Below are 72,089 nucleotides of genomic sequence, written 5' to 3' on the forward strand. Positions count from 1 at the left end.
GACACCATCGCAACTGTCCTCCACTCAGCACTCACACAAAGGACTCATACGTCAGAATGCTGTTCACAGACTTCAGTTCAGCATTCAACACAATCATACCTCAACAGCTCATTTACAACTGGTCCAGCTGGGGCTCAACACTTCGCTGAGCAACTGGCTGTTGGACTTTCTGACTCGAAGACCTCAGGCAGTACGGGTTGCAAGCAACACATCCAGCACCATCACACTGAACACTGTGGCCCCCCAAGGATGTGTGCTGAGCCCCCTCCTCTTCACTCTGCTGACCCACGACCGCACACCATCACACAACTCCAACCTCTTTATTAAGTTTGCGGATGACACGACTGTGGTGGGTCTCATTAGCAACAGAGACGAGACAAACTACAGGAGCGAGGTGAGCCGGCTGGCTGGGTGGTTCAGTGACAACAATCTCTCTCTGAGCGTGGAGAAGACAAAGGAGATTGTTGTTGACTTCAGGAGAGTGCACACTCAGCATGCTCCTCTGAGCATCAACGGTGCGACTGTGGAGAAAGTGAGCAGCACCAAGTTCCTGTGTGTGCACATCACAGAGGACCTCTCCTGGACTGAAAACACAGCAGCACTGGCCAAGAAAGCACAGCAGCATCTCTACTTCCTCCGTAAAACTGAGAAGAGCTAGAGCCCCGGCCCCCATCATGTGCACCTTCTACAGAGGCACCATCGAGAGCATTCTAATGAGCTGCATCACTGTGTGGTATGGCGCCTGCAACGCGTCCTGCCGGATGACCCTTCAACGCATAGTGAGAGCAGCCAAAAGATGCATTGGTGTCTCTCTCCCCTCCCTCCAGGACATTTACGGAACCCGTCTCACTAACAAAGCCCTCTGCATTGCAGGTGATCCCACTCACCCGTCAGCTTCTTCAGTCTGCTGCCATCAGGGAGAAGACTGTGGAGTCTCCAGGCCAGGACAGCTTCATTCATCAGGCTGTCAGGAAGCTGAACTCGCTCCCGAACTTGCCCCCCCGCCACCAGATCCCACATCCCCAGGTCCTTCCACTCCCCCCTCCCACTAACATACGGTGACATGCACCAGTCACTTTGTGCAGCATTGATCTGCTCACTACCTCATTCACCATAGAACTGACGTATTTCTTCTACCTCTTCAGTCAGTTTAAATAAAAGAACTGCTCTCTGAGCCCTTTGTCACTTTAATCAGACTGAATAAGCTTTTTTGCACTACAATCTTTGACATGAATCTTATCAGCACTGTTTTTACACTTCACTGGTTTGCACTCTATCTGCCATGTGCCTTGCGCTGCTTTATTTAACTTTATTTTTATTTTTACTATTTTTTTTTCATGCCCTTATTTGTATAGTTGTATTTTATATTTGATCAGTATCTATCTGGATTTTTAGACTCTACTGTTAATGTTATCTGTATGCACCATGGGTCTGAGAGTAATGCAATTTCAATTCTCTGTATGTATGTACTGATCATGTGGAAGAATTGACAATAAAGCAGACTAGGCTTGCCGCTATAGACGGTGTTGACGGTATTACCGGTTTAAAGCCGAAAAACACCGGTTACATCACTTTCCCACCGTGACACCGTCCCCACCATCGTTTTTTTTTTTTTTAAGTATTTGTTTTTTCTTAAAATATTTATTTGAATTAAGTAAAAATAATAATTATAAATAATTTAGTTTAAAAGTAAGCATACACTATAATTAAAAACTGAAACCGGCTACAATGCTGCGTGCCAAGAGATAGTCACATCACAGATCAGCATAACCACGTCATCTCTTCTTCCTGTGATGCGTCTCATTAAAGACGACACATTGGCCCCATCGGATGAGGACGGACAACTGACAGCCAAACTGAAAGCCGGCATCATAACTATTTTAAGGGTGTCGCATACCGGACGAGAAGTGCAGCGCCACGTCTTTAAAATTCAAACATTGTTTTATGAATGTATGCACGCCGGCAGCGACATTCGGCGTCTGTCCGCGGCGCCCAGCTACGACTCAGTAAAAATAGTAAAAATAAAAATAAAGTTAAATAAAGCAGCGCAAGGCACATGGCTGCTGTTCAAATTCCTGCCGCGCCACAGAGCGCCATCTGCATAGTTTTATATTAAAGTAGCTGGAAATTTAACTTGTGCGTATAGAATTTGCGCGTCGGGTGTGCGATACCTCGAGATGTCCTAGATGCGGCGCAGTGCTTCTCACCCGGTGTGTGACGAGAAATAATGAAGCTCTGCCAGAAGCAAGCCGGCAGCTCATGCACAAGACAATATTCCTGAGCCCCACGCTACCGGGGTGACTATGACCCGAATGTTGAAGAGACCAAGAAACGGTCAACCTCGGTACGAAAGCGCAGTCAACGCACCCATGAGAGAAGAGGGAGAACAAAATGAGGAGGAAGCCGACGTCGAGCCGCAGCCCAAAAAGAAAAAAAACTCTGCAAGCACTGTTAAATAAATGCCAATTTATAGTGTCTTTATTTAGTAAGTTTAAGTTTTATTTTATATTTGTTTCTTATTTATGACTTTATCTTATTTAAACTTTGTGTAATTTATTTAGGCCTATTTTATTTTCTTAATCATTTTAAAAACATTCTAATATTGGCTAAGCAGTAAACGTTCTATGGTTCTTATTTGTTTGGGTCCACAGTTTCCGATTTTCAGTTTTTTTCAGCCTATAGATGGTGGTATTTTTATTCGTTATGTTAATAAAAGGTCTGTATTTAATATCAGTGAGTTTTTTTTTTTATTTTTTTATTTTTTTGTCCATTCAAGCAATTGACTCCGGATTGCCAACTGCCGCTAATTCGAAAGTGAATGTATAACGCGCACGCATTTATAAGCTCTTTAAAAGCAAGGAAGCGAGGAAAAGAGGACACTCCCACCCATCCCCCCACCCCACGGTGATACCGGTATTACCGGTGTTGTCACACGGTGATTAACCGGTGGGAAATTTTCCTCACAGCGGCAACCCTAAAGCAGACTTGACTTGACTTTACTTGACTTATCTAAATGTGACCTAAATACTATGCATACTGCTGCTACAGCTGCATCTGAATTTGCTATGCCATTCTGCTGCTATTAAATTCACTAAAAATTGTGATCTGAATAGCTATGCATACTGCTGCAACAGCTGCATGAAAGTACTCAGAATTACTAAGAGTCTTTTTTAAACAATGAAACGCCAACAAATAATGCCTATTTTGCTTTGAAGAGTTCACAAAATCTCTGTACACCCTGGTAAATAAACAAAATTATAAAAGCCTATTTCAATTTAAAAGAGTTACTTACTCCACAATTTATCACTGAAATTTCATACAAGTTGCAACCAGATACTTCCTGCTGCCGCCGCTATAAACAACTAGTAATTTGACTTGATTTTCTATGCATACTGCAATTAACAATTAGCTAATAACGTGATCTGAATTCTATGATACTGCTGCTACACTCCATGAAAGTACTATAGTTGCTGTAAGCCCAACTGAATACACAAATAGTAAATTCCAGTTTAAGAGTGTCCTATTATTAGCTACATTGGGCTACTGATTGGAAATTTTTTATTATTAGTAGTATCTTTATATTTTAAACAAATTCATGATTAATTATCTTTAAACTGTCACTAAACATGACTTTTATAACAAACTCTTCACTATCATCTGACGAATGCAATAATGCACTGAAATCAGAGTGAAAATCGTTTACTTATCTAGCTGTTAAGTTTCAGAGAACTCTGAAAGCGCACTGCAGGAATCTCAAGTGAATGCTAGCCCGCCATTTAAATGCAAGAAGGTAAGCTCATTGGCTGCATATGCAGCATGAACCAATCAGCTTGTGGCAAGTCGTTTAACTCTCTGAATAGCATCAGTTACATTAACACCCTGTCAGCCAGCACCATCTAGAGTTTCATGACTGAACTATATATTTGTAATGTAGAATATGTGTTACATAAATACATTAAATGTAGAACATATAAAAAAAGTGCTCATGGCTCGTCTGACAGTGGGTGCCCCACCCCACCCCACACATAAAAGTGAAATTCCACCTATGCCTGAGTGCAATTTATTCTGGGATAGGGTAGGATGCAAAGGATCCATCTGTTGTACCTTTTATTTGCCTTAGAAACAGAAGGCGCATTTGAAGTTGCTTTCGAATTGTGGCAGTCTTCATAGTGCCACTGTGATACAATCACACTTCAAATGTGGCCTTCAAAGTGTGCAGTCTTCACATTGAGACAGCCTTCGTAGTACCGAAGCAATCACACTTTAAATGTAGGCTTCATTTGCGCAGCGCTTACAATGGGACACATTGGGCTGGTGTCTTCAAGATTATTAGAAAACTACAGGCAGGTGTGTTTGATTAGGGTTGGAGCTAAACTCTGCAGGACAGATGACGTTACTCAGCCCTGCACTATTGGAGTCATCTCTCATGCACTGCTTAAGCGGTCTGTCTCTTTATTGCCCTCTTAGTGCATCATCATTAGCAGACGCTCTCTTAAAGGGAAAGTACAATCTTTTTGGGCCCCACACTCTAATACCACCCAGTTACATTCTCCCCTACTGACCTGTCAACGTCCTCAGTGACAGTGTCACTCTTTGACTTCTTCTCTAAAGATTGCTCACAAATTGGCTATCATCTGAGAAACAGCACTGTGACTAAGGGCTGATCTAGGCTCATGGAGTTGATTTGAATGTTGACCTACATTAAGTGACGTGACATGCAGCCAAGTATGGTGACCCATACTAAGAATTCGTGCTCTACATTTAACCCTTCCAAAGTGCACACACACAGCAGTGAACACACACACACCGTGAACACACACCCGGAGCAGTGGGCAGCCATTTATGCTGAGGCACCTGGGGAGCAGTTGGGGGTTCGGTGCCTTGCTCAAGGACACCTCAGTCGTGGTATTGCCGGCCCGAGACTCGAACCCACAACCATAGCGTTAGGTGTCAAATTCTCTAACCACTAGGCCACGACTTCCCCCTTATCATTATATCCCCCCTCCTTTACCTTTTGAGCATGGCTCATGTTTCTAACAGTAATCTTGGGGGGTAGACTTATTTAAAGTAATATAATTATCTGGCTTTAGCCAGGTTTCTGTCAAATAGAGCACATCTAGTTTATGATCTGTGATCATAACATTTACAAAAAGTGCTTTTGTAGAAAGGGATCTAATATTTATTAAGGCAAGCTTTGTCATTTGTTTATCAGTATCATAGCTGTGTTTTATTTGTTGAACTTCAATTAAAGTGTTACCCTTAATTTATTTGGACATTTTTTGTATTTGCTAGTTCGAGGAACAGACACAATATCTATAGTATGATATCTAGGTGAAAGCGCCTCTATGTGCAGGTATTTCAAAGTCACAAATTACTTGCCTACAATTGGTCCAAAATGCTGCTGCTAGATTTTGTTAAAATAGTCGCAAATGTGACCACATAGGGCCCTTCATTGGCTGCCTACCCTTACCAAAAAATAGTATACTTCAAGTTTATTTTATTAAGTATACTTAAGTAAAGTTCAAGTATATTTAGACTTTTTGTAAGTATAAGTCAAGTATACTTAAATGTCATTTTAAGTATATTTCTGAGGAGTACATAAAGCCCATTTCTGAGAAGTACATAAAAAGTAAACTAAAAGCATACTTTCCTATTTTAAGCTTAAAAGAAATATACTAATAGCACACTTGAATAAACTTCTTTTTCGTAAGGGTATTCAATTTAGAATCGATTTTAAAGTTCTCTTACTGGTTTATAAATCTTTATACATATATACATAACCAAGCCCCTGTATTTAGCAGGGCCTGGCTAACAGGCCAGTGCGAAGTATTGCCATTCTACTTGCCTTACTGAGCGTTCTTATTCCATTGTTTTGACATCTTGTGTATGACCATTGCCTGCCTTTTTCCTGTTTACGTTTTTGGATTATCCTTTGCTTAGTTTTTTGGATTGGACTGCCTTTCTGGTTATGAACTTTGTCTGTCTCACGTTTATGCTATCTGCCTACTGTTTTGAACTTTAACTACTGCAAATGGATCCTAACTCGGCTTCTGCCTCGTTACATCGATAACACAAACGGTACAAGTTGTGCACTATAGTTTAATTTCGAATTTGAGTTAGGGATTTGAACAAAACTTGCAGTAGAGGAGCAATATTAATAGTGATGTTTGTCTTATCAAGATGTATTCTAACATGCTCTAAGTAAAGATTTTTGAGACCCTGCTTTTACAAGAAAAGGAAAGAAAAATGCAATGGATAGTGTACAAAAATATGGATTGGTTTATTGGTCTTTTACTTGGTGAGCTTAATATATTGATTTGGAAGCAACAAAAGGCAAAACACCACTGTTCATTTCAACCCTTATATAGAAAATTTACACTTCACATATAGAAAGTGTCATTCATCTCTTAAGTTACTGTTTGACTTGACTTGTTCAGTTAACTCATTTGCAAAGAACAGCAAGAAAGTAGATACTCCAGGAATAACACAAGAGCATACACACACACACACACACACACACACACACACACCCATTTAAAACACACCTGCCAGGTGACATACAATGTCTGGGTGCACTGGTGCGTATTGTCACATGATAACAGCTCCACCATTGCTGGTGGACCTTTCTCCAGACTCCACCCCTTGTAAAGTCACATGGGACAAACTCCTACACAAGCACAAGGAGTGTCAGATATCACAGAGTTTTCTCTTGAATCAGGTGACACATTGGAAGACTGTAGTGATTATTCATAATCGAAACTTGTTGGCTTCATTAAGAAAAGACACTGAAGTCCAAAAACTTTGAAGACAGAAAGGACTGCATTTGAATTATAGAGGTGGGTCTGTACTCATTGACCTGTGATGAATGTAGATGTTCCAAAATGTGTTTTTCATGGACAAAAGAGGCAGCTTTTAAATTGACAAATTCGTGAGATCATACTTTTGGTTTAAACACATTATTTATGTAGTAGTTGAAGAGGGAGTTTAGCAGCTGTTTTGTCTTGCTCACCATGTCGGGTGAAGATCCAGTTTGACCGGCAGACCTTTCTAGGAAGAAGGAAGTCTTTGTGACATATCTTAGTGTTGTTGAATGTCACAAAAATGGACAGACAAACATGAAAAAAAAGAAAAAAAAAATATATATATTTTTTGTTATTTTAAGAATATTATTTGGATTTTATTTTTATTATTTATTTAATTTAATTTAATTTATTTAATTATTATATTTAATTAAGCACAGCGTATGAGGTCATATCAATGATCTTATAAAGGTTTAACAATTATGTCAAATTCTTTCACTTGCCAAGTGCTAAAACACTTGTTTTTGTTTTATCATCTATACATCAAAAAGTCTGAATACTGAAAAAAATACAAAATATCTTCTCTCTCTCTCTCTCTCTCTCTCTCTCTCTCTCTCTCTCTTACATATTAATTATTATTTTGTAAACCAAATGTCATAAACATATGGTTTAGAATTTGTATGTGCATTTGCAATATTGTTTTTGTGCATAGAATATTAAGGTTCATATTCACATGTGAACATTTATAATTTGATAGTTTAATAATTTTATAATTCACCCAGATATGAAAATTATGTAAACTTTTACTTACCTTAATACCATTCCAAAGGCATATGACTTTTAAGATTATGATACAATATAAATAAGATATTTGAATATTAAACTATTCTCTAATCTTTTTTTGCATCCATTGAATGTTCACGCAAGCAAAATTTTGTATACAAAAAAAAAAATTATACAAAAAGACAAAGTAAATATTAATCAAGTGGTTTAATCGAAGTCTTCCAGAGAGACACAATTGTTTTATTTGATAAGCAGATTTAATTTAGGCTTTTATTCATATATGAAGACTGATCAATATACATACGTAGGGCACATTAAATATAGTAAGAATATTTAAAAAGCTCAACTGTGCTTGTGATTGTGCCTCTTAAGAAGTAGATTAAAGAGGTGATTACTTTTACTATGTATTGTAGTTTTTTATGTTTGAATTTTGGTTGCAAGACCTTTCAATGGAGGGACAGAAATTACATTTCTAGATGAACTAAAGTCTTATGGTTTTAAATCAACATGAGCATGTGTAAATAAAACTACACAATTTTCAGATAACATTACACAATTTTAAGAGTAAGGTCACTATGTAATTACATTTGTAATTGCATGTGGGTTCTGCAAATGTAACTATAATATTAACATAAATTATAAATTTTGCACATACATGTACTGTATATACATTAAACATTAAGTCCTTTAATTGTTTATAGGTGACAGCACAATCACTGTATGGAGGAGTTGTTTGGACACTGTCAGAAAAAAAAAAACTGCCATGTGACCACTACCCTTTCAAAATATATACCTTTGTATACATTTGTGCCATATTTACCCCTAAAGGGTATGTATTTAGTACCTAAATGGCACATATTAGTCCACTGGTCCCTTACCTAAAAGTTACCATCCCACTGACAGCTTTAGTTTCTTTGTTTTTTGTTTTTTTTGGGGAGTGTAGGAATATTTTGTTTGTTCCACCCTGGTTTCTGTTTGATGCACATGACATCATATGCTGGTATTCAGGTTGTTGTATTTTTGATGATTCAGTGTTTCGGTCTTTGCTTTGGTTATGTCAATCATTGCTTAGGAAGTTTATCAAAGTGTACGATCAAAGGTCATTATTTGCAGCACTAAAGAAAATTTGACATCTGATATGCAAAATATGCAGTATATGTAAATTTGTGACAAAATGTAATCCACAATTTCCTTTTAAAAGTTGCAATGGGTATGTTTATAATTCTTAAACACATTATTATTATTATTATTTTTGACAATCATTCAGTTTCCTAAATCAATAAATAATTCCCATTCTCTCTCTCTCTCTTTCTCTCTCTCTCTCTCACACACACACACACACACACACACACACACTCTTATTATTTTGTGAGGATAAAAAGTGCTTTTTACATGTCGTTCCAAACCCGTAAAAGCTCTGTTCGTCTTCGAAACACAATTTAAGATATTTTGGATGAAAACCGGGAGGCCTGTGACTGTCCGTTTCTACATGTATTTAGCTTTGATTTGAAAGAAAACAGCATATCCTTGTGGTGTGGATGATACAGAAGAGCATACGCAGCATACGGTGCTTTTACGGGTTTGGAACGACATGGGGGTAAGTGATTAATTACAAAATTGTCATTTTGGGGTGGAGTATTCCTTTAACTCTGTTCTTTGTTTGCCAAATTGTAGACTTTCATTTTATGCTTTTCTTGGCCATTGCTTTAGACTGAGCAAGTGAGTGAGACTGGAAAGTATTTTCACTGCTTTGAAGCCAGGAAAGTCAGACATAAAATCACATAGAAAAAATGCAGAATATCAGGACATTGCATATATTATCAGCACGACAAAACAATGAAAGGTACATTTGGATGAATTGCTTAAATTTTAGTAAAATAATAATAATAACAACAACAACAAAAAATTTGTCTGCAAATTAGTTTTTTTATATTTATGTTTTTTTTTATATGCATTAATCCTGTTCTCTCATATTTGTTGTATTTAAACTATATTAATCAACAAATGGTTTATATAGTTTTACTATGTGATATATGTGTGTTTTAAATCTGTGTTGATATATAGCGTTAGGTTTAGTCAAACTTTCAGTGCGTCAGTTGCACCTCTCAGGTCAACATCCTCTGTGTCTCACCATCAATAATCACTGCCCTAGTTGGTGTGGCTGTGATTATGTAATCATTACTTTTCACCCAATGAATGAATCAGTCAATAAGTAGAACTAATACACTGATCACAAAAGAGTTTGCATTGCCTGTGTGTTCCTTTCAGTAAAAATACATTTTATTGAATCTTATTTAAACAACTAAAAGTAATCCAATTTCTTTTTATAATTAATACGTCCATATTCTAATTTTCATGTAGCAACAGAAACACTTTTCATTCAGGACTTTACTGCTTTATATATCACCGGTATGTACAGTACAATAATAGCACAATGTGCCAGCTGACAGCTCTCAAATCTCTCTTGCTGTACTTTGATGCCATATGTCACAGTGATGTGGTGTTGGCACCATCTCATCTCAGTGCATGGCACTGGCATGCACTGTTTCAAGTCAGAAGAAAACTGGTCTTGTGCAGCAATGCATGAAGTCAAACACACCTATAGGCTATACAGTCAAACCAAAATGTATACAGACACCTTCAACATTTCACACATTATCACAGTTTATTTGCTATAGTTTAGAAAATGGTAATAAAATATGACAATAACGCAGAGTTAAACTGTGTCACAACAAATTCATCTTGATAATGTCAGAGAACACTTAAGCAAAACATGGTCAGGCCAAAGTCTCTGAATAATTTTTTGTCCCAAATTTTTATCAGTTTTATTGGTAGTCCATTGTATGAAGATTCTTTGGGTATAATATGTCACAGTTTACTTTATTTTGCTATCCTCACTAGCATAAATGAACTGTAGTGTCCTGCACTACTAGTAAAAAATAAATAAAAAATTATATCTGGTGTCTGAATAATTTTTGGTTTGACTGTACATAAGAGAGCATTTGGTAGTGCTAACATGTTAAAAAGCAGTACTAAAAACTTGATGTGTTTTGCGACATCAATTGTGCTTCACCTCACTGATTGGTGAGATTTTTGGCTAGCAGTCATAAGTGGAGTTGATAATGCTCTGGTTATTGACATAACTTTGTTTCTCTGAGAAAAGGGAATGAACTTTGCGTTGATACTCTTATGGGGCAAATCCTGTTTACTCTGATACTGAAGTCTGATTTGTTCACGTGCGTTTAGCTGCATTTCGTCAGAATCTTTTGAATGATAATAATATAATAATAATAAACTTTATTTTCTATAGCACCTTTAAATGTAGATCTCAAAGCGCTGTACAAAAACAAATAAAACAATACACTGTATAAAATAATACAAGCAAAAATATGAAAAGAAATACAATCAAAACAACAACAAATAAAACAATATAAAAATAATACAAATGTTTAATTAAAAGCTTCCCTTAAAAAATCAGTTTTAAAGCGAGATTTTAAAATGCTGAGAGTTTTAGCTTGCCTAATCTCAATTGGTAAAGAGTTCCACAGTTTTGGAGCTAGTGAAGAAAAAGCCCTATCGCCCATCAATCATAAACAGGTTAATGAAACAGTTAAAAGACCAGATTCAGATGAGCGAAGGTCACATGTTGGAGTCTAAGGAACTAAAAGCTCAGACAAATATTGAGGTGCCAACCCATGCAAAGCCTTGTAAGTAAGCATAAAATTTTAAAATCAACCCAAAACTAACAGGGAGCCAATGTAAAGACTCCAAGACCGGAGTAATATGATCTCTAATCCTAGTTCTAGTAAGGATTCTAGCAGCCAAATTTTGCACTACCTGCAATTTGTTTAGGGTAGCTTTTGACGCCCCAGCCAACAAGGTATTACAATAATCAATCCTGGTAAACACAAAAGTGTTAATCAACCTCTCAGCAACAGGAAAAGACAGCATTGGACGTAGTCTGGCAATATTTCTAAGATGAAAAAAGGAGGTTTTAACAGTGTTTTGAACATGTGGCTCAAAAGTTAGATTTGAATCGAAAATCACCCCTAAATTCTTTAAGTAATTTCTTAAAGTAACCGACCCAGCTTTATGTAATTGGTGGGGTGAACAAATGAGCATAACCTCAATTTTTTTCACTGTTAAGACAAAAAAATTTTTGTGACATCCATTCTTTTATTTTAGAAATACATGTGGAAATAAAATCAACAGGCACAGTGTCATTACGTTTGGTGTGTATGTAAATCTGCATAAAGGTGAAATTTTAGACCAAGAGATCTCAAAAGCTGACCAAGTGGAAAAATATAGATGTTAAAAAGCAAGAGGCCCAAAATTGATCCCTGAGGGACTCCAGATTGCACAACGCCAGTTTTAGACCTAAACCCATCCATAGAAACAAATTGCTTATGATCAGAGAGGTAGGACTTAAACCAATTAAGTGCAGCATCAGAGACCCCAAAAACAGTTTCTAGACGAGTAATTAAAACCGAATGATCTACAGTGTCAAAAGCGGCTCTGAGATCAAGAATGATCAAAATTGAAAGATAACCAGAACCAGAATCTGTAGCAATTAACAAATCATTAGTAACCTTGACCAGTGCTGTTTCTGTACTATAGAATTTGCGGAAGCCAGATTGCAAAGGCTCAAAAAGATTGTTTTCAGTTAAATGAGAAATTAACTGAGAAGCAACCACTCGCTCCAAAATTTTAACAAGAAAAGGAAGATTGGATATGGGATGAAAATTAGAAAGGTTTTCATAATCAATATTTGTCTTTTTTGGTACTGGGGTAACTGCAGCAATTTTAAAAGCTGGTGGGACAACCCCAGTACACAAAGAGTCATTTATAATACTCAAAACAACTGGACACAAGGAAGCAAAACATGACTGAAACAGAGTAGTAGGTATGGGATCAAGTAAAGAAGTGGCTGGCTTCATTTGAGAAACCTCCTTTTGAAGAGAGTATGAATCAAGTGTGCAGAAGTTGGAAAAAGGAGTACCAGGATAAGAAGCATTAACAGAAGAAGACAACAATGAAGTAGAAGCACAAATACCCTTGCGTTCATTATCAATCTTGGTATCAAAAAAGAAAAAAAAAACTTATTACAAAGATGAGTTGAAGCAGTAACTTGGGAAAAACTATTACAATTCAGCAATTTGTTAATAGAATTAAACAGTTGTCTCGGATTTATTTGGTTGTCACCAATCATCTTAAAAAAATAATCAGATCTAACAGAAACAATTCTAGCCTTATATTCTTGTAAACAATTTTTCCAAGCTTTATAATTAACAGTCAAACCAGAAAGACGCCACATAGCGACAGTCATCGACTTGCATGCAGCCCTATAGCACAGCAGCCTATGGAATGCTCATTCTCTTATCTCAGGGAACTGAGGTTATGGCAGTAACCAGAGTGTTCCCTATTGAATGATCTCTCTGGTTGATATGCTACAGTACTTTCTCCACTTAAAAGGTGATTAGGTAAATTAGGTGGACAAAATCCATGCATACAAGTAGTAAAACCTGGTGAATGTAGACAGTGAAGACCAGCCGGCAGCCACACAAATATCAACAAAAGAAACTCCACTGGACCATGCCCAGGAGGAGGCTATTCCTCTGGTGGAGTGGGCCCTCACTAAAATAGGACATTGTTAGCCCAAAGAGGTGTAAGCCAGAGCTATATCATCAGCTGTTCAGTCCGATTATTCAGTCTCTTGCGTATAGGCGAGTGCGAGGCAAAGAGGTCCACCTCTGTCCTCCCGAAGACAGATCAAATTATATGAACCACTTGGGAGTGTAGCCTCCATTCTCCTGGAGCTACATTTCCCTGGGACAACATGTCCATTCCTTGGTTCAGCCTTAATTCAGTCTTGGTTCAGTCGGCACATGAACCGCCCTCAGTGAAAGTAGGTTGCACTGTGCCTATAAGAGGAGGCGTCTCGCTATCCTGTAAAAGGAGCGTGACCTGACACTGCCTTGGTGATTTATAAAGGCTACCACAGTCTGCCCTTGTACAGTGCTCCCTACCTGAGTTGAAGGCATTTGTCGTGACCATCTTCCTTCTTGAGGTCAGTCCCAATGGGACGCCTGTCTGAAACAGGAGAGGGGCCTTCCAAGGAGCCACAACTCTGATGCAGCGGTGGGTCACCTTGAGCAAGAATGGGATTGTACACAGGCAAAATAGGAGGGGCCTCATGTGAAGCAGGCCCAATGGAATCGCAGAGGATGCAGCTTACATGAGGCCGAGCATCCTCAGGAAAACTCTGGATGAGCATCAGCAACCTGTGAGCGAGTTCTCGCTCCTATCTGGCTAACACAAGCCATCTGCTTCAGAGAGGAAGATCTGCATCCTGCATCCACAGACTTCGTAAAAGTGTGCAGGGCTAGAGAGAGTCCGAAGGGCAGGACTGTAAATTGATAAGCCACCCCCTTGAATCTGGATGTAAATGTAAGCAGGCTTAGGATCAGACTTGGGCTGAGGCTGGGCCCAAGACTGCATGGCCTTCACAGGCTGCTGGGAGGATGGAGCATTCTGGCAACTTGAACCAGCCATCGAGCTAGAACACTTTGACAGAACGTGACGCATAGCCTGTGATGACTTCTCTGCCGCCATGAAGCACTCAGCAAAATCATCCATGGCAGGGCCAAATAATCCCGTGGTGGACACGTTCAACCAAAGGTGATGCTCCAGCACCAACAGGGGAAGTGAACATTCGCCAACAGCATCGCAAACTTATGTGGTAGGATCTACAGTTCTCCACCTGTGGTTAGAAGCATAGTGTCTTGTTAGTAAGACATGTGGACTTAAATAAATTATGCTCTTGGGCACAATAAGCAAGCTATCATGCAGTACAATCTATGTTTCCATTCTATTTAAATATATGTATACAATTTAATTGATAAATTTTAGAGTATCCTCAATAAGTGCAGTTTTCGAAGATTGCGCATGTGCATAAATGCCTAATGGAACCCATGATTAATCAAACATCAAATAAAGCAAAATAACAGGGAACAAAACATAGTAAATTAGCCATCCCATGCCAAGTTCAATCTAGCAGCATCTCAGAGATCTTGAATCAAGTTATTATTAAAAGTTCTGCCACATGCGTGTGACATCATTAACAACGGCCCTAAATTGTTGAACTAATGTGGTTCGAACGACGGAGATGCTACCGTGATTGGGAAACAGTTGTGACTGGCTAGTTAGTTTCCACAACAATGCATTGTACTATGGTGGTTAATCAGTGAGTTACGTCATTGTACGGGAAACGCACCCCAGGTTGGCCATGACCTTGGCAATCATATGTGCAATGGCCTTTGTAGCATGCTGAGCCAGGTCAGTCATTATGTATAGCTCCTTAAAGGTGCCACCATTGTGTGGAGTGCTGAGCCAGCCACCAAATAAGCCCTGCCCACTAGAGCAGAAGTGGTCCTGCAAGGCCACACAGTCAGGGTGGTAAAAAGGACAGAGACTTTATTTTATCTTTTGGGCATTTGTTTGGAATTATTGCACTCATATCAACAGGTTATTACCCCATTCTAACACATTGTCTACACCGGATGTGACAATTGTTGTGTCGCTCCACAACATCTAAATTCTGTCTATACTGGACGCAACAAAGTGGCCGTTGCAAATAATTTTCACTTTGTGTCAGTAGCTACATCATAAATAAAATGAGACATCAGTTTACTGTTGGGGATTTGTAATGTCGTGACGCGCTGTGCCTCGCCTCATCCTGTGTAGACAGCTTCACTTATTATAATAAGTTATTTTATAATAGTTCTATTTCTATAGTTCTATTCTTTTTCTATTATAATAGTATTTTGTCACGCCGCGCCACTCGCGTCCGGTGCAGACACAGTAAATTCCCTTTGCTTCATAGTAATTCCTCTCCCACACCCCTCCACCTGAGTCACATCAATACTCACATGCAAAACACCCTCATGTACATCTATAAATGTCATCAAAACGAGAAAAACTATCCGGACATGAACAACTTGCTGCTGATGACCTTTAAAGCTTGACACACGCTTCTGAAGCTTATGCAGTGTCGCGGTAGAGTAGGCCTACTGTTATGTGTGTGTGTGTGTGTGTGTGTGTATGAATGTATGTGAGAGAGAGAGAGAGAAAAAACGGGAGCAACACATGTGGACAAGTGTAGGCTAGTGTCAACTATTAAATACATAGGCTACATCTAAAACCCGTTTTTTTTTTTTCTTTCTTTCTTTTTTTAGCCAGATAGCCTAGATATTTAGCCTTTATCATATTTATAATGCTATGAATAGCTGTACACACCAGCGACGGGATTCAACTGTAGCCTACAGATTTGGACAGATTTCTGTCTCTTTTTGAAAATGAATTACAGAGACTTGTTTTCCACGACATGAACAGCTTTTATGTTGAACTGCTCACCGGGAATTCTCCCAAATTTTCCGATGGCCACTTTGCCTGTGAAATACAGGCACTCTATCCCAGTGAGCGCAGCCTCAGCATGGGCACTGCCCCGGCAAGCAACGCACTCACTGTGCCCCTCTGATCCAAACTCATTGCACAAAATCTGAAACAATGCTGCTGTAGAAATTTGCTCTTAGGAAATGCTCTTTGAGATCCCCGTATGGTGGCATGGGAAGAGCTGATGATAGGTGTCCTTCCACTGCTGGGGTTTTCTACGCCGAGTTGCAGGCTTTGAGCTTCTTGCTTCTTCTTCAGAGTCCAGTGGAGAGATGATGTTCTCGAGTTGAAGGAGAAAATTGTGATGAAATGGCGCTCAGAGCTGACTTACATATCAGTCAGCTCCACCCCTTTTGTTGGGCTGAAGTGCCATATGTTCATCCATCTACACGGACTTGAAAAAATCATGCTTCAGTATCAGAGTAAACAGGAGTTTCCCTATAAGTGTATCAATGCAATAGGAAAGACCATTCAATAGGGAAGAGAGATAACTTAAAGTATATCATAATGTGATTTAGAACTAGTGACACATCTGGGTAATTTTTCATTCAGGTAGGTCAGCAACATACTGAAGTTGGTAAAAAAGAGGTTTTAATGGAAACATTGAACTGTGTTCTAAGGGCCAGTGTGTGATGGGCCAAGTTGTAACAGGTTTTAGATGTTAAAACATTGTTTATTGTTTAGAACATTTGTTAGGCCAAACTATTAATTAGAATGTTTGTTGTACACAACAGTTTCAGATTTCTAAATGCTACTTTTTACATGTTTGCTGTTCCATTAACTGTTTTGTGTTCCATATTTGATTTTCTGTTTGGCAGAGATGGATGTGGGGCCATTTAGCAGGAAACAGTGGGCGTCACAATCATTACGAATCACAGCCAAAGAGCTCTCATTGGTTGGAAGCCGTGGCAAGAACAATGCCATCACTGAGCGCTTTTCCAAGTAAGTAATATATATTAACTTTTTCTCTCCATATTATCATATGGGAAATATTTCAAGAAAAAAAGTTGTATTTATTTGTAAAGATTATCTTGATGAACAAAACATGTAGAAATAATGCATTTTTGATGGTCACACAGCTTATTTTCTGCAATAATCTAAAAGCCACTGAAAAATCCTTTTGACTTTTTGTTGAGGGAACCAGGGTTATGCTATTTAAAAAGAGTCACAATAAAAAGACAACCTGGATTGCTATTGGGATTGTTATTCATCAGCAATAAAATGAAAATGTTCCAACCAGTTTAAAAGATGTCATAACATTAAAATATGAACACAACCACTGAAACTGGATTTTATGTTAAAATATACTTTTTACGGAATGAATTGTATTGTTGTCAAAAATGGTTCAAAGCAGTGAGCCCAATCATGGTTTTACTTATTTTATTACAACATGAAGCCTAAATGAATATTGTGTATAAAATGACAGCCAAAGGACTAGGGCATGATTGAAATAGGCAGACTGCATATTTCATTTATAAATGTATGATTTATTCTTTTTACTTATTTTAGTGTTAATACTCCAAACCGAAAAAATCACTTCAACAATGCCTATTATTTCTGGTAAAGAACATGTCATTTTCATATAGCGTCTGCTGCAGAACCAGATGTAAAACCACCATCTGTAATGTTAGTTTTGTATATGCTTTTCATCATTTTGACCACCAGATGGCCACAAATTAAACTGTGCTGAAAAGCTTTGAGTGGTGAACTGTTTTAACTATACAGTGTAAAGGAAGGCGTTGCTTCTTCACAAAGCTTTTATTTGCAATCACTAGAGAACAAAGCTGTAGGATAGTCATGAAGTTTCGAAAAAAATCTTCATGAACGAAAATATAAAATGCAACAAAAACAAATAATCATTCATAAATGTCTGAATCCTGATAATCCTGAGAATGTCATCATAAACGATCAAGTCAAGTCAAGTCTGCTTTATTGTCAATTCTTCCACATGTACACATGCAGAGAATTGAAACTGCGCTACTCTCAGACCCATGGTGCATACAGATAACACTAACAATAGAGCCTAAAAATGCAGATAGATACAGATTAAATATAAAATACAACTATACAAATATACAAGGACATGTAAAAAAATACAAATAAAGTTAAATAAAGCAGAGCAAGGCACATGGCAGATGGCAGAGTGCAAACCAGTGAAGTGAACAAACAGTGCAGATAAAAAGATTGTATTGCAAAAAAGCTTATTCAGTCTGATTAAAGTGACAAAGGGCTCAGAGAGCGGTTCTTTTATTTAAACTGACTGAAGAGGTAGTAGAATGACATCAGTTCTATGCTGAATGAGGTAGTGAGCAGACCAATGCTGCACAAAGTGACTGGTGCATGTCACGGTATTTTAGTGGGAGGGGGGAGTGGAAGGACCTGGGGATGTGGGACCTGGAGGGGAGGGGGGGATTCATAGTTCAGTGGTGCCAGTGGTGCCTTTGTAAGCTCCTCTCTGTGTGGTGTAAACATAGTCTAAAATATTATTACCTCATGTTGGAAAGTTAATGTGTTGGTGTATTTTTGGGAACACATTTTTTAAGTCTACATGGTTGAAATCCCCAGCTATGATGAGAAAAGCATCAGGGTGGGCTGGCTGTCTGCTGCTCACTGATGTGCTGGTACAGTTCATTTAGTGCATCGTTCCTGTTGCTATTGTTGGAGTTTGGAGGAATGTATACAGCAACGAGCAGTATGGCTGTATATTCCCTCGGTAGATAGAACGGCCGGCACTTAATAATCATAAACTCCACCAGGGGTGAGCAGTGTTTGCAGACCACAACAGCATCGCGGCACCACGAGTCATTAATGTAAACACAAAGCCCGCCACCGCGGGTTTTACCTCCTGCGACGAGAGCTCTGTCCACTTGATAGCATGTCAGCTGATCAAGCTGAATGGCGCAGTCTGGAACACTGTTGCTGAGCCATGTTTCCATAAACACAAAAACACAACAATCTCTTACAGTCCTCTGAGTTGAGCGTAGTAGTCGGATGTAGTCCAGTTTATTGTTCAAAGAGCGTACGTTAGCCAGTACGATGGTGGGGATATCTGGCTTGTGTGGGTTAGCCGTTAGCCTAGCCCAGATACCTCCGTGCTTACCCCTCTTCTGCTTCCTCTCACGCCGCTTGTGGCGCCTCCGCTATGGGGGAGATGCAGTAGTGGGGGTAGGTGATGGTGTAGGCCTCCGGAGCAGACCAAGGTCCCGCAGCTCTTCAGCGTGCATGGAGTTTAACTCTAAAAAAGTGGTTCTGCCGACATCCAGCAGAAACTCAAGACTGTATGCGCGCTTAAAGACAGGTAGACGCGATGAAGACGTACAAAAACACTGGGACTCACAAGTCATATGAGAAAACATCATATCTGCTATTGTAGCTGGGATATTTGGCAGATTTTTGCAGACTGAAGTTTCTTTGTTTTGACAATCAGTGATTCCCCATAACACTGGCAAGTATACAGATAATTAGATTGAAACATTAATTATAATATGAATAACTCTTACTATTGCTCAAAAAGTGTTTATATTTATTTATTTATTTATTTATTTTGACTTTTACATTTTATAAATTCAGTTTATAGTAAAAACAGTTTATCTATAACACTGGTTTGTTGACACAATTCTTATGGTCTTCAAGTGAAAGCAAGGAAAGATGAAAATTGCTTGCTGCTAGTGCCAGTAGGGGGCAGCAAACTACCATATACATTTGGACCAACAGTGATTTTTTTTTTTTTTTTTTTCTCTTTATTTTCATTTCAGGGCCTTAAGCTTTGAACAACTAAGCAGTGTAAATGATCTGTTTCCATTAAATGTATTGGTTTTTAATGAACTTGTATTGATATCATATCACTAGATGTTTTTTGAGCTGTAAACAAACTGATGCCCCCTGAGAATGCTCTAGTGACCTTCCACAACTTAGGCAGTTCTTCTTCTTTTTCTCAAGTGTGTATATCTTTGCCTTTAGTGTCATCAAAATGTTTTTCAAAGAGGTTTCATCTTATATTGAGCAGACAAATATAGTCCCATACAAAACTCTTCATCAGAAGGGTCGGGATACTACAACAAACAGAGCAATGTTTTGATTGAGCCATAGTGTTTATACTCCAAATATATAGTATAATATATATAGTGTTATAAACCAAAAATGGAAAATGTATTATAATGTTGATAAAAAAAAAATATAAAAAAGTTCAGCTTGATTGTGATTATGAAACTTTTTCTTTTTTTCCAGATATCAGAAAGCCGCTGAGGAAGCAAGTGCAGAAAAGAAAAAATCAGTACGTTTTTTGTTGTTGTTGTTGTTGTTTGTTTTTTACTAGAATTTAATGTAATGGAAACTATTTGTAATTTACCTATACACTCTTGGATGTCCAACCCCATAAGTCTCTAGGTTATATTTTGCTATATAAAAAAAAGAGAATAAATTCAAAAGACATGACATGAGGTATGATTTTTCCTTTCTGGTTTAACTATTTCTTTACACATTTAACTTTTAAAACATCAGAATCATACAAAACAGAATCATGACTAGAAGGCTAGTCAATGGGTGGTTTACTGTTAACGCCCAGTAGTTAGTAATCTGGTTTATATGGAATTATTTTTTTTATTTTTATTAATTAATTTTTTATTTTTATTATTATTATTATTATTATTTTGTCTATGAGTTTACAGCCTCATGTATCCTCATGAAATATACAGGAAAGAGTTAAATTTCATCAGATGCATCATTTCCTGTAAGCAGGTTTCACTGCAGGCGCCTGTTAATCATCTCCCACCCCTCCATCTCACACATCCCCCTTTTCTTTCACTTCTCTCTTTCCTTCCTTCACGTGGGCTGTTCAGTTGGGCTGGACTAGTTCTTACAAGTTTCTTGCCTGCTGCACATCTGGTAGAGCTTTATCACTGATGTCCAGCGCCCAAGGAGCTCGGAGAAAGCAGAACAGAGAAAAGACATAAAGAGCGCCCTGTCCATCCAGGTCTTTCCTCTCATCTCCTACAACTTCTCTTTCTGGTGTCTTGTTTCAGCATGGTTTCACAAAGACTGTTGCATGAATGCAGTCCTCTATCTACTGAGCCTGTATTGACTTGGAGTAGACTTGAGCGAGACATTATGTGGAAGAAAACAGCCATTCTTTGTTTGAATTGTCTATTTGACAGTGTTAACTCTTTTAAACACACATAAGAAGAGTTTGGTTTTGGCATTCTGCTTGACATGTTGATGGCAGTGATGTAATACACTTTGAAATAAAAGCAAAAACAACAACTATCAAAAAGTTGATTAATGGATTCTTGTACTAAACGTCTGGTGGTTTGATGAAATGATAGTGTTTTGGGGCAGTGAGTCATTATTGGGTGTTATTTGGTAAGTGTTCTAGTAGTGATTAAACCTTGACTGTGTTTATGTGGAGATGTTTTAAACAGCACTGTTCCTGGATTGTTGTGGTAGCCTCATGTGGAGGTATTGTCCCATATCTCGTCAAACATTTGCCTGTTGCTGTGGAGTCGAACTACCTTGACACTTCTGTTCCAAACAAAATATCCTAAAATATTTACATTCAGTAATTTTAGTTCTTTAACAAACTTATTTCAGTTAGTTGTCAAGGAAACATTTAAAATGTTCATTTAGTTCAATGCTTTGAGCTTATATTTATATTTATTTCAGATACTGTAACTAACTAACTAACTAACTAACTATTTATTTATTATGTTGGTTATTGCAATTGTTATAATGGTTATGTTTAAATTCTTGAAAGGAGCTTTGTAGACTATATAAAACCACCCTTGATAACAGTTCTCTATTTTATCCATTATAATTATCCATTTTCTAGGGTGGTTATTATGAAGAATATAAAATTTTACAACATGAAATATGAATGATACATGCAATGCAGGAGAGGAGTATGTAATTTATAACCTTTCTAAGCAATCAGGCCTCTTTGCCATAGCATTCTGTTAATACCCTTGCAACCACATAGCAACAATCTGTCAGCACCCTAACACTGTGACAAGCCCCACTTATTTTCTAACAGAACATGTAAAAGTAGTTGGAATTCACCACAGGTTATGAGGATATGTATTTTTTTTTTTTTTTTCATTGTATGTTTGTAATTGATCTCTACATGAATTAATAACTTGCACTCTTTCTCAGTCTGTTGACAGTGTGCCTCTGTCCCTGCGATCAGGAAACCTGAGTGTATTGAAGAAACGCTGGGAACAGACACATCAGAAGAAACCTGCTTCTCAGCTGAGTGTGGCACCTGTGAGCCTTACAGCTCGGTCTGCTTCCTGCAAACCCAGCAGTCCTCCAGAACCACCTGCTTCCTCCAGCAAACTCATGCGACAGCCCAGCCAGACTCAAGAGTCAACCTCCCATGAGAGACCTGCAAAAATAAAGCCAGACATGGAGACTAAACAAAAGAAGTGTGTAAAAGAGGATGAAAAAAGTGTGACTGCATCCGATCCATTTTGCCCTGCGGAGAAACCAGCCCTCCCCCTCAAAAACCTCAAAATGATGTATGAAAAGGGTAAAAGCAAGGTGAGATAGTCACATGTGAATGTCATTACCTCTCTCTGTACTCTGTATATTTTACTTCCCGGTTCTTTGTGAAAAAAAAAAAAAAAAAAATTATCCAGGTTTATAAAATCCATTAGTTGCATTTTCACTCCTATAAGGCAAATTTTTCATATTTTACCACATAATCAATTCTAAAACTGTGTTTTGCATAAAGAAGATGCATTCTATTTAGGACAATTAATTTTAAATTCTATTTTATGATAATTAAACACAATTTCCATGCAAATAAACAAATCATTAAAAAAAAAAACAAAAAAAATAAACAAACATAAAAAAAAAAACCTGATGTTAAGAACATCAAATATTCAAGGCACTAAGATATAAAATATAGTTTAAATGTGATAGATAGTGTTAGCATTGCAAGTCTAGCTTACACTAAATGTAAATAGTTATAGATGCTACTAAAACTACCTCTAAAAAATAGTAGGTCTCTAAAATAGAATTAAATTAGTTTAAGGTATTAACATACAGTATTTAATTAATCTAAAACGTACATGTGTTGACAGGCAAACTATTTTTATATATTCAGATATTTGTCGATGAGTTTAATTTACATTGCAAAATATCTGTCAATGAGTCAGTGACACAAAATAGTTATCGAAACAAATTTAATATATTATAAGAATAAGTTCAGATGGATCTTATTCATTTTTCATCTGTTAGATGTTGAGGTTCATGGAGTCTCTCTCCTTCCTCATACAGTACTGCAGCGTTTGAAGGGTGTAGCTGTTGCAAGCACTGGCACTAACTTTACTAATGTTCTTTAAACCTTTGTGACTTGTGGTTCAATCAAATTTTCAGTTGAATTCTGTAAATTTAATGTATATATTGAATTTTCAAGATTCCGTGCACAGCATTGATATTAACCTTGTTTTAAGTACTGTAGCTTCATAAATGTCATTATCAGAAGAATAAATACTCAAACCTCAAATTAGATGTATTTAAACAGAACTGACTTACTTTGTGTAGAACAGGTGCAGAATAAGTTGGTATAATTTCTTTCTAAATATGTTGGAACTTGTTAAAACCATCTGGATAATGCTTTATTAAGCATGTTAGACCGGTTGATTTAAACAGAAAATTTTGCTGAATTTCCCTCAACCTCTTATTTGCTAAATAAGTCAACTTAAGAATAATTTAATAAACTTACCTGTACATAACAACTTGATATGGACATGTGTTCAATGGATATATGTTTCTGGGCTTTACCTCTTTTCACTGAGAGCCCATCCCGCTTTGTCATAACCAGAGGCCTGGCATGTGCTCACATTCCTACGTGACTCTTGGTATGTCTCATTCCATCTTAATGTTGAAATAGCAATCTGCTCACCGAATTTAATATTGACTTTACAATAAGCTTCAGTTATTGCGTATTGGAAGCACACCAATTTTCTCCCAAATAAATATGCTTTACTTTTGAGTATTTTTAATTTTCACTGTTTTGATATTCTCATTACTGATTATTATTATTATTATTTATTTATTTATATTACTTTTTTTTCTTTTTTTTACTGCATTGAAAAGCATTTGTTAGATGCAATTTCATTATGAACACTTGGTAGAGGCAGGAGATGAAAAACTAAGCAGAGCTTATTGAAATATTATTAGTTTTGTCTTTGCCAAGTCTTACTTTGTCTGACCAGAAACAAAATAAGTGATATTCTGCCAAGCAAAAAATAATAATAATAATAATAATAATAATAATAATAATAATAATAAAATAAAAATAAAATAAATAAAAACCTCTGTTACAAACTCATACAATACGAATTGTGCCATTACAGACAATGAATGTTTTATTTGACATTTTGAGACGAGTAATGTTGCATATACTGTAGGATTTTTGTAGCATATTCCCGGTCCTCCTGAAATACTTGGAAAAATTCTTAAGTAGTTCTCAAATGTTTTTTTAAAGAATATCTAATATCTAATTTTTTTCTATAGGAATATAACTGGCGCTTAGTGTTATCTGATGGTATGGTGGTTCTTATTAATCAAGTCAATGAAAAACTACTTAAAGGCTGTGTTTTTTGTGCTGCAAAACCGTAATAAACATACATTTTTACATTTTCATTAAGAAATAATTATCTGTATCTATAGTGAAAAGATAATTTGTCCAGTGTAGTGTTCTTTCATTCATTCAAATCTACCTTCTTTCTCTTTTTTTAACGCTTCTCTTTTTCCCACTTGCTGCTGGCAGATTCACAGAGACTGTGCTGAAACCATCTTTGATCATGAGAGATAACGTTTTTTCCCTACATTAGCAGTTCTTGTGTCTGTGTTTACATACTTGTGTACAGTATGTTTTTTTTTTTAGCACTAGACCTTTAATTGGTTACACTTATTATTGACTTACTATTTTTGTGCTGTTTTATAAACCGTGGAATCAGTCTAAATTTGATCACAATGTGTTGTGAGTTAATGGCTAGTTTTCAGATGGAGGGATAGAAGCTTTACAAAATTGTTTTAGTTCTATATACTGTCATGCTCACCTTGGTACATGCAAAACATGTTATGCCACACTCAGTTATAGTATTCCCCATCTGTTTGCTTCATGCTTGTGTTGTATGCCGTTGATGATGTCATGGCACTGGTATGCACATAAACATGCTCTTTAAACCCCACCAGATCTCTGTAGGAGTACAAAACCTTCAACAGACTACACACCGTTTGTTTCTCATTCTGCCTCCTTGCCTTTTACCCTCACTGATGTAACCTGGTTTATTTGAACATGTTCATGTTCTAAATGTATCCATCGCTGAATTTTAAATTTCAGTCTTTGTAAAAATATGAGAAAACAAGAAAATCAACTTGCAAAACAAAAAAAAAATTCTTTAATAGCAAAAAAACGAAACAATCGAAACGTTGCTATTAAAGAATTTATTTTGTTTTGCAAGTTGATAGTGTGTGGGATTTTCTTGTTTTCTCATATTTTGACTATATCAGTCTTCTTTTTTCCTACGCACCTATCTATGACCTACAGGTGTGCGACGCTAATTGATCAGTCTTTGTAAAAAAAAAAAAAAAAAAAAAAAAATCTTGTTGCATTTATAGTGGGAAAAATGTGGGATATATATATATATATATTACATATATATCACCACATATATATCACAAGTGCAGGAACAGACTGAAGACAGGCAGATGAATAAAGTTTCAACACAATCTTAAATAATATTCCACAGGATAAATGTTACACAAGGTAGCAGCAAACACACACTTTACACACCCGTGACTGGGACCCTAAACTGATGAAAAGCAGGAACTTAATGTACAACAAAAAAAAGGTGATTAAATAAACACAGCTGAACTGAACGAAGAAATCATTGTCCATGACACTGAAACTAACTGAAAATAGTAGTGACAGTATGGTGCAGTACATTAAGAGTAAGCTGTGTTAAGTTGAGTACATTGAATAACTGTAGAATATACTAATAATTTTCATTTCAGATACAAATTTATAAACATCAATTAGGTGTTTGTATAAAAAAAAAACTAATTTTATAATACATTCCAAACTATTTTGCTACACATTATTATCTTGCAAGTATAAAATTATTTTTTTTCCTTACTTTTCCTTTCTTTTTTAACCTTATTCTTAAATTCTTAAATAAGATATGTAAAAAACAGTTTTAATAAAAATATCCTTTGTTGGACTTCAAAATGAATTGTTATACAATTTAAAGTAGAAATTCTTAAAAACTGACCGATATGTCTATATTTGATATAGAGCCATATCGCATTACTGTGAGTGTTACTTTAATTTGGAAATATGGGAAAATCTCAAAAATGGTTAATCATTAAACAGATGTGTATATGCCCCCATTACTAACAGTGATGGGAAGTCCAATTCCTTTCTTTTGAACAGTTCAATAATCAACAGAATAGGAGTACAACACATCCAACAATAAACTCCAGCACACATGAATTTCTGCAGATGGACCACAGACATACAGACACCCTGCACGTACAGAAACCTAATTTAATTGGTCTATTATTGGTCTATTATTCCACTTCGCCTCTTTTTATTGCTATAATAATGTAGTGCTGTCTGTGGTGGCTTTATTATTTTGTATTTATTTATTTTTTGTTCAACACTTTGAAGATAATTATCTTAAAAGGATTGGCACTACCTATAAAAGCTTCAGAGGTTCTAGAGGACATTACAGTTGATGTTCCAGTGGATGCATAGTTGCATAGTAAAGTTGATGTGAACTTTGTGCTATTACTGTACCTTCTACGCTTAAACGTGAATACCATTGTTGAATGCTCACTACAAATTTCTGTGTCAAATTTTATAGGCAGATGTTTTCAATCTGTCACTGGTTTACATGGTTTGTACTTAATTCCTCAGGTGCAAGCAGAAGTGAACAGCAGCTCAGAGAATGTGGACACACAAATGGGCAACAAAGGTAAATCCTAGAAATCATTCACAGTCAAAACAAAGACTGATTAATCTCTCTGTATGATGTCTAGTTCCTGATGGAGGATTATTTGTTTAATAAAAAATAAGTAAGTAAATAAATTAATAGATAATAAAGTAACACTCCACATTAGAGGTTTACATATTAATACATAAATAAATAAATAAAATCTGTCATAGGTACACCAAGTCTGAAGCGCAGCGCCTCTATCAAGGACAGGATGGTGAAATATCAATTGGCGGTCACCAGACAGGCTTCTTTTACTGTCCCACGCTCTGTGAGTACATTTTATATCACGTTTTTTTTTAATTAAAAAATAAATAAATAAATAATACCATGTTTTTATTCTTGTGGCCCACGAGATCCACTTTCCTGCAGAATTTAGCTCTAACCCTAATCAAACACATGTGAGCATGCTAATCAATGTCTTCAGGATCATTCAGACAGACCTAACCAGGGAGGCTGGAGCTACAGCTGCTGATGCCGACGACTTCCAATCTGGAAGGGGCAGAGTATAACACCGCTACCTAAACTGTCCCCAGGCCTCAGCATATTAAAAAGCCCTTAAAAGCAACCTAACCAAAGGGAAACTATACTCATCCAATTTAAAGAACTGGAAGAGGCTACAGGAGAAAGCAAGTTATCCTCTGCTCTATCCACTGTCCGCTCAACCATCAGTCCTCCTAAGAGAAAATAGCAAAAGCATTCTCATAAAGTCATAGTTTGCAGGGCTCCACCAGCCTTGCCTGCCGCTACGTAAGTAGCTGCCCACCAGCCGCAGTGAACTGTAGTTTGACATGACTTAGAGGGCAAATGCCACACCAGGGGAGAGATTGCTTACAAGCAACTCTTCTACCAAGGGCATCTTCTCATACCCATGCTCACAAGTCCCCTCACATTAGAATAATTTGAACCATCAAAGGTTACTATGGAAGCTGAGGTATTATTTCCCCACAATCTCGACTCTTCCTTGTGGAGATTGGAGAGAAATGCTCACTAGAGGGGATCATTTATGACCCACCAGGAATTGTTCATTAAGTCTCACTAGAGTGATTTCCTGTTTTTCTACCTACCAGTCTTGACTAGTCTAGCTGTGCACTAGATACATCCACCACAACTCCAATGGCATGGCGATGCCAACTTTCTGAAACTCATTTCCTGATTCATACATATACACAAACACACACACGCACGCACACGCACACGCACACACACACACACACACACACACAAAGTGACTTCCTGAAAACAAAAGAAGATTAAGGCATTTTTTGTGGGAACCCCTTTATACTTTGATGGTGCACAAGATTCATCATATGGCTGCCATGGCCAGTTCAATGTGGACATGTTTATGCAAATGCTTCAGACACTGACAACATTCACATAGCATCAATACCATGACACAGCATCTTGTTCCCTTCAAAAGTGAACTGTAAAACAGTGTTTTGCATGTAATTGTTATACTGCACATGTTAAGGTGTTTATCCTGCGGTAATCAATATTCTGGCTTAGAATGCAGTTATCCTCATAATTCGCAAGTTAATTTATTTTTTATTTTTTTAAGACTACACCTGATTTTCACTAAATGCTATCATATAAATATAGAATATGAAACCTTCTTTTTTGTAACGTATATCTAGTTTTGTCGTGAAACACTAGATGGCAAAGGCTGACAGGTCCTTAATGCAGTTTGCTTGCTACACATTATCACTGCATGGTACAAGCTGATTGGTCTCTGTTGCATCTGTAGCCTGCTAATGAACATTTAAATTGTTCAGTTCAGTGTTTGCTGTAAGCAATTCTTGAAACCTTCTCAAAAACCACCCACCTCCCCCAGCTCCACATGAATAGGGGTATCTGCTAGGGGTAATTTCATGTATGTAATTTGTGCAGAAGCATTATGCCTTACATGGCCACAGCGGTGTCTATCTGGCAGTTGGAAGTCTTTGTACTTGCTTTGCAGCAGCAGCAATAATCAACAGAAGCAGCAGCAGGCTATCAGATCTGTTTCGCTAAGACTAAATACATTAACTATGTAATGTCCATTACAATGCTACAGTTTTCATGACAAAAAATAGTGGTTTCATTATAATTACCTGCATGATAGGAATGATGTAACTGTAGAGTTAAATAAACTTCTTTCACAGAATCATCATCGTTTCCAGAACAACTAATGACACAGCAAATAATAATAATAATAATAATAATAATAATAATAACAACTTCCAATCGTCAAGGGCATTATACAATCAAGAATTAGAAATTAGTAAGTGTAGCAGAACTGTAAATCCCTTAGGGTGAGAAAATGTGTGGTAATACACATGTAACATAAACATTATGTTGTTTTATTTATACATGATTGGATTACTTTTAAAGTACACTGATTTGGAGTGATTGTCATTTGTTTCAGGCAAACCAGTCAGAAACAGAGGTTCCCTGCATGGATCATAAGGAGATTTCGCCACCTGCTGCTGATGGACAGATAGTGGTACATTCATATTTCCTTCTAAATCTAGTCTAAATATGTTATTTAGACTTGTCAAAGTGAATGTTTCATGGTGGTATGTATAATAAATGTTTGTCAAAATCTTAAATTGTTTACCTTGCTTAAGATTTAACAAAACTTTTATTTACTTTATTGTTTGTTCCTTCTTTATCTCTGATTTGATACAGAGCACACTCCCTGAGTCAAATTGCACAAAGATCAATAGTGAGTCCATTGTTTTATTACAGTTTTATACTGAAACTATGAGCTAATTTTATAAATAGTGAGTTATGCTATATGCACACATGCCTTTAGACTTAAAAACTATGCAAGCTAAAAATATCATTCTCTAGTCCTGATATGTCAGCCCTCCCTCTAGAATTGTCATTGTCTTGCAGTATATGAAGCTTACTTTATTGTAAATTTGTGAATTAAGGAGTTTTATGATGGATGGATGGATTGATTGACAAAAACAAAACTATGAAGAAAATGGTAGGCCAAAGATAGGTACAGTATATAGTATGTAGTGATCTGTCATTTATTTGTGTTTCCTTTAGGAGAGCATGTACACACAACAAGTCCCAGTGCAGCAACTGCTGTATCAGAGAACAAGGACCCTCCTAAAGTCGCCAGGGTCTGTGGCCTACAAATTAATTTCTATTAATCTAAAACAAAAGTTTATGGATTTTATGTTCATACAAAGATTAAATTCTACCTGGAGAAAAAACTTTTATATTTAGCTAATAATAGCTAATAGTCAAATACAAAGTTATTGAGTAGAGTGGTAGAGTATAGAATATGAACATTAAATTCCTTTAAATATCAGACTTCTCAGTTAGCAGACTGTTCCAAAATCTTTATAGTAAATACTGAATTGCATTGCTAATGAGATGGTTATTATACCCCCCTGAACAGAAATTTCACCTGCCTGTCCAGGAAAGATGTGTATCCTGCCTGAAGACTGTTTACCCATTAGAGAAACATGTTGCCAATCAGCAGATTTACCACAAAACTTGCTTCCGCTGTGCCGTTTGTAGTACAAAGCTCAGGTCAGTTTTTTGTTTTAAATTACTATGATCTCTTAAAGAATATTCTGGGCTTTCAATATAACTTAAGGGATAGTTCATCCAAAAAAATGAAAATTCTGTTATCATTTACTCACCCTCATGTCATTCCAAACCCGTAAGAGTTTTGTTCATCTTCTGAACAAAAAGGAAGATATTTTTAATGAAATCTGAGAGATTTCTGTCCCTCCGTCAGTCTTTGCAGCTACTACTTTAATCTTTTATTCACATATTTAAATTAATCACTTTTTTCAGTTTTCAGTTTCACTTTTAGTAGTGAACATAAAAGACATAGAAGGTTTCAAAGACATTTGACAAAAAATGCACCAGATTTGCCAGTTCCTGCAGTGTGGTGTGACGCCACTCTTCTACCAAGGCACTTGCAAGCTCCCAGACATTTCTGGGAGGTCACATGGTTACACATGGTTTGTCTCAGCAAGGGCAGTCAGCTGTCCTTAAGTCTCACTGTAGCAGGACTCACCTGTTCACAGAGGTGAACAAAAAGTTTATTTGGATTTTCTTTATCTTTAATTATCTTTAAAATACAGCATCCTGAAGAAAAAAAAAAAGTTTATCACAAAAAATGATTTTGTCTCTATATATAAAAAGTTATTGGGGTCTATGGGAGGTACAAAGGTTTGTAAAAGGTGTTTAAAAGCTGAAAAGTGAAGCCAACATTGTTGTTATAATTTAATTATTCAGTGAAAAATATTTTCATTATGTATTACCTGTTGTTGCTACTGTTATGTTTATGTTCTGTGAGGTTGGATTTACCATGAAACATTATAAATTTAAATAATACAAACAAATGTAAACTGAATAAATGCATAAACAATGCTAATAATGCAGTTTTAATCATATTAATCACATACATTAATACATACATTTTGAGAGCCTCAGTCTATGTATTAAAATAATTAGTCAATATTAGTAAATTGTAACAACCTACTGAGGTCAGATTTTATATACCCTTCGCATGGCAATAATATGTCTTCTTTTGCGTCCCGTTTATTTCAGTTTGGGGACTTATGCTTCTCTACATGGCAACATCTACTGTAAACCTCACTTCAACCAGCTATTCAAGTCTAAGGGCAACTATGATGAGGGCTTTGGCCATCGACCACACAAAGAAACGTGGACACCACGAACAAACGAGGAGGAACCTGAGGAAGGTGAAAACTCAAAGCCCTTTGTGGAAGACTCTGTGTTAGTGAAGCCTACAGAACAGCTGAGCCCTAAAGTGGAGAAGTCACGACTGGCCAAATTCACTGACCTGGCTGCAGCTCTAGAGACAAGAAGTCAAATGACCAGTTCCACAGAAAAACCACAAACCACTTCTGTGGAAACAAGAAAACTGAGAGTCGCATGGCCACCTCCTGCAGACAGTGATGGAAGCTCCAAAGTCTCCAGTCCTGGCACTGAAGTTGGAAAGGGTTCATCTAAGCGTTTCAGAGCAAAGTGGCCTCCAGAGGAGGAAGCTCCACCAGCTCAGCAGAGCCCTGAAAGAGCAGAACTGAGAAGTCTGCGACGTAGTTCCTCTCTTAAAGAGCGGAGCCGTCCCTTTTCTGTGGCACCAAGCTTAGCATTATCCAATGCTTCAAAACAAGAGTCACCATTATCTCACAAGGTTGCTTTGGTCAGACGAGGCTCGGTGGAGAATCTTCATTCACGGTCAAAAGTGAAAACAGACAAAACTGAAGTGCAAAAAGAGGCAAAAATCCCAGATGAAAAGATAAAGCACAGCAACAACCAATCCAAGGAGAATGTTGAGAGTCCAGCCATACTTAATAGAAAAGAAAAGATGTCACCTTCTATTCTCAAACAGACACAACAAACAAAAGAGGAAGTTGAGCCACAACAAACAACAAATGAGCTTGATCTACAACAAACAAATAAAGAGTCTCAGTCTCATCTAACACAAAAGGAGCCTGAGATAAAACAACAAGAGGTTCCGAAAGGTCATGTGGAAGATGAGGAAAAACCGGTGAAATGCTTAAGCACATCTCCTGTGCTCCAATTCTACCAAGACACATCCTCTCCAACTGTAGAAGAAAAAGCCCATAGGACATCTCAGGATGTGGGCTTCTGGGATGACGAGGAGGCTGAGGAGTCCCTGACAGTAGAGGAGATGATCAAGAGGAATCGTTACTATGAAGATGAAGACGAGGAGGAGGAGGAAGTGGCAATAGTTTGATGATATATGTCTTCAATCCCTTCCATTTATTATTTACTTTGAAAATATTACTGGGAAAAATTCAAGTATTTTATTATATTTTATCCTAGTACTGTACATATTTTCTTTAAACTTCGTTCTTGGAACTTGGAACTATCACTACTTTTCTGTATTTTGTACTTTGACATCCATGTTTTCTTTTGGTTGCTGTAAAAAAATGACTTGTTTACAAAAAAGTTTTAAAAATCACTTTTATTGTTTCTTAATCTAAAAATATTTTGTGTTGATTCCAATTTCCAATTAAAGTACATAATTTCAGTTTTATGTTGAATGATAAATGTTAAAGTCATTGAGCGTTTTATGTGTAATTTTAAATATTACATAAAAAAATTGGGATATCTTTAGTTGTCAACACAGTTATGTGAAGCTTATAAATCCTTGTATGCCCCTTTATAATATTGTCATCTAGTTCTGTGCTCGAGATCACCTTAATCAATTCAAAAGCAAGACCTAAAGTTCGAGTCAAGACTGTGACCAAAACAAGGTGAATTGAACTCATAACTGAGACTATAACTTCTGCAAGGTTGGATTTTGACCATAAATATAAATTCAAATCGCTACTAAGCATAAACTACAAATGATTCAAAACCCAGCACGACTCGTCTACAATATCCCCAAGAGAGCCCACATCACACATCACTCTCTGACTGGCTACCAGCACTGTTGCCATCTCTCACGAGACAAATAAGCAACTGCGTCTTTAAAAACAAGGCCAAAACAAGCCTACAAGTGTTAGCATTTTAATGTAAGACAAAATATTCTTCGTCAGTGACAGAAATATGATTTAAGATTGTAGTGTAAGCAAGTTTAGTTTGAAAAAGTTTAATAGTAAATAAGACACAATTAGACAATATTTGAGAAGAACTATTTATTTGCAACAACTGATGGTGTGCTGAATGCTGCACACACGTGCAGCATTGTCAGGGTAAAATTTGGTCAGGCATTACCTTCGTCAAGGGTTCCAAATGCTTATATGAGACAGTACTGCCCTGCACCCTTCAAAGAAAACACTTCAAGGGCTCTACCTTTCGAAGGGAGTATGGCATAAGGATGCTCACTTCCGTTTGAAATTCGCCTCTGATTTGTGTGTGGGACAAAATGTCAGATTTGGTGTTATGATTGGTCAGATCGCCTGTCAATCAAGTTCTTTGCGAATGGTCAATTAAAGGGTTCATATGATGCGATTTCAAATTTTCCTTTCTTTTTGGAGTGTTACAAGCTGTTCATGCATAGAAAAGATCCCTAAAGTTGCCAAGACTAAAGTCTCAAACCCAAAGAGATATTCTTTATAAAAGTTAAGAATTGTCCACGCCATCCTAAAACGCCTCGTTTAAACATGCAGCGTTGTGTCACTGCGTGGGAAGATTTGCATAATGCCGCCCAAATGTTCATGCAAAGAAAGAAGGCGTAACTTTTATTCTCACTGTAGTATTGTTGTTGTCGCCACCGCCATGTCGTGGAGACACTGTGTGAAACTACTTTGTTTAGCCTTCCAAAAGAGGACGGTATCCTAGAACTGATCCGTGTTGGTCACTGAGGACATACATCAACTCTGTGGTGTGGATCGCCGGATCAGCTTTCACCATGGATGAAGCTGTGTCCAGCTCGGGGTCGTCACATGTGGTTACCGCAAGCCCGCCAGCCACTCACTCTAGCCCACCGTGTGACGCTGTGTGTTTCGTTGTGAAAGCAAAACCACTTTGTTTGGGCTTCCAAAAGAGGACACAACTAGAAATCAGTGATTAAGTTGTATTTACAGCACTGTTCCAGAACAGTTCAACCCAAATATTCAGATGTGTGCAGCGCATTTATAACGCCCTTAAATTGCACATTTAATTAGTTTAATCATATGATAAATTCATTGTCAACTTCCTTTAATTTGTATAGCTCTAAAAAAAAAAAAACTCGTATTTTTGCGCAATACCACGATTTACGCTTTAACGCTATGGTATTCATGTTGAGTCAATTGCGTCTACATAGTTCAGACGAAGAAACCTGCTGAAACCGCATGAGCTTAGCATGCACTCCTAGAAAATTAATCAATTTTGTTATGTTTCTCAATTTTAATGTATCTTCTTTCTTTAAGAGCAGTCTTTTGATTACGACTTTTCATTTTGTGAGAACTCTGGTGAGTTTTGCTTGTTTATGCATTACTATACATTGATCTTTCTCTACACGTGTTATAAAAAAACAGTCAGAGTTATCTATGATGTTAAGAAGGTATTTTTGTATGTTTAAGTATGTACAGAGTTAATTAATTGGTGTTAATCCGTTCGGTTGAACGATTGCATCATTCACAAGTATGAAAATGCCAACAAGTGAAAAGAAATACGTTGTACAGAGAGATGCCGCATTTCTAAGTTATTTTAAGCATGGTTATATTGACAAATGTTGTCACGAGCTATTTAACATGTTTTTACAGACATTTTGTCCAACTGACAGAAAATATCATTGTTGAAGTTGATGAAATTCAGAGATGTTTAATGTGACTGCATTGTTTTGTGCAGATTGTTTTTTTGAACGCTGATTCTTCTCGTGTGACTGTTCGAATGGTGAGCCAGAGCCCTGATCTACAATTCAAATTGTCGTGATTCTGCACAGATTCGCTGAGATCTCATACGCACACACACTACCTGGGTAGAAATAACTACACACATTTTACACACTAACATTTGAGAGTTTCACATACCTACAGGGGAACTGAAGGATTATTGAGACTTTGTTTATTTGTTTTGACTCCTGGACTTCATAGACATTGGACTCAATCCCAAACCTTTTTTTTTTCACTTCATTTACCGATGTTGAGTGGGAACCAGAAAACTGTGTATTCATTCAAACTGTGAAAATTGTTTAAGATATTATTTTCTTGTGTTTGTATTAAAAACTGCTGGCTGTTAATTCATTTACTATAAGTGGCCCAACGAGTCATTCTTAAATCCTCCCAGAGTCGAACCTAGGCCCATTCTAAAAGTTATCAAGTTTAATACACAGAATACTTAACTTGTTGCCCCGTGTTACACATTTTATGGAGGACTGTTTCCTGAACCTGCAGAGTAGCCTACAATGCATCTACACACAATGGCTGTTTTTATAAAGTGGGGCAGTTCCAAATTTGCAAGGATAGTCTGGCTCTTCTGACTAACAGGCCGAGGACAGGTATAACAGGGGAGCCAGACTACGTAAATTTGCACCAAATTACTCGCCAAGTGAAAAGGACCCTTTGAGGTCACACGGCGAATTGGAGATCTTAATTATGAGGTAATTCGTACAGAGAGGGGCGGAGCACATCAAATTTACCACCTCAACCTCCTCAAAAAGTGGAGCGAGGCGGAATCAATGATGCAAGTGACGTGTCGAAATTCGACGCATATCCATGCAAAGCCAATGACGAATTGCTTGATCGGCTGGGTACAGCTCAATTTTATTTGACACTGGATTTGTCAAAAGGATATTGACAGATCCCCTTATCTCCATTATCCACAGAAAAAACAGCGTTCACAACACCATTGGATTACACCAGTTTGTTATGCTTCCTTTTGGGGCACCGGCCACGTTTCAATGCCTCATGGACAAAATCTTATGGCCACATGCTGCATATGCCACTGCCTATCTGCGGCATATGGAGCGCTTGTGTGCCATGCTGGGGGCACCGAGGAGGGCTGGTCTAATGGCCAACCCAATGAAGTGTGCGATAGGGTGTGTGTAGGTCCGGTATCTTGGCTTCCACTTGGGCCACAGGCTGATGTGTCCCCAAATTAATAAAACTGCAGCGGTTGCGACTTGCCCAAGACCCAAGACCAAAAAAGGAGGTGAGGCAGTTCCTGGGGCTGGCGGGATATTATAGAAGGTTTGTACCTAATTATTCGGACCTCACCAGCCCGGTGACTGACTCACTTAAAAGGAAACGGCAGATCCGGTCCAGTGGACAGAGCTGTGTCAGCAGGCTTTAACCCAGGTAAAGGCTGCCCTGTGTGGCGGACCGCTGTTACACTCCCCTGACATCTCGCTCCCCTTCTTGTTGCAGACGGACGCCTCGGACAGGGGGCTTGGAGCTGTTCTGGCCCAGGAGATAGAGGATGAGGAGCAGCTGGTACTGTACATCAGTCACAAGCACTCTAAGAGGGAGACGATGTACAGCACCATAGGTTAATAACCTATACAGAGAAAATATATAAATATGAGTCACTACACACAGTAATACAGATATTTAGAGATGTTTAACTCTTTTAAATTACAACCAATGTTATTAGAATACTCACAAATCACAAAGTACATAACGTTTCAACAACACAAAATCATGTTAGATGCTAAACCTGCTAGCATTAACAAACAACTTGCAAGACATTCCTAATTGGTCTTTTAAACAATCTGTATTAAATAAAAAGGGTCTTTATCCTACCAGTAGCGTCTCAAAGCTGATGAACACATTGTGGCTTTTCCCAGCCGTCTTTGAACAAACTCCAAACTCAATGGTTACATCCATACATGCTTTAGCAATCTTTCTCCTTTGGTTTTATACCAGTATCAACACCAACTTGGGTAGGCGAAGCACATTCACTTTACCAACAGAGATCCCTCTGCACTCTGAAAATCAACAAAGCACACCTGGTTCTATTTAACATGTGAAGTTTTGATGGCCAATCAGCTTCCTTATTTCCTACGGGTTCACAACCAATAGATTTGCTGTTTTTGATCAAGGTTAATTGCATTTGATCAGATAGACATTTCCTTACTTTAATAATGATGAATATATCTCACTCAATTCCTAAATGAACTTAACAGCGTTGGCTTATCTGAAGGCATTACTGGACCCTTACTTGACCCACTGCAGGTCCGTGGATGATGCAGTCAACATGAGACTTCACTTCATCCTGCAACATCTGGATAAAACAGGGACTTATGTGAGGATCCTGTTTGTGGACTTTAGCTCAGCTTTCAACACCATCATCCCAACACTCCTCCAGACCAATCTAACCCAGCTCTCTGTCCCTCTGTCAAATGAATGGATCACCAGCTTTCTGACAGATAGGCAACAGATAGTGAGAATTGGTAAATACACATCCAACAGCCGCACCACAAGCACTGGCGCCCAATATTATCTGTCTGCAATACCAGAGGCCCCAATTTCAGGACCGCATTTCTAGGATCCTAGTTTTTTTGTGACAGCGCCACCTACCGAGTCGGAGAACTGCAGTCCCAGGAATGCATTTCTAGGACCCTAGTTTTGGAGGACCGAAAAAGTGCCACCAAGGCAACTACTTAAGAGTTTTAGAGGTTTTCAAAGGTTTATTACACCCAAATACTACTTTCTTTATTACAGTTAAACCTGGTTCCTAGGAATGTTGAGTAATTATTGGGTCTAAGTAGCATAATATAATAACTCATCAAGTAAAATAAACAAGGAATCATGGTATAGTCTTTTCAATCACTAGATTAACCACATTTTCAAGTACAGAGAGAAGACACAAGGATGACTCTGGGTGTAGATTTAAGATTGTGTATATTTTATAAAATAATATATTACAACAGTTGAACTTGAATACACACAAAATCAAAATTGATCATGACGTGAAGCACATAGAAAGAACTTCATGGACAATGTCTTCACTGATTCCTAAGAGATAAGTTAATGAAATAAAGAACATTTAGTTGAGCATGTTCTACTGTCTAATTTTAAATTTCATATTTAAAAGATCTTAGCGCACACACATATACAATAAAAAAAAATAATTATATCAATCTTCATACCAATTAATGTTCATAAAACTGTTATTACATACTGTTCAAAGATCTGGGGGAAAATATCATTTTGATGTTGTGGGAACATAGGTTCTTGAAACAGTCATGTCAATAAAGCCAAAAAAATTATAGAGAGAGATGCAAGAAATCTGAATAGAAATAACATATTATTGACATGACTTTTCCTGAACTTTAAATATTTAAAGCACACATTGTGATGTATGCAGCAGTACTACCTACCACCTCTCCCCTCTTTTTTCAATTGTTTCTCTATCACCCTATTAAATTCTTCCACTTCACTGAAATAGTAAATGGAGAACATAATCACTGCTGACACAAAAAAAAAACCATAAACTCTAAAAAAAATAAAAACAAATACATTTTCTACTCTTACCTGCTCAGCATCACTCATACACATGATGATAATCCGGACAAAAGAAGAATACCTGCTCAGCATCCTGCAGAGACAAATTCTGAAGCCCATCCAGGCCATATATGATGGCCTATCAAAAGAAAATTGTTAATTGAAATATACACAGGTCTGTACATAAGTAGCATATGGTATACTTGAAGCTGGAATGGTGGTGGTTGTGGCAGGGTGCTTACCCTTGCAAAAAGACAGATGCTTCATGAAGTCCAGTTTACGTAGCAGCATGGAATTACAGTGGATGCAGTGGTAATGCCACTTTGCTCAGCAATCTAATCCACATCTGTGAATGGAATACTCTAAAATATAAGAACAATAAACTGTAGTATTATTACGATGGTCAACAGTGTAAATTATGAATACCCAAAATCCGAATCAGGTTAACAAAAACAAACATAAATGCGTTTTTAATCTAACAAATTGAATTAATCTTTACATTGCATTTCCCAAAATAATGTTTGCAAATGTTACCTTCATGGAGAACTGCACATTTAAAATGGCTCTCCAAATGGTATTTCACTTTACTCAACTTTGTTGTTTGAAACAAAGAAGAACTGCAGAATGGGCAGTGAAACTCCTTGCAGCATGTCATTCATCTCTTTAGTTTAGGAAAGGATCTCCCTTCTTGGATTGTTATGTGTTTCTTGAAAAACATTTTTAAAGTTAATTTCATATAAATACAATAGACATAAATTAGGCCTAAGCCTAGTACTTGACCAGTTAATTTATTTATTTATCTTTTGTCATTCTATTGCCTGCCCTGAGCTGTGTCCTTGAAAGCACTTCATATAGAGAACAGTACACAGTACATGACACAAACACTGATCATAATCTAGATGCACTCTGTTTGACAGAAACCTGGCTAAAACCTGATGATTACATTATTTTAAAGATTACTGTTATAAGTATAAGTAATATTACCAGGGCACCATGCAGACTTTATTTAAGAGTTTGCTGATTTAACATCCGAGTTAGTGCTGGCTGCAGATAAAGTTTTAATTGTTGGTGATTTTAATATCCATGTTGATAATGAAAAAGATGCATTGGGATCAGCATTTATAGACATTGCCTACTCATTGTCGAAATCATACTCTAGATTTAATACTGTCACATGGAATTGATGTTGATAGTGTTGAAATTATGCAGCCAAGCGATATCTCAGATCATTATTTAGTTTTGTGCAAACTTCATATAGCTAAAACTGTAAATTCTACTTCTTGTTACAAGTATGGTAGAACCATCACTTCTACCACAAAAGACTGCTTTGTAAGTAATCTTCCTGATGTATCCCAATTCCTTAGCATATCCAAAACCTCAGAACAATTGATGATGTAACATAAACTATGGACTCTCTTTTTTCCAGCATTTTAAATACAGTTGTTGCTTTACACTTAAGGAAGGTTAAGGAAAACAGTCTGACACCGTGGTATAATGAGCACACTTGCACCCTAAAGAGAGCAGCCCGGAAAATGGAGCGCAGCTGGAGGAAAACAAAACTAGAGGTATTTCGTATTGCTTGGAGGGAAAGTAACCTTTCTTACAGAAAAGCATTAAAAACTGCTAAATCTGATTACTTTTTGTCTCTTTTAGAAGAAAACAAACATAACCCCAGGTATTTATTCAATACAGTGGCTAAATTAACGAAAAATAAAGCATCAACAAGTGTTGACATTTTCCAACATCACAGCAGTAATGACTTTATGAACTACTTTACTTCTAAAGTCGATACTATTAGAGATAAAATTGTAACCATCCAGTCATCAGCTACAGTATCACATCAGACAGTGTCCCCTGAGGAACAGTTCCACTCATTCTCTACTATACTGTAGGAGAGGAAGAATTGTATAAACTTGTTAAATCATCTAAACCAACAACATGTATGTTAGACCCTATTCCATCTAAGCTCCTAAAAGAGGTGCTTCCAGAAGTCATAGATCCTCTTCTGACTATTATTAATTCCTCATTGTTATTAGGATATGTCCCCAAAAACCTTCAAACTGGATGTTATTAAGCCTCTCATCAAAAAAAACAACACAACTTGACCCCAAAGAACTAGTTAATTACAGACCGATCCCGAATCTCCCTTTTCTGTCCAAGATACTAGAAAAGGTAGTATCTTCACAATTATATTCCTTTTTAGAGAAAAATGGCATCTGTGAGGATTTCCAGTCAGGATTTAGACAGTATCATAGTACTGAGACTGCTCTCCTTAGAGTTACAAATGACCTGCTCTTATCATCTGATCGTGGTTGTATCTCTCTATTAGTGCTATTGGATCTTAGTGCTGCGTTCGACACTATTGACCACAACATTTTTTTTGCATAGGCTAGAACACTTTGTTGGCATTAATGGAACTGCATTAGCATGGTTCAAATTGTACTTATATGACCACCATCAGTTCGTAGCAGTAAATGAAGAGGTATAATATCGATCACAAGTGCAGTATGGAGTACCTCAAGGCTCAGTACTAGGGACATTACTCTTCAGGCTTTATGTTACTCGTGGGAGATATCATCAGGAAACACGGTGTTAGCTTTCACTGTTATGCTATTTATGCTGTTATGTTATGCTCTATATTTCTTAGCGGCCCGGTGAAACACACCAATTTGCAAAACTAGAGGAATGCATAGTCGATATAAAAAACTGGATGACGAGTAATTTCTTTCTGCTAAATTCTGAAAAAACAGAGGTGTTAATTATAGGACCTAAAAACTCTGCATGTAATAACCTAGAACACTGTCTAAGGCTTGATGGCTGCTCTGTCAATTCTTTGTCATCAGTTAGGAACCTAGGTGTGCTATTTGATAGCAATCTTTCCTTAGAAAGCCACGTTTCTAGCATTTGTAAAACTGCATTTTTCCATCTCAAAAATATAACTAAATTACAACCTATGCTCTCAATGTCGAATGCAGAAATGTTAATCCATGCGTTTATGACCTCAAGATTAGATTATTGTAATTCTTTATTGGGTGGTTGTTCTGCAAGCTTAATAAACAAACTCCAGCTGGTCCAAAATGCAGCAGCTAGAGTTCTTAATAGAACCAGGAAGCATGACCATATTAGCCTGGTTCTGTCAACACTGCAATGGCTACCTATTAAACATTGTATATATTTTAAAATCTTGCTTATTACTTATAAAGCCCTGAATGGTTTAGCACATCAGTATTTGAACAAGTTCTTGTTACATTATAGTCCTCCACGTACGCTGTGTTCTCAGAACTCTGGCAATATGAAAATACCTAGAATATCAAAATCAACTGCGGGCGGCCAAACTTTAGCACCCAAACTCTGGAATAACCTACCTAACATTGTTCAGGAGGCAGACACACTCTTGCAGTTTAAATCTAGATTAAAGTCCCATCTCTTCTCTTCCCATCCCATGTGTAACCTGGTTTACACATAACACACTAATACGCTTCTAATATCCAAGGACTGTTAGGCTGCATTAATTAGGTCAACCGGAACCAGGAACACTTCCCATAACACCTGATGCACTTGCTACATCATTAGAAGAATGGCATCTATGCTAAAATTAGTCTGTTTCTCTCTTATTCCGAGGTCACCGTAGCCACCAGATCCAGTCTGTATCCAGATCAGATGGTCACTGCAGTCACCCGGATCCAGTACGGATCCAGACCAGATGGTGGATCAGCACCAAGAAAGGACCTCTACAACCATGAAAGACAGTGGAGACCAGGACAACTAGATGAGCCCCAGATACAAATCCCCTGTAAAGACCTTGTCTCAGACGACCACCAGGAACAAGACCACAGGATCTAGTTGAGTCCTCTGCACAATGTGACTTTGCTGCAGCTTGGAATGGAACTACTGGTTTCATCTGGCCAAAGGAGAACTGGCCCGCCGACTGAGCTTGGTTTCTCCCAAGGTTTTTTCTCCATTCTGTCACCGATGGTGTTTTGGTTCCTTGCCGCTGTCGCCTTTCATTTCCAGCGATACCGTTGAATTGATTGCAAATGATTGCAAAGATACTGTTTAAACCAGCCCGATCTCACGGCAATTCGTACATATTTTACGAGGTGGCTAATTCGTACAAATTCGTACGACCACACTCGTACAAATTCATACGTTTTTTTGCCAAATCGTACGTATTTTACGAGTTGCACATTCGTATGAATTTGTACGAATTACCTACACCAAACCCCGCCCCTAAACCTACCCGTCACTGGGGTCTAGGCAAATCGTATGAAATCGTACGAGTGAGATCGTACAAATTCGTACGAATTAGCCACCTCGTAAAATACGTACGAATTGGTCGTGAGATAGCGTTGGTTAAACCGAACTGAGCTGGATGATGACATCACTGAATTCAATAAAGAAATGCCTTTAACTGAAAAATTTGTGTTTACTATTGTAATTTTGCATTATTGACACAAAAAATTCACTAACAAAATCAAACCAATTGCTTTGACACAATCTGTTTTGTTAAAAGCGCTATATAAATAAAGGTGACTTGACTGGACGTCAATATAGGGAGAAATCTAGAACCGCACATTTGATTTATTGGGATTATAAAAAAATGAGTAACACACTGCGGCCACACAACTGTGTTTAAACACCTTATGAAAGTGATTTTTGCATAATAGGTCACTTTCTTCCTCTTGTGTGAGGGGAAAGTCGTGACCTAGTGGTTAGAGAGTTTAACTCCTAACCCTAAGGTTGTGGGTTCGAGTCTCGGGCCGGCAATACCACGACTGAGGTGCCCTTGAGCACCGAACCCCCAACTGCTCCCCGGGCGCCGCAGCATAAATGGCTGCCCACTGCTCCGGGTGTGTGTTCACGGTGTGTGTGTGTTCACTGATGTGTTCACTGCTGTGTGTGTGCACTTTGGATGGGTTAAATGCAGAGCACGAATACTGAGTATGGGTCACTCACTTAAGAATTATAACTAAATATTCAGTGTGTGTGTGTGTGTGTGTGTATGTGTGTGTAAGTGTCACGGTTCCATCTGTTCCCCTGCCTGGTTCTCACTCTCTCTCTCTCTCTCTATCTCTCTCCATATATATAAACCATTTACATATATATATATATATTCTGACTTGTTTCTAAATATTGCAATTTAGATTTATATATTCACTATTATGACTATATATTCACAATTTAGTTTTATATATTAGACATACAACTATATATTCAGATTTATTTCTATATAATTATGGATTAGATTTATATATTCTGATTTACTTCTACATATTCAGACTTACAACTATATATTCTGATTTACATTTATATATTTAAATTATATATATATATATAAGAGTATATATATATATATATATATATATAGTATATATATTTTTTTTTTTTTCAAAGTTTTATGTATTTTTTCTGAATTGTAAAATAACTATAAGACTGTAGAATTCTGTAAAAAGGCAAAAGCTTATAACTAATTTCATAATGACAATTAATCTATTACAATTAAGTATGCCATTTATTAATTATTACAAATACATATGACTAAAATTCTAAGCTATTAAATTAATATGAACATTCAAAGAAATTAAATGAATAACTAAAATAAAGCTGAGGAAGAACTGATAATAATGCAATTTTTCAGCACAGCACAATCTGCTACACAATCCCTCTAATGTAGAGACACCACTGGAAATTATGCATTAATTAAGCATATTATTTCTGACTGTACAGAAAATTTTATCCACATCACTCAGTATATTTTCCTGAGTTATGCATCCAAGGAAAGAATGGTGTGAATGTTGAATTTATGCCTGACATGCAAATGCCTCAGTATCTCTGCAGGCCTCTTCTATTGTAGGAGAAGAGTGTTGTGAGGGCAATTGATTAAGCACTTTCCATCTCCAGGAGGAAAAGTACTCTTCATTTGTACTTTTTCATAATCATGGAAAGAACAACATCACGAAACAAATGTAGCCAGTTCTTGATGCTCTGAATTATTTTGTATTATTACTAACATAAACATGTTAAATCAGAAATCCAGAAGGTTTTTTTTTTAATCCTGAACTATGTTAATGTCTTTTCCCCACAAAGATTAGTTAGTGTTACAATATATGATCACGCTAACTGCGTGCCACTCACCAGCTCTGCAAAGCAAGACAGAATGGCCACACTCACACCTGCTACGCTTATGCCTGCATCCTTCTTTTTCGAGGACTGTTTGGTGTGATGTGCCAAACCTTTGACAGCATAACTTTGGGGCTCTATAGAGTGCTGCAGGGATGATGCGTTTTTGGAGGTATAAACCTGGAAATGAGTTTGCTTTTTATAATTTCCAATTACATCTTCCTGAAGGTTTTTTTTTATTGGCTAAAATAATGTCTTTCAATTCAAGTTTATTTGTATAGCGCTTTTTACGATACAAATCACTGCAAAGCAACATTACAGAAAATTAAGTTTCTACAATATTTAGTAGTAGCTTATCAGTGATGACTGTCAGTTTATGTGCATACGGCAGAAATGTTCAGAAAAATCAATAAAAGACGTAAACAAACAGACGATTAAAACTTTTAACAGCAATTATGCAATCAAACTTATAGCAAAATGTGGTAGTTCTATATGTTGTCTCTTGGTTAGCATCATCTGAGGTCCTCTGAGGGGTTGGCATCATCTCTTCTCAGGTGTTCTGGATCCAGACTGGAGCTTTTACATTTTTAACACACTCTGTTAGCTTAGATAATTTAGAAGTTTCACCTGGTCTTGTTGAGATATATAGTTGAGTATCATCAGCATAACAGTGGAAACTAATCCCGTATTTTCTAATGATATTACCAAGGGGCAACATGTATATTGAAAATAGCAGAGGACCTAGGACAGATCCTTGTGGCACTCCATATTTTACTGGTGTCTTTGGTTAACACAAACTCAAAATATTTTTGCATTTTATTCTACAACAAAAAATACAAAAAAAAAAATATTTTGCTTCTCTTGAAAAGGTATGGCTAAATGGTACTACAGAGGCTGTCTGGGATATAAAATGTCATGTACTAGTCAAGTTAAGTCAAGTCAAGTCACCTTAATTAGTATAGCTCTTTATACAATACTGATTGAGCCAAAGCAGCTTTACAGTGTCAAATGGAAAATAGTTTGTCAATAATGCAAGACGACAATAACAAAGAGTCATTTTTTCCAGCTAAAGTCAGTTCATTGATGATTCAGTGATGTCATCATTCAGTTCAGCTCTCTTCCAATAGTGTCTGTGCAATCAGTCAGGCCATGTGGTCTGTGCCAGTGTCCCCAACTAAGCAAGCCAAAGGCGACCAAAACTCCATCATTGACAGAAATGGAGAAAAAACCTTGGGAGAAACCAGGCTCAGAAACCAGCACATCAAGCCAGACGAAACCAGCATGGCGTGGTTTAATTCCAGGCTACAAAAAATATACATAGTACCTATCTGCTTACACACTATCTGGAGTGCATCTATATGACATATTCCCAGCTTAAACAAAGAACAATAAAAAAAGACACTAATATCAGAACAAACACACAGTCTGGATATGGACTGGATCTGGGTGGCTACAATAACCATCTGATCTGGATACAGACTGGATCAGTATGGCTATGGTGACCTCGGAATATGAATGAAAGACACTAATATTAGCATAGATTCCATTCTTCTTACGATGTAGTGAGTATATTGAGTGTTATAGGAAGTGTTCCCGGTTCTGGTTGACCTAATTAATGCAGCCTAATAATCCTTTAATGGATTTGAATGTATAGATATAGAGATATAGAAATGTGATAGTGTATTATCTATTATGTGTATGCAAAGTTAAACAGACGCAGTTGATTTTGATATTCCAGGTATTATCAAATGGCCAGAGTTTTGAGATGGCAGCAGACGTGAAGGACTATAATGTGATATGAGCTCACTCAAGTATTGAGGAGCTACAACATTCAGGGGTTTATAAGTAATTAGCAAGATTTTAAAATGTGTTTGTTATTTAATAGGGAGCCAGTGCAGAGTTGAAGGAACCGGGCTAATATGGTCATAATTCCTGGTTCTAGTAAGAACTATAGCTGCTGCATTTTGGACCAGCTGGAGTTTGTTTACATGCATCACATAGCACTCCTAGGTTCCTAAATGATGATGAAGAATTAACAGAGCAGCCATCAAGTGTTAGACAGTATGTAGAAGTTTTTGGTCCAGTAATTAAAAACCTCTGTTTTTCAGAATTAAGCATTAGGAAATTACTAGTCATCCAGTAAGCATTCCGTTAGTTTTGCGAATTTTTCATCGGGCCGAAAAGGAATATAGAGCTGAGTATCATCAGCATAACAGTGAAAGCTAACACCATGTTTCTTAATGATATCTCCCAAGGGTAACATGTAAAGTGTGAAAAGCAATGGTCCTAGTACTGTGCCTTGTTGCACCCCATACTGTACTTGTAATCGATATGATATCTCGTCATTCACTGCTACAAACTGATGAAAGTCAGATAAGTAAGATCTGAACCATGACAATGCAATTCCATTAATGCCAACATAATTTTGTAGTCTAGTATAGTGTCAAACGCAGCACTAAGACCCAGTAGCACTAATAGAGAAATACTGTACCACCATGATCGGATGATAAGAGCAAGTCATTTGTAACTCTGATGTGAGCAGTCTCAGTACTATGATACAGTCTAAATCCTGACTGGAAATCCTCACAGATAGAATTTCTCTCTAAAAAGGAACATAGCTGAGAGGATATTTTCTTTTCTAGTATTTTTTACAGAAAAGGGAAATTTGAGATCGGTCTGTAATTAATTAATTCTCTATGATTAGGGCTGGGACAATAGTTCGATGCATCACAAATCGAGAAATGATTCTGCATCAATTCTGGGATTTTCCGAAGGCATCACGATTCTCTCTTGAATCGATTCTGAGCATAGTTTTTAACAGCAGATGGCACTGCATGCTTTAGAAATAGGCATATTCTGTTTGCTTCCAGTTCCAGCACACCACTTAAACCTAAAATAATCATTCATAAAGTTTAAAAAGGTTGAAGCGAATTACAAGAATGTTCACAGTGGGCTGTGTTTGCATTAATCTCGCATCATAAAAGCATAACAGCTGATGTGCAAGTACATTTAAACACTTACATTACTCAGCCGAAAGCACAAGTGCTCTTCCTCATGAGCATTTGAGTGTGTGGTTAAAAACTAGCCTAGAGCACCATCTGCTGTTAAAAACTAAGCTCAGAATCGATTCGAGAGAGAATCACGATGTATTCCGAAAATCTCAGAATCGATTCACGAATCACGATGTATCGATTTATTGCCCAAGCCCTATCTAGGATCAAGTTGTGTTTTTTCAAAAATAGGCTTAATAACAGCCAATGTGAAGGTTTTGTGGACATATCCTAATGACATTGATGAATTAATAATATTCAGAAGAGGATCTATGAATTATGGAAGCACCTCTTTTAGTAGCTTAGAATAGGGTCTAACATGCATGTTGTAGGTTTTGATGATTTGACAAGTTTATACAATTCTTCCTGTCCTATAGCATAGAATGAGTGGAACTGTTCCTCAGGGGATCTATAGCACACTATCTGATGCGACACTGTGGCTGACGGCTTCATGGTTAGAATTTTATCTCTAATAGTATCGATCTTGGAAGTAAAGATGTTCAGGAAGTCATTACTGCTGTGCTGTTGGGAAATGTCTGCATCTGTTGATGCTTTATTTTTCATTAATTTAGCCACTGAATTGAATAAATGCCTAGGGTTGTGTTTGTTCTCCTCTAAAACTAAGGAAAAGTAAGTAGATCTAGCAGTTTTTCTATAAGTAGAAGTACTTTCCCGCCATGCAAAACAAAATACCTCTTGACAAATATCTTGTTTGTTTTCGTCCCGCTGCACGCCATCTAGTTCCTTTCTTTTGCCCCACAATTCCGGCTGCACTCATCTTTAAAGGGGTTCTCCATGTGATTTAATTTTTGCTTTCTTTTTACAAGGCACGTGAGGAGAAAGCACACTGTGCCTTAACCCCCACAATTTTCGACTCGTTTTGCCATCCGCGGTCTGATTGAGCTAATATCATCGTTAAAGGGGTGATATGAAGAACCAGTATGTGGCTTTTGCCCCCAAAAGCCCTCCTAAGGGAACCTTTAATCTTGCAACCAGTCCCTCGGACTGAGACCTTTGCTGTTTGTGCGGGCCCTAACTGAGCGGTTCAAAAGACGCGATAGCTCAGTGCCTTGGAACATGAGTGGTGGACCGGCAGAGGAGGGACCACCTTGATGGCCACCACCGTACTACCAGCTCGCCACTAGAGACCTCTGTACTACAGTGTAGGATCCAATGAGTCTCTTAGGGAATCACCTGCTAAACTGTTCTCTGATGTCATCCAGGCAGTAACTGAGAGGAGCGCTCGCTCTGGAGACCGGTGCGCCCTGGAAACAGAAAAGCCGACAGGGTTGGCAGATTGAGATCTCTCCTGAGGGCACTGAGGAGAGACAGGGCACCGTGTAATGCGTTGTACATCGCTCTTCCCCAAAGGGAGCTGGCCCCACAGCATCAAAAAAAGTCCTAGGGTCCTTAGGCTTCAGGACAGCCTTACTCTGACTCCAGACACTGACTATCCAGCGAGAATTAAGATCCGCAGAACCACCTTCTGCTAGAAGCCTTCGGCCTGGGAGCGCCACTCTGACTCCAGACACTGTGGAGTACGAGAAGTGACACCCCCAGCACGAGGGGCTGGAACACAGTAGGGTTGTGACTGCTCCCGCCCAGCAGCCCTTGCTGACCGCCTTAACCTCCTCAGAGGTAAACACATGTTCTCACTCAAGAAATTATATCCCAAGAGCCCCTGTATATCTAACTTCTCATAGTAAGATAGTCAAACAACCAGACAAGTAAACACGGTCTGGTGTAGAAAAATTCACATCAAAAATGAAATGATGTAATATACGCATGCACGTTTTTTTTTTCTTTTCCCCACTCATTCACACAAACAACATCAATCTCCTCAGAGACAGATGAATGCTGCAGTGAGCTGTCACTCAGAGGGGGAAGAAAAACTCGTCTTTGGTGGGGAAGCGTTGTCTTCTAAAAGACGAGATAACTCGTCAGTGGCAGTTAAATTCTTTCTTTTAAAAAAATTTTGGGCAGCAGACAGGTTTAAACTCATGATAGCAAAGGAAACCATCTGTTACACAAAGACACAGAAATATCTCAAAACGTCTGTAAGTTCACATGGCAATTGATTGTTTATAAACAAACACCTCAAAAGGTTATTGATTTGCAGAAAAAAGGAGAAAACAAACAATTAAACAAATAAAAATGATTTTTTTCACACATCTATATTACACTCTAACTTGGTATGCACACTGTCAGATTTGTGTCCACAATCACAACACAATTTGCACGTAATAAAAAGAAGGGGGATAAAACAACATCGAATAAGCACTTGGAGGTTTATAAAACAAAACACAATCTTAAAGATCAGAGATAACAATAAAGTTCAACCAATAAATAAGTATATGAAATGTGCGGATGTGAATGGAATACTTGTGTCTGGTGGTGTGTGAATGAGTGTTGGTGTGAGATTGAGGCGTTAGGGCACACTGAACAAATTAGCAGACTGGAAGGCAGCTGGAGAGTGTAACGGGACCTCGTCAGGCTCCAGGAAGGAAAATAACAGGCCTTGAATTCATCTTTGGAACAGCTCACCAAAAACAGCTGGTCTTTAATGTGCCAGACTCATGTCAAAAGAGACAGCATGCATGGAAAGTGTCAGTTCAGCAAGCAGGCATCTTTCAACTCCACAGGATAACCCATATCTCTCACTTTCAGGGGAAAACCTTCTCATGAGCCAACATACTCTTATGATGTGTCCTCCTTTCATATCAGACCTTGCCTTCATTTCCCTTTCCACTGTTAATTGACTCCACCCATTCCGTTAAAAGCGAAAGTGAAAGTAAATATTGCCATATAGTTTACTGCATTGCCACGCTCTCCCCTCTGAAAGAAAACAACCCATGGTTGTTAGAAGAAAAACACAGATTAATATCTCAGAAAATCTCTATCCTCATCAGAGGCTTTTTTCAAATTGCAGATGTGTGCTGTACATGCATCCTCTTTGGTGTCTTGCAGGGTTTTTGATAGTTCAAAGGAGCTGCTTTAAGAATACAGTAAGTCCCTTTTCATTTTGGTGCTAGGTTTTACACTAAACTTATTTTGTACACTAGACTTTTTTTTCTGAAGATGGATGCAATATTCTGGGCATTGGCATGACAGATGGGGAACTGCTCAACCCACTGGGAGTAAAAATCAACAAACACAAGCAGATACTCATTCTGTTTTGAACTACGTGGCAAAGAGCCCTATGATGTCAACTTTCAGCATTTTGTTTGCACAGGTATAAGTGATTTCTTGGAGTTTTCCAGCTGGTTTTTGATTATCACTCTTTAATGTTTGACATTTCACATATCTCCTTGCGTGTTGTTTGACATCAGACCATATGCCTGGACAAAATGACAGTTTGTCCTTAATCTGTGACGGATCGGCTGGCTGCCCAATAATTACCATCATCACCTCGTCCTTTAATCGGTGTCCTTCACCAGGTTCCCGACAGGAGTGGGTGTATCAGGGCTGGCGGTGTGTGAAGAGGCACACCTGAAGTGAATGGAGTCTCGTCACCACCGCCTTTAAATGCTGAGCGCATCTCTCCTCAAGAGACCAGTCTCTTCCTCATGCATGCACGCTGTTGTCCTTGTGGGTCCAGGAAGGGAGCGTGGAGGGATTCCTGCACCGCCAGAGAAGCGGGCTGCCGGATCCATGGTCTGGAATGGAGACACACTGGTGGCGCTGCCGACGGGCTAAAATGCCGGGCTATTAATCCCCTGAAGCACCGTGGGCCAGGGAAGAAGAGCAGCTGTGAAGAAGCCACCAACCCTCATGCCCTGGACCACAGAGAGGAGGGTGTGTGACTGCCGGACTCCTCCCCTGCACTTCCTTCACTATTCTCCAGCACAACGAGGACACTAGCTCCCCTGTTTATTTTAGACACTCCTTCCCGTTTGGACACTTTATTTCCCATTTTGGACATTTAATGTTTATTTTCTGTTAAATAAAAGCCTTTCCAAGGCCTGACGCCACACCCACTGTGTATGTTGTTTGCTCCTCCTGCCACAGTGGTGGAGAATGCTGGCAAGGTGGAGCATAGACAACACAGTTTGGTACAATCTGATGATGTCATCCCCACTCACTTGCAAAGGTTCCCACATGACAACATCTGACACAAGCAGTTCTGGATCTTTTTGTCTGGTATACAGGTTACAACTTGAGGTAACAAGAGATCTGAATAGAGCATCTTGGGACACAGTGAGCTTCCCTTTTTGGTTCTCAGTGTTGAAATCAAATTTCTGCAATCGCAAGAACCAAGCAACTGGTTATTTTTGTGTAGCTCATGATGCACTGCAGCTGTGCAACTTTCAAAAGCTTGTGGTCCAGGTAATGGTGCCACTTTTGTGCAGTCACACGACTGCAAGGTATTCTTTTTCTGTTGCAGTATAGTTAAGTTTAGCCCCAGTTAAGGTTTCCTCTTCCCTACCAGCATCCCTCCTTTGTACCAAAATGGTATCCAAACTAGTGTTAATGGCTTTGGTATATACAGCGAATGGGCGCTGAAGATCAGGATGGCCATGGTGGTGAGGTGAGACAAGACTTTAACTGCTCAAATGCTTGTTTACACTGAGCTGTCTATAGAAACTGATGTCCCTTTTTTCAGTGTGTTGAGGGGCTCAGCAAACCTGAAAATGCTTGGAAAAAACAGGTGATACCACCCATCCAAACTGCAGAAATGCTGAACTACTTTCAAGTTCTTAGGCACAAGATCAGTCTTACTTTAGTCTGCTGAAATCCATTTGACACTTACAACATGTCCTAGAGAAGGTGGTTTATTGAACACAGAATTTGCTTTTCCTCCAGTTAATGGTCAGACTAGCAGCTTCTAACCTATGGAGGACAGTTTGAAGGTCATGGAAAGGGTTTTGAATAACTTTCTGCATCCCATCAAAAGGTGAAGCGCGCAATTATGGAAAGGGGAGACATTTCCAACGAGTGCTTGTGGTGATCGGCCAGTCACAATGCATTGGATCAGTTGGCCAATCAGAGCAGACTGATCTTGTCGGAAGGAGCGACTTTGTAGAAAACAACACGTTTTTTAGAGAGACGGGGCATAGAGGACCTACAATAATGCACAGTATTTGAAAAATAATGTGTTTTTCAACATTAAAGCATGTAAACATGTTCTGTTACACCAAATACACAAAATAATGATCTTTTAAAAAGCATCATATGACCCCTTTAACCATTTTCAGAACAGGTTGGCTACTATAATGTTACTTAGATCTTATGAAAGTTAGAGTTTTTAATCACATCTTTATGTGCAGAAGAGAGGTTTTGACAGTTTGTTTAAGGTTTTCCTGGTAATCTGTCAGTGGGTAATTAGAAGTGAGCTAATTTATTTAAACAAATTATGCACTGTACTGTTTATTGATGACATCACTTACAGGAGCGCGAAAATAAAATGAAGCGTTTTTTTAATAAAAAATAAATAAATAAATTATTCTACAACAACAGAGGCAACGGAGGGGGAAGGTCCAAGGGAGCTGCTGACAGAGAAGTAGGAAACTCAGGTGAACTGAGAAAGCTCATTAAATAACTTCATACACATTTTTTCCACAAAAGGTAACACTTTAGTATGGGGAACAATTCTCACTTTTAATTAGTTGCTTATAAGCTTGCATATTGGCTGTTTATTAGTACTTGCATGACCATATTCTACATCCCTAAATCCTACCCAATACCTAAACTGAAATACTACAACCATACTATCTATTAATTAGCAGTAAATTAAGAGTTTACTGAGGCAAAAGTTAATAGTGAATGTGTTCCCTAGTGTTACCCCACAAATTATTTTACCTATATCACCATCTTTTGCCAAATTATTTTTATTACAGTTTGTAAGGTTCTGACATCCAAACGTAAGTAACACTGTGCAATACAAAATGAAGTAAACCTAAAACAAATTGTGTTAATAAATTATTGTATGTATATTCTGTATATTCTACTTTCTCTTATCTGCATTTCACCTCTGCTGTAGTTTGTTTCCTTCTAATAAACCGTCTCAGGTTACGCATGTAACCATGGTTCCTCGAAGGAACGAGATGCTGCATCGGAGACGCTTTGGGGAACACCCTCAGCATGAATCACGTGTGTAATCAGTCCAATGGATGGGCGAGACGTCATAGGCGGGTGACATCAGAGACCAGGAAGCTTAAAAGCAAGTGCGGCGAAGCCGGCATTAGCCTCAAGTGGATGAAGCAAGCGCTGGCAGAGATGCCAGAAGTGTGGCACTGCGACGCAGCGTCTCGTTCCTTCGAGGAACCATGGTTGCATGCGTAACCTGAGACGTTCCTCTTCAGGAACTCGAGATCAGTCGGAGACGCTTTGGGGAACGAGAATGCCCACGTCGCCAGACTTACAAATCTCTGCCCAGTGTGGGAAACTGCACAGCTAAAGCAAGAGAAGGAGTCAGGACCCTGACAGTAATCGGGGACAACCCGTCCAATGGCCAAACTTCAGAGGAGTGAGTCTTGACCCCCAAGAGAGGGGAGATCAGAGGACTCAAGGCTTTAGGATAGCATCCTGATCCACCGCTTAGCATAAGTTTCTTCTGGCCGGAGGCCTTAGCCTCAGCGCACCACAGAGGAAACGTGTAACCAGAGGGTGTCTGCCCACTGACTGGCCACCGAGAGGGGCACGGTAGGCCGCAATGGCCGCCATGTAGACCTTCAGGGTGGAGTGGGTCAACCCTGCAGAGAGACGGGCCTGCAGAAACTCCAGCACTGTACCAACCGGGCAGTTAACTGGGTCGAACTGGCGGTCTCCGCACCAAGAAGTGAAAAGCTTCCACTTCAAGGCATACAGTTTCCTCATTGAGGGAGCTCTGGATTGGAGAACAGTCTCAACAACCTCGGTTGAGAGACTGGAAGCTAAGAGTTGTGCCTCCTCAGAGACCACACCTCCAGCCTCTAAGCTCCTGACGGGAACCTCCCATGGAGTGCTGTCAAAAAGAGAAATCAGGCCCAAGAACAATACCCGGCCCGGCCAGAACGGGGCTACTAACAGCAGCCAGAGTCCGTCCCAGCGCACTCTCTCCAGAACTCCCGGGAGCAGAGCAATCGGGGGAAAAACGTACAGATGAAGCCATCTGTACCATGACGTCCAGCCCCAGTGGAGCTGGATGAGTCAGAGGAAGCCAGAGGGGACAGTGCAATGTCTCTCGAGTCGCAAACAGATCCACCCGAGTCTGGCCAACCTCTCCAACTGTGCTTCATCACCTCGGTGTGAAGCCGCCATCCCCGGGCCTCGGCCCCTGCCTCGACAGGATGTCTGTTCCCATATTAGATGCCCAGGAATGTGGACTGCTCTCAGCAAGAGGAGTTCGTCCTGGGACCACACAAGGATCTGGTATGCTAGTTTGTACAAACGGCGTGAGCGCAGACCTCCTTTGTGGTTGATGTAAGAGACCACCGCTGTGTTGTCGGTGCGCACCAACACATGGTGATCTCTCAGGTCCGGGAGCTCGAAGCACGGCCAGCATCTCCAGGCAGTTTATATGCCATGTCAGATGGCAACCACTCCACAGACCGCGGGGAGGGTGGCCACTCATGACCGCACCCCAGCCGGTGAGGTACGCGTCCTTTAGCATGCGAAGCGGGTTTCCCCTTGGGGAGAACCCCTTGGTCTTGAGCCACCTCTGTAGGGATCTCATGTACAGCAGGCCAATAGTAATCACGTTGGACGCAGCTGCCATCAGACCCAGCAATTTCCGAGACTGCTTGACAGTGAGTGACCGGCCTTCTCTCACTCTCGTGACTGCAGTGAGGATCGACTCAATCCGAGCAGGTGACATACGTGCCTGCATCGTGGTCCAATCCCACACCACTCCCAGATAAGTGGTTCTCTGTACTGGAGAATGCACACTTTTCTTGGCGTTAAGTCTTAACCCCAGCTCTTTCATGTGAGCGAGAAAGACATCTCAATGCCGAACCGCCAACCGCTCTGATCGAGCTAATATCAACCAATCTTCGATGTGGTTGAGTTGTGAAAGTGTGGGGTGAGAGTGCAAGGCCAGAGGAAGAACCGTATTGGTAGGCTTTTGCCCCAAAAAGCAAACCTCAGGAACTTCCGATGAGGAAGGATGGAGATAAGTGCATCTTATGATAGATCGTGACACACCAGTCCTCGGACTTGGTCTGTGCAAGCGTGCTGAACTTCAGTCCCCTGACTGAGCGGTTCAAAAAATGCAGATCTAAAATAGGATGCAACACCTCATCCTTCCTCGGAACAGTGAAGTACCGGCTGTAGGACCCGGACTCTGCAATGGGAGGAGGGACCACCTCAATGGCCTCCGTCCTCGGAGAGTGCTGACTTCTGTTCCATTACCAGAGCCTGCTCGGGGCCCACCAGGGTGGAAAGGTCCCCATTGAATTGAGGCGGAAGAGAACCGAACTGGATTCTGTGGCCTCTCACTACAGTGTGTAGGACCCACTGAGACAAATTTGGCAGTAGTTTTCACGCTGCCAAATAGTCTACTAAGGGAATCAGCCTCTCAAGACTGATCTCTGGTGTCATCAGAGCAGTTAGCTCGGTGCCCTGAAGTGGCGCACGGGCAGGAGACAGCCGAACTAGCTGCTCTGGAAACCTCCCAGGAGGTCGCGAGCCTCTCAGCACCGCTACGTTTTCCGGGCGGTAACTGAGAGGAGCGCTCGCCGGAGACTGGTGCGCCCTGGAACACCGACAGGGTTGGCAGATTGATCTCCTGAGGGCACTGAGGAGAGACGGGCACCGTGTAATGTGATGTATACCGCTCTTCCCCAGAGGGGCCTGCCCTCTGAGGTCCTGAGCCACAGCATCAGGACTCTCATAGCTGAAGTCTCCTAAAACGAAGGTCCTTAGACACACGTCGTCTGCTAGGAAGACTAGACCAGATCCTGCTCGGGGCAGGACCCCATGAAGTACACTTGGCAGGGGCTCCCATACCGCCATGTGACCTCGTAGGGGAACCAGTCTCGCGAGACTGGCCTCTTGTGCGCCTAAAGCCACTAGCTCGGTGCCCTGAAGCGGCGGACCGGCAGGGGACGACCATACTAGCTGCTCTAGGGACCTCTGTAGAGATCGCGAGCCTCTTAGCACCGCTACGTTTCCGGGCGGTAAACGAGAGAAGCACTCGCCGGAGATCGCTGCGCTCTGGAACACCAGCAGGGTTGGCAGATCAATCTCCTGAGGGCCCTGAGGAGAGATGGGCACCGTGTAATGCGGTGTACACCGCTCTTCCCCAGAGGGAGCTGGCCCTCAAAAAGTCCTAAGCCTTATGCGTCAGGACGTTATGACGAAGGCTCTCCAGCGAAAATGACAGTCCGCAGAACCGCTTTCCACTTGAAGCCTTCAGCCTGAGAGCGCCACTCTGACTTTAGCATCAGCGGAGTACAAGAAGTGACACCCCCGGCGCAAGGGGCTGGAACATGGTAGGGTTGGGACTGCTCCGCCCAGCAGCCCCTGACCGCCTCAACCTCCTCAGAGGAAGAGAGGTAAACACGTGTTCTCACTCGAGAAATTACAACCCAGGAGCCCCTGTACATCTAACTGTCATAGTCAGATAAATATTTCAATTTATTCCTCAGAATTAAATGTAGTCAATAACCAGACGAGTAAACACGGTCTGGTGTAGAAAGATTCACATCAAACGAAACCAAGAAATATACACGTTGCCTCGGCAGCACGCTCCTCTTGTTTTTTTTTTTGGCACTCAGTCACACAAACAACATCAATCTCCTCAGAGAAAGATGAATGCTGCAGCGAGCTCCACATCAGAGGGGGAAGAAACTGCAGCGCAGGCTTCCAAACCTCGAGACCGAGCTCTAGATCTAGTGAACACGGGTGGAGATAGGACGAGCCGTCTCCAACCCGTTCGCCAGATCATGTGCGATTCCCGTGATCTCGGTCGCCGCCGTGCCTCAGCAGCAGCAGGGACCGCAACCGCGAGATCACACGCACGGACACACTCCTCGGAGCGTGCCCGGCGAGAGCGGAGCGCTTAACAGCGAGAAAAGCACAAAGAAAAGCACAATCAGCCCCCCGAGAGCCGACTGCGCGAGCTCCACTCCTCATTAAGGCTGCTCATTATAATATCAGGCATAATATGCTTGTGTAACTGATGCTTGTGTAACTGATGCTTGTGCAACTGGCGAGCTCATCCACATCAATCTCCTCAGAGAAAGACAGGCAGAGCGTCGCGCCCTCTCACCGGGGAGAAAGTACCACAAACGCGGGCTTCCGAAACCCCGAGAGCGGGCGCCGGATCTGGTAGTTAAGGAAGACGATAGGGACTTGCCCGTCTACATTCCTTCCAGCGGATCCGAAAGCGAAACCCATGAGCGCAACCACCGCTCCGCCTCGGCGAAAGCTGGGCTGGCACCGCGAGAAACGCCAGTGAAGGCTCCCTCCTCAAAGAGAGCCTTCTGAGAGTGAGGCAAAAATGCTTGCATCGCAGCCGTCAACTCCCTCGAGAGCTGATTCTGCGCGCTTCACTCTCAAGCAGACAACACACAAACTGCGTGTGTCCCTACCCTTTTTCTTTGCGGGCAGGGAAAACACACAGCCTGAACACTGCCTGCTCTCGCCCAAGACTTCTCTTGATTGAAGCTTTGACAAATGGAGCTTATCAGTGGACAAACAACACTAAATAAGACTCACAAACAGATAGCAACTGACACACACAGAGCGCTTGCTGAAGACGCTTTTAAGCTTCCTGGTCTCTGACGTCACCCGCCTATGACGTCTCGCCCATCCATTGGACTGATTACACACGTGATTCAGAGCGGTTCACGCTGAGGGCGTTCCCCAAAGCGTCTCCGACGCAGCTCGAGTTCCTGAAGAGGAACTTACATTATATATGTTTTGTGATAAACTGTTTATGTTCCTTGATTCTTCCATGCTGATGGCCAGCACTCCTGTTGAAGAAAATCTCAGATTAAAAACCATATGACTAGTAAGCAAAACCTCTAACATACACTACTGTTCAAAAGTAGGTGTTTTTACTGGAAGCAATTTACTGGATTTATGCTTTGATAATCATACTGAATATTATCCAGATGTAGTTTTTTTTTTTTTTTCTCACGTTTTTGCTCAAAATTATACATTTTATGAAACCTACCTGTATTCAAGTGCTGATAAAAAAAGGAATGCTTTAAGCTAAAATAAAAGCTTACTCACTGCTCATACTCTTAGCCTCTAAAATGTTAGAAATAAATCACCAATGCAATATCAGGGGGTAAAGATATCATTAGAGTTCTTACAGTTATGGCTGTGCTCTTGTTACCAAATATAATCCCTAGCATTTGGTGCTGAGATTCTTCAGGACAAGGCCTTGATGCTATCTACACTTTGTACATGAAGATGGTGAGTTTCCAAATAGCTGCCACTGTTCCAGATCAAGATACTGAAAACAACAGGCTTCAATCTGTATTAACCTATTTTGACAGGTTTAATGTTACATTATTAGCTCGGAAGATAAGCTAATTCAACTAGAAACATCGGAGACCAGAAAGGTAAAGCATACTTCCAGTTATGAGTCGGACGTGACTTGCGTTTAGGAAAAACATGGATATACAGTACCACTACAACTAATAATAATAATGTAAGGTTAAAGGGTTAGTTCACCCAAAAATGAAAATTCTGTCATTAATTATTCACCCTCACGTCATTCCACACCGTTAAAGCCTTTGTCCGTCTTCCGAACACAAATTAAGATATTTTTGATCAAATCCGATGGCTCAGAGAGGTTTGCCACCTAAACTCTCAAGATCCATAAAGGTACTAAAGACGTTGTTAAAACAGTCGACGTGACTACAGTGGTTCTACAATAATTTTATGAAGTGACGAGAATACTTGTTGTGCGCAAAAAAAAAACAAAAAAAAGACTTTGTTCAACAAGTTCTCATCTTCATAATCAGCATCGTTATGTTCAGTAGACAGCACACATGCTGAATGTAAACAATGCTGATTATGTTCTGGGGTACTCTCCAAAAAGGCAGAAGATGGAAACTCGGGGAGAAGAACTTTTGAACAAAGTCGTTATTTTTATTTATTTTTGCTCACAAAAAGTATTCTTGTAGCCTCATAAAATTAAGCTGGGGGAAGTTGTGGCCTAATGGTTAGAGAGTCAGACTCGTAATTCAGAGGTTGCAAGTTCGAGTCTTGGGCTGGCAGGAATTGTAGGTGGGGGGAGTGAATGCACAGCGCTCTCTCCACCCTCAATTCCACGACTGAGGTGCCCTTGAGCTAGGCACCGAACCCCCAACTGCTCCCCGGGCGCCGCAGCATAAATGGCTGCCCACTGCTCCAGGTGTGTGTTCACGTTGTCTGTTCACTGCTGTGTGTGTGCACTTTGGATGGGTTAAATGCAGAGCACAAATTCAGAGTATTGGTCACCATACTTGGCTGTATGTCACGTCACTTTCACTTTTTTTCACTTTCACTAGGTCACAATATGAGTCATAGGCCGCTTAGTGGAATCGCTTCCTAGGCCAGTATCTTCCAGTAGTAAACAGAAGATATCCAAGTTTCAATGCTCCTTAGCAGGGGAAGTCCTGGTGTTTAAATCCTTCCACCCTCCCTTGTGGGGCAAGCAAAAGTCTTGGAAGGAGACAGAGTTCTAAAGAAAAAAAAACAATGTTTAGCTATGTAAGTTCACCTTGACAAAGCTTACCAAAGGGAGTGTATTAACCATGACCTTGTAGTACAGGTACATTAAAAGTAATATTTATGACACTGCTCAATATCTTAATTGATTATAGAAATCAGCAATGATTGTATAATTATTTTTCCTATGTTTGTATTGTCTGTACATATGTGTGTTTGGTTCTGTGTTTTACTCTGCAGAGAGTTTGCCAACGAGCTGTAAGGTCCACCCAGTTGGCCCACTGAAGGTATCCAATAGTGGTTGAAGGCCTTCAGCATGTTTGGTCTTTTTGGTGCATAAAGTAATTTAATCTTAGTTAAACTATGATCTGACTCCATTTTATTATGACCTTGAATTTAGGTTGATACATCTTTTGATCATTGGTCATTTGTATAATATTTTTATAGGAATTTTTATCCTATATAACTCCTTTTTTTCTGACTGTACTAATTCATCCGGATTTTTATGTTGCACAGAGAATCTTGTGCCAACCGTTTTTACTCAGATCTATATAGTTAATTCTTATATATTCTTATACAGGAACTAACAATTGGAATTTGCATTAATCAAGGCCTAGATGTGGAGAGTTTACACCTTTTGGGGATAGATAAAGATTCGCATGAAAGACACTGGGAAAGGGAACACCCTCTACAGTAAGAAAATATCTCTAAACTCTTAGGATCTTTATTACCTTTTAGTTTAATTCAAAGAAAAGTAGGTGAGAATGAAGCTTTTCTGCATCTTTTCTCAGTGAGATGTGGAAACAGATCCATGTATGTTAATACACTGTCTTTTGTATTGTCTCAGGAAATCAAAGTATCTGAGGTTCTTCCAGCCTTACAGAGCTGACACAGGAAAATCCTTGTGACATCATTGGATCAGCTGATCTTAGTGTAATACTGATAAAGGTTGTTACATTACTTTTAACAAGCTCCCGGACTGAGTCATTTTAACTGGTGAGGCTAATTTGTCACACACACACACACACGCACACACACACACACACACACATTTACGATACATTGGACTTACCAAAGGAAGCATGCAGGGTGCTAAAGCCTCAACAATTAGCACTCCAAACTACAACCTTTGGTGTTGACACTCGTTCAAGGATGAACCCTACATCCTTACTTATACTCATGAAATGAAGCCAAACAAGTGTAGGACATAATTCAGTTGCCCAGTTACTCTAAATTCTACCTAAACTCATATTCTACCTAAAGATGCCAATATAAGTTGGGGAGAACAACTCAACCCTGCCACGATCATCCAGGGACTACAGTAACATGATGAAGTGTCATAGTGTCAACTCCATGAAACTGCATTGAAGTTCCACTTCGAAAGAGAACTACAATTCCTGTTTGTCAGTCACTAAATGTTGTGTCAAATATAGTGACACTAGGGGTCACACTTGGGTGACCAATGGGAATTGCAGAGTGGAATTTGCATCAATATAAAGGTTATTCGACCTAAATTCTTGAAGTAGAGTAACTGCATTTTTTGGTGGTGGCTAGGGTGTTCTGTGGAGTGACGAATGACATTTCTGTGTTTGCCAGTCTGATGGATAAGTCTGGGGAGAATGGTATTTGGCTGTTTTTCAGGGGTTGGGCTAGGCCTTCCAGTAAATAAAATTACCAAGACATTTTAGATGCAATGCTATGCTTCCAACTTTGTGGGTACAGTTTGGAGAAGGCCCCTTTCTATTCAGTATGACTGTGCCCAAGTGCACAAAGCAAGGTCCGTTCAGTAGATGTGTAATAGCACCCCCGAGTATCTAACAGTGAAAACACAAAAAGCCGTAAAAACTTGTCTTTGGCGGGGAAGCGTTGTCTTCTTCATTTACAGTGATATCGTTGACTTGATTGCAAATTATTGCACAGATACTATTTAAACTGAACTGAGCTGAATGATGACATCACTGAATTCAATGATGTACTACCTTTAACTGTCATTTTGCATTATTGACACTGTTTTCCTAATTAATGTTGTTCAGTTGTTTTGAAGCAATCTTTTTTGTTTAAAGCGCTATATAAATAAAGGTGACTTGACTTGACTTCTAAAAGACGAGATTACTTGTCAATGGCAGGGAAAGAGTTCAAGATAAAGTTACAGACAAACATACTTATTGGACATACTTATTCATCCAACTCTGTTGAACTATTTATTTATTTATTTATTTATTTAACTTTGTTAAATTAACATTACGGGGAAAGCAATTTAATAGTATTAATAATACTAAATGTGCTTCAGTTTTGCTACATCAGACTACATGTGTTCTGTGATGCACTACATACATACCACATTTTAAACACATTTTAGCATCAATGTACTACACACTTCGCTTTTTCTTTTCTTTTTTTTACTTTGACTGCAAAAGGATCTGTTACTGTCATTTTTGCAAGATTTGGTCTTCAGTTTTGTTAAAACAGAACTGTTTGTGAAAAAAAGCATAAAATAAATGTCTGCATATAGGTATTCACTAGCTATTAGGATGTTAAAATTAAAATGTTAAAACCTTATTGAGCAACAAAATAATTCAGGCCTGCAATGCTACATTTGTCATCCATCATTGCATTATAAATCCATTGGGGATAAAAATATTAACAGTATTATTTTGACATGGTTATAACTGGATCAGTAACCTTATTCAGGAGAATTAATATGGTTGAAATCCATTCTTTCAAACTTTTCACACACCCATGTTTATGTAACATAGCACACAAACTGACCTGCTGGGCTAAATTTATGAAATGCCAACTCAGCTCATGTCTTTTATTAGTTCTTTTGCTTCGTTCATTTTTTTCTTAGCTAAGACATCAACACCCTCTATTAACCCCTAAATAGGTCACATAAGACTGCAGACAGTGGCATTTATAGACTTTGTACTTGAAGGAAGGAAATTAGCATAAAAGTACAGGTGAAATAATATAAAGAGTGCATATAACAGTGCAGATTATAAAAAAATAATGAAAGGTCTTTTTTGTGTTTCAAAAACAGTACATGTACTATGTTTAAATGTATGAAGATGCACAGATACCATATTCACATGTGCTTTTCTGCTGTTTATTTCAAACAGCTTCTGTTTTTCTCTGAAGGCCTTCCATTAGATGTTGAAACACGGGTGCAAGGATTTGCAACCATTTAGATGTAAGCATGAGTGAAGTTAGGCTGTAATGCTAAGCATGGGGGCTGGCTTGCATTTTGGGTTCCAATTCATCCTGAAGGCATTCAAAGGTGGTTAGGCTGGGTACTGCCAAGATGTGTGGTTCATTCTGGACTTTCCCAGTTTCTGTTGATAAAAGCCTGAAACACATCAAGCAAACCTTGTGTCACATGTTTAAAACAATGCAAGACATGAGACTGAAAAATGTAAATAAATACATAAATGATGCTCATTCTTTTTGCTGACAGTCTGCCAGCACCTCCCTTTCCACTTAGACTGTTATTGGTCTTTCTTTCTTTCTTTCTTTCTTTCTTTCTTTCTTTCACTGCTTTTTCTCTGTCCCCCACAACTTACTCTTATTCCTTTTTGTCCTACACTTATTAAAAACAGAAACAAATATTATTCTGCAATTTTTGTGATTCATGATTCATTTCTGTCCCTTTTACTTATCCATAACACCCAAAGCCATCACAGCCGGACAGTTGATACAATACACTATATAATGCACAATATAATGTGCAAAACAGAATTACAGAGATCTGATTATTGCTCACCACACCTTTCTATCCTCCCAAGGCAAGGGTTACCTGTCTTCTCCTGTTACATTTGCCTCCAACCTTTCAAACCCATTAGACAACAGTGCAGACAGATCCCTACATTTCTATCTTTAATGTTAACCACAGATGTAAGGTGTGGACAGAGCTTGACTTTGTTTTGTTGACCTGCTGCCCTGGCAACAAGCATGCTGCAGCAGCCAGACATTTAGTGATTATTTTTCATCTTTACATTTTTTTGTGCTGTATGTTTAAGCATGAGAGTGTTTTGTTTTTATTTTTCTTTCTTTCTTTCAGGTAGACATTTCAGGACATTCACTCAATCACTTTGAAAATCGCCACCGCTACTAGATTACGTGCCACCCAAACTTAAATAGGATTCTTGTTGACCCTTCTTGGATATGTTGAGTGAAGTGTTAATGGCTTTGGTCTAATAAATTCTAAAAGTTGCTATTTTAATGCTAGTGAAAACAATACATGAGTGTGTGCTTGCATATGTGCGTGCACATTCTGAACATGCCATCTCTAAATCTGTATATGTAGATAACAGAAATGATGTTTCAGTTTTGTCTCTAAGGAGTTCCCAAAAACTGTCTTATGCCTGAAGTAGCCCTGATCCTTTAGACTTCAGATTGAGGTGAACTCCCTGGTGATTCTACAGTCCAAGTATGCAACATGCAATACAGAGCTCCAAATAAAGTCCACCTTACACCATCTTTGAGTCAAGTTTCCGTATGCTAAATTTGTTTGACACATGGCACATGCAATTCGCTATTGAATGCTGAGGTCACTGGCTCCATTGTTAAATAATGTCACTCTGTCTGCTATGAGGAGCGTGACCACTATGAAACACAATATCCAAGGAAAATATTTGTTATTTGTATAAGCCCAGTGGAGGACATATTGGGAGATTCCTGTGACCTGAGACATGGTGTATATGACCAGTGGAAAGACCAGTGCACAGTGTATTGATGTTAAGTGTAAACACAGATAAAGTTTTATCCATTTAGTGAAAATGTTGTGCTACTCCATTTGAGAGAACGAGTGTCATAAAAATATAAATTAAATAACTGCAAACTACTACTTAAGGAGACACCATCTTAAGGAATATGAACAACCTTTCACAAAAGCAAGGAAGCAATAATTCACCTAATGGTTAAATGACATGAAATATTTCATGGAAGTTGAGAACATTCTGTGGTGTGACATGCTATATACTCTTTCTAAAATGATTTAAACAGCAGATTTAAACAACATGCTATTTCTTAATTAATGTGCATGCTGTTGTATAAGTTAATTGAAATACTTTTAAAAATAAATTATATAATATATATATATATATATATATATATATATATATATATATATATATATATATAGTCACGGGGTGAATGAGAACACAGACACAGAACTGGCAAACAATACCCCAGGAGGATGATTTATTCACAGTCGGTGCTATACGTGAGCATGTATGGTGTCTGTGCATAGATTCACACGATGCTTGGGTGGTGTGTCACTCAGTGCTCATGCAGGGCTGCGAATCACTCGTCAAGTGGGTCATTGGTCTCTGCACAAGAGGAGAAGAGAAGAGAACAGACATTAGTTTCCACCTGGAGCTGCTCTTCCACACCTCCCTCTGTGCGCCTTCTCTCCTGGCATTAAGGCCTGTGGGAATGAGCTCCAGGTGCGCCAGTCATCCCGCACAGGTGGCTATAGTTTGTTTGTTTGTGTTGGAGATGCGTTTCCATGGCGATGCTGATCTGGAACCCGGATACTCGCCACTGGTCTCTGCGGGGGAGAGCTTCCTACTGATGTACACCACGGGGTGCTCCTCTCCATCCCAGAGCTGAGAGAGAACTGCTCCCAAACCGTTACCAGAGGCGTCGGTATATAGCATGAAGGGGCAGCTGAAGTCCGGTGCGTGCAGAACTGTTGATGATGTTAGGGCCGTCTTCAGTGCTTGGAAAGCTCCCTCCACCTCCGCATGGCATAGTCTAGGATAACCAGGATGTGCTCATGACCCCGGGCTGACTTTGTCAGAGGCCTCACCAGATCCATCCCGATCCGCTCGAAGGGCACGTCGATGACCGGCAGTGGTATTAGCAGGCTAGGGGGAGGATGTTGAGGGGACGTCTGCTGTCATGTTGGGCAGCTGCGGCAGAATCATTTTACCTCTGCGTTCAATCCCGGCCAGTGGAACTGGTAGTTTATTCAGTTTGTTTGCGACATGCGGCATGTTTGTTTGGGCAATACGGCAGTGGTGAATATTTTGCAGAGGCAGTGGACGTCCAGAGTGTGGAGGATCGTGGTTACGGACGTGGTGGTCGACATGGGATTGATCGAGTTAACGGTGTGCCAGGCATGACGGCTGCTCAGAAGACTGGTCCAGGTTGACGTGATCCCTGCTGTCAACATGCAGCGTAGCTTCCAGATTTCACGGATGCATCCAAGAACCGTGTATCAGCGCGAGGGTCTCTGAGGAACTGAAAAGGACTGGGAAGTTTTGCACCAAGGACATCTATATTGGACTGAGTTATTTTTATTTTGACCTACTTGTGTAAGAAATGTCGAACTCTGACAAACTGCCTGCAGGTGGGGTAGACATCCCTGTTGATGGGGCTGTGGGTAATGATGTTATAGAGCAAATGAGGGGTCAAATTCAAGAGTTAAGAGATTGGAGGGACATTGCTCTGGTCAATAGGGCGGTAGTTGGGGGTAATTCAACTTGCTCTAACATTTATGTCCCTCGTGAATGTCAAATTCAACCCTTTTGCGGGGAGTACAACACCAAAGATGGGGTCTGTAAAAGACCTCAAACATCCACTGTGTTAAATGATATTTTATAAGTGATTACCCGGCAGGACAAGCAAATAAGTGAGCATAAGCAAACTATTTCAGAGCTCACTAAGGCGGTAAAGAAGTTGACTGCACAATGGTCAGTGTCAGTTCTGCAGAATTTTGTGCCCTTGTCAAAGTCTCCTCCTAGGTTTACAGAGGAGGGAGAACCTGTCTGTTTCAGATACAATGAGGTTTGGCATATCGATAGCCACTGCAGTATGAGATGGGGTGGGAGACATTAGAGTGCTGCCAAGACCGATGAAAGGCAAGAAAACCAAGGTCTTTCTATGGCGCTGAGTTGGCCAACACAAGGGGGTAGTGTCTGGTTCACCACCTGAGGGAAGGTGTCGAGACAGGTTTCTTGAACGGGCAGTTGGAATGTGCCCAATGGTGGACTTGAAAATCAGGGGTGTGCTAGTGTCATGTCTGCTCGACACTGGTAGTCAGGTCAGTACTATCACAGAGGGGTTCTTCCAAGAGTATCTATTTGGGAATTAGAGGAATGTGTTGTCAACTTCAGGTTGGCTGAAGATTACAGCAGTCAAAGGTTTAGACATTCCCTGTTTGGGTTACCTGGAGGTTATGGGGATGGCTTTGCCTGAGTGTGACTTAATGATTGTTTAACTCCTAGTCCATTGTCTACGGATGTGCTTATCAGAATGAACATTATCAGTAAGTGCCGACAGATCATTCATGCTGAATTTGACACCACACTAGGTGGGGCCTTCCAGTAAGCCCAATCGGTTGAGTTAGTAGAGCGAGTTTCATTCACTCATGTCGCAGGTAAAACTCCTGCCCATGTGCCTCCTTGGTCGGCAGCCACTGTCTTGATCAAGGGAATCAAATCTGGGGGAAAATAAAGTAAACCAGTAAACACACCCTTACCAGGAGGTTTGGTTGTAGTACCTACCTTGGTCATGTCAGAGTTAACTGTGTGTCCAGTGAGAGTACTTAACCTGTCTCAGGAAGACCTTTGGCTTCAGCCCAGAGCCTGTTTGGGTATGTTGTCCCTGATAGATGCTAGCAATGCGGGTTCGTCCTTTGAAGTGAAGTTTCAGCGAATCTCCACAGACACAGAACGAGTCACTGTTGGTGTCGGTCAGGGTTCTGAACCCCCCGTCCAATCAGTCTTGGATCATGTTGACATGGGAGGCATGCCTGAACAGCAGGTTCAGTTAAAAGCATTTCTTGAGAAATATTTAGGTGTATTTGCTTTGGATGATCTGGGTTATACAGATAAGGTTCAACAGGAGACATTGACAAATGACGTACCAATAAATCAACCTTACTGACACATTCCACCTAATCAGTACCAAGAGGTTAGAGAGCATATCACAAAGTTGCTGAAGAAGGGTGTCATTCAAGAGAGTGTGAATGCTTATGCCTCGCCGGTGGTACTGGAGCACAAAACCGATAGGTCACTACGTTTGTGCGTAGATTATAGGAAGCTCAATGCAAAGACGAGGCGTGATGAATTTCGGCTACCTAGAATTGATGAAAGCTTTGATGCCCTCAGGGGGGCAAAGTTTTTCTCAACTGTGGACTTCGCCTCTGGTTATCATCAGATTGCAGTGAATGATAGGGATAGAGTCAATACAGCATTCACGACACCCTTTGGTTTATTTGAGTACAGGAGGATGCCGTTTGGGGTCTGTAATGGACCATCAACATTTCAGCGGCTTATGCAGGCTGTCATGAGCGATCTTATCATTCAGGTGTTGATAGTGTACTTAGATGACATCTTGCTGTTTTCACAAACATTTGAAGAACATCTAGAAAGATTGGAGATGGTGTTGAAGCAGTTGGCAGAGACCGGTTTAAAGGTGAAGCTCGGAAAGTGTTGTTTCCAACATCTTGGTCATCAGGTGTAAGTGCAGGGGATTTCTCCTAACCCTGGCAAGGTTGCTGCAGTTGGTAATTGGAAGATCCTGGAAACTGTCAAGGGGTTGAGTTCATTTCTAGGGTTTTGCAGCTATTATAGGAAGTTTATCAAGGGATTTTCAAAGATAGCTGGACCCTTACATGAACTGGTCAATGTGTCTCTGAGGGAAGGTAGGTGTGCAAAGAGTGATAATCACTTTAGTACTCTGTGGTCTAATGAATGTGATCATGCATTCAATCAGTTAAAGGATAGACTGACAAGAGCCCCTGTACTTGGTTTTGCAGATTTCAGTTGTCCTTTCATCCTCAAAAGTGACGCAAGCCAGAATGGGTTAGGTGCCATCTTATATCAGAAACAGAGTAATGAGAGGAAGGTTATTGCGAACACAAGGTTGCGTAACGCAGAGAAAAATGATCGCAATTACAGTAGCATGAAGCTCAAGCTACTGGCCCTTAAGTGGGCAGTAGTCAAGAAGTTTCGTGGCTACTTACTTGGGTCCTGGTTTGAGGTGATCATTGATAATAATCTGCTTTGCCACTTGCAAACCGCCAAGCTAGGAGCGATCAAGCAGAGGTGGGTAGCACAGCTTTCTGTCTTTAACTTCAAGGTGAAGTACAGACCAGGCAAGAGTAACGCTGCAGCTAATGCTCTGTCTAGGCAGGTGTTTGCAGGGGAGCCTGAATGTGATCCTGATGCTGACTGGAATGAGTGTGTGGCGATTTGCAGTATGATTAGTCGGGGTACAGCCTTGGGACCTGCACTTGTATTGAAGGGTGTTGAGTGTGCCAGGTTGAGGCAGAGCTGTCCATTGGAGGCTGGAGAAAAAGCTGTCACTAGTCTCCAAGGCAACACTCATACACTTCCCGGCTACACTAGGGAACAACTGATTGAGTTTCAGAAAAGCAAGAAAGAAAGAAAGTCTTTGTCCAAGTCAGCAAAGTGCCTTCTGAAGCAGTGGAGTTTTATTAGAGAACACAATGGGTTGCTGTATCGGGTAGTAGATCATTTTTCTGAGGAGAGCTGTTGGCAACTGTTGTTGCCGGTGTGTTTGAAAGAACGAGTGCTGCAGAGTGTCCATGACAATATGGGGCACCAGGGCATTGAGCTGACTGTGATGTTTTTGCAAAGATGTTTTTGGTCCGGTATGCATGAAGATGTGGAGGAATGGGTAAAAAAGTGTCAACGGTGCATCCTCACAAAGATGCCGCAGCCCAAAGTCTGTGCCCCTGTAAGAGCATTTTTGGCTTCCAGGCCCCTTAAAGTGATTGCGGTGGACTTTACTGTCCTAGAGCCTGCTTCTGACGGGTGTGAAAATGTTCTGGTTGTTACAGACGTTTTCACAATGTTGACAGCATTTCCCACCAAAGATCAAAAGGCCAATACCACAGCAAAGATTTTGTTGAAGGAGTGGTTTATGAAGTACGGCGCCCCGGAGAGGTTGCACTCTGATCAAGGTCGAAACTTTGAATGTGAAGTAATAGCCAAGCTGTGCAGACTCTATGGGGTGAAAAAGACCCGTACAACCCCTAATAGGCCACAAGGAAATGCACAATGTGAACGATACAGCCGAACGCTTCACAAACTGTTACGTACACTACCCCCAGAACGAAAATGGCGTCGGCCTGAGTACTTGCCAGAGATAGTCCATGTATATAATGTGATTCCACATGCTACTACCAGATTAAATGAGAAGGCATTTTGTCCCCAGGTCGGTGTTGACAAGTTGGTGTATTTGATTCAGCAGTTTCCAGGCAGGAACAAGATTCCAGATGCCTGGAGCCCAATCGTGTCAAGTAGTGGAAATAATAGGCACAACTTATAGGCATTGACACCATTTAACCTTTAGAGGGAGGGCCCAGGAGTAAGGATAGATCCCAGCCGGATACACAGCAGGTCACCATGGTTAAGAATGACACTTCTGAGCCAGACTGTGTGGTAGTAGAGGAGGTGGTGCAACCTTCTGTGAAGCCCAAGACACACTGCACGATTTTCGGCTGTCCCAGATGAAAGATTGGCATTGTGAAACAATCTTGGCGATTTCTGTGATTGTGGCTCCTAATCAGTGGTCCTATGTCGTACAGTGAGAGAGGTTTAAAGACAGCCATTGTCACAGTCTTGCGACCAAAGATAGCCTACAATAATTTTCTGGCAGTGTCAGAAATTCAGCATGATCATCGCACAGTGTGTTTGCAGTTATGACCCACGTTTACTGACCAACAAATAAAAATGCGACATGAAATCAACACAACATGGCACTAAAACATAAAACTGCTTACTTCAAGCTCTTGTTTCTTCCACTTTCGCTGCTCCCTCTTTTTTTCAGCACACATTAAAACTACAACTGTCAAAGTGTAATTCATTTTGCTCTTTTTGTTTACCACTAGCACATGCTAATGACAATTTATTCTTCTATAGAAATGTGCGTCGTAGCCTACGAGTCAATAGGTGTCATCAACGTACAGTCTACATGCATGTCGCACAGTGTGACCAGCAATGATCTTACAGGATTGCTAAAATCATGCAGTGTTTAGAAGGCTTAAGAGGGGCAACCAACACTCAAGTTGACTCAGAGCGCCCGATACTTTGGAGTTGGGAGGTGACAGCTCTGAAGGTAACCAGTTACCAGTTTCATCTGACACTGGTAGAGATTATGCAGAATCTGATGGTGTGGCCCTAAATGCAGAGGTTCTGGATGAGATTGTCCAATCTCAGGAGTTCGAAACTGGTGAAATATTTGACAGAGTTCAGAGAGAAGTCAAGTCAAGTCATCGTTATTTATTTTTATTTATATAGCGCTTTAAACAAAAAAGATTGCATCAAAGCAACTGAACAACATTAATTAGGAAAACAGTGTGTCAATAATGCAAAATGACAGTTAAAGGCGAGTTCAACATTGAATTCAGTGATGTCATCATGCAGCTCAGTTTCAGTTTAAATAGTATTT

The 72,089-nt window shown here is 39.5% G+C and overlaps 1 protein-coding gene and 1 long non-coding RNA gene across 4 annotated transcripts; one reads left to right on the forward strand and one right to left on the reverse strand.

Annotated features, from left to right (window-relative positions):
• Positions 1-6,670: 6,670 nt before the first annotated feature.
• Positions 6,671-33,150, forward strand: LOC109076346 (LIM domain and actin-binding protein 1-like). Of its 3 annotated transcripts, XM_042765917.1 has the most exons (11): positions 6,671-6,836; positions 16,853-16,976; positions 20,262-20,307; positions 22,179-22,565; positions 26,959-27,016; positions 27,208-27,305; positions 29,439-29,516; positions 29,702-29,738; positions 30,071-30,147; positions 30,429-30,562; positions 31,595-33,150. In XM_042765917.1, the coding sequence occupies exons 2-11, from the start codon at positions 16,855-16,857 to the stop codon at positions 32,769-32,771; spliced, it is 2,214 nt and encodes a 737-aa protein (XP_042621851.1). In that variant the 5' UTR covers positions 6,671-6,836; positions 16,853-16,854; the 3' UTR covers positions 32,772-33,150. The 3 variants fall into 3 exon arrangements, with proteins under 3 accessions (XP_042621851.1, XP_042621853.1, XP_042621852.1); XM_042765919.1 differs by lacking the exon at positions 6,671-6,836 and having other exon boundaries at positions 16,888-16,976; positions 22,213-22,565; XM_042765918.1 differs by lacking the exons at positions 6,671-6,836; positions 16,853-16,976; positions 20,262-20,307 and adding an exon at positions 20,384-21,006.
• Positions 33,151-36,212: 3,062 nt separating this feature from the next.
• On the reverse strand, positions 36,213-37,382 carry LOC122146567. Its single transcript, XR_006161071.1, has 2 exons — positions 37,210-37,382; positions 36,213-36,964 (listed from the first exon to the last, which is right to left on the reverse strand). It is a non-coding gene; the product is annotated as an uncharacterized LOC122146567 (long non-coding RNA).
• Between the last annotated feature and the right edge of the window lie 34,707 nt (positions 37,383-72,089).

The sequence above is a fragment of the Cyprinus carpio genome, chromosome A11, assembly GCF_018340385.1.
Source record: "Cyprinus carpio isolate SPL01 chromosome A11, ASM1834038v1, whole genome shotgun sequence".
NCBI classification, from domain to species: domain Eukaryota; kingdom Metazoa; phylum Chordata; class Actinopteri; order Cypriniformes; family Cyprinidae; genus Cyprinus; species Cyprinus carpio.

Excerpts from the sequence above, each read along its gene's own strand:
- LOC109076346 (XM_042765917.1), top strand. The coding sequence starts at position 16,855 with ATGGATGTGGGGCCATTTAGCAGGAAACAGTGGGCGTCACAATCATTA. Across the intron at positions 16,977-20,261 it reads ATCACTGAGCGCTTTTCCAA|ATATCAGAAAGCCGCTGAGG; the intron begins GTAAGTAATATA and ends CTTTTTTTCCAG. Across the intron at positions 30,563-31,594 it reads GTTTGTAGTACAAAGCTCAG|TTTGGGGACTTATGCTTCTC; the intron begins GTCAGTTTTTTG and ends CGTTTATTTCAG.